This window comes from Neopelma chrysocephalum, unplaced genomic scaffold (assembly GCF_003984885.1).
Source record: "Neopelma chrysocephalum unplaced genomic scaffold, ASM398488v2 Primary Assembly neopelma1_67, whole genome shotgun sequence".
NCBI lineage: Eukaryota > Metazoa > Chordata > Aves > Passeriformes > Pipridae > Neopelma > Neopelma chrysocephalum.
The window spans coordinates 6,605,535-6,677,623 of NW_020897726.1; the positions used below are offsets into that span (position 1 = coordinate 6,605,535).

Sequence of the window (72,089 nt, forward strand, 5' to 3'; positions counted from 1 at the left end):
TTTGTGTGCCTGCAGACAAGCTTGAGAAAAGGAAGTGCTGTCACTGACTCTACAGAGAAAGAAAAAAGAGAAAGGGAAATATGATATATGACTCCAGAGGGTGTCCCTTGAAAGCATGTGATGCCAAATCTTGTTCTACAGCCAGACTTTTGTTGGGTTTCACTTTTTTTAATCTATTTTCCTGTGTTTTTTTCTCATTTTTCCTTCCAGATCCATAGAATCCAATCTTCATGGACTAATATCCAATATGACTGATGTACATTGCCATACACTACTATTTGTTGTAAACTTAAAAGAAAATTATGCTGTTGTCATTTAAAATGTTTTATCTAAACAAGCCAGTACTCCAGATTTTTCCTATTTCCAGTTATTTCTCTTCTCCATGTATATAAGATGAAAGGATATATCTGAAATGTTTTAACAGATTCATCCCTACATAGTGTTGACATACTTGGTCATCAAGATCAAGCTTTCAGCTTGTCAAGCGGGAGACAGAGAAAGAAATTCACTGTTTTATACAGAGAGCTGAAGGCAAATGAGTAGTTATAATGGAAGATCTTGGAGGATCTGTAGGGGATTCTGAAATGGCTGCTGAGCGCTCTCAAGAATGGCATTTTTCTCTTGGATGTTGTTGCCTATGGTGGTAGCTAAAGGATGTAGAAATTCCCAGTACTTTTATCAAACATGAACATGATTTTTGTACCGCTGTTACAGGTCCATGGGAGTGGGTGATCCGAGAGTGCAGCAGGAATTCAGTCCTTAAGAAACAACAAGCAAAAGCTGTTTGAAGGATTGGGAAGTGGTGTCAGAGAATTGCACTGTTCCAGAAATTGCTTATAGCAACTGCAAGGTCCCTTCTTAAAAAGATAAGTATGATAGTGAGACTAAAATGGATACTGGATTCTGCTCAGCTGAAGGATGCCTTCTGAGTGCAGAGCCCTACATGAGGGGAACCCAATGCACCGCTTGCTGAGCAGCCCGCTGGCCAAAATATACCTGGGTGTGCCTAGAGGTTTTAATTTTGGTGCAAGGTAGTGTTTTGGCAAGTAAGTAGAGCAAAGGAACAAAAAGGATTGACAGATTATATTATGATCCCAGTCCTGCAATTTCAGGGACATGTACAGGCGCTCAGGAGCTTTGTGGATCTTGAGTAGGATTCTTCCAAAAAAACCAATGTCCCCCAAAAAACATATCCTGTTTTTAGACAGCCCATTTCACCTCTGGTCAATGGAGAGTGACAGCCTTCTCTAGCATTGGAGAGAGAGTGTTGGGCTTCTTTCTACAGTGGTCTTAAATAAGGATGTTGAAATCATGTCTAGAAAATTGTATTGGCTTCCAATGACAATAGAGGGAGATGATGTAAATAGCATAGTCGAAATGACAAACTTTTATACAATAAATATTAGGCAAGAGGAACACAGCCTCTTGATTCATCAGTTATCTTCTTTCATTTCTCTAATGGTGCTGCTGACACTGTTGACCAGAATTAGTGCTTTTAAAAGAATTTACTTAAATGTGTTCAGAGAATATGGCATCCTGCTCTTCTATTAACTTCATGTTCTCCACAAGATAGCAGTGCTGTTACTCAGAAGTATTCCATGGAAAGAATTCAGTGTTTGGCGTATTTATTAGAACTGTCTCTATTTTTCTGCTGTATATTGGTCATAGGAAAGACTAAAATGAAAGTAGCAGACTTGAGCAGAATAAAATTAGAAGATTTTTGTAATTTTCTGAGAGAAATGCATTTTGGCATTGGAAAATGGGAAAAATAAGAAGCTTGGATTTACTTCACACAGCAGCAAGCTTCAAAGACTCACATGGAAAAGAAAAATCTGCATGACTGGCTGGAAGTAAGATATTAAAGGTTGATATAATAAAAGTGCTTCATATAGCACCTTAGTATGGCTGCAAGTCTATAAATGGCTGAGACGTTTTCCTAGACTTTTATAGTCATCTTCATATATTGTGCAATATTTATTCTATCAGGCACTATGTGTTAATTTTTCTCTTGCAATGCGGTGCACACATTTGGAAACACTTCAGTGTACCCCAAATTAAAGTTATTCATCAAGACAACAAAGCTAGTTTGCTTAAAGATTCATGGTTTTTTTTTCTGGAGAAGAAAGTTAAAAAGCAGCTCTCCTGCTATATTACTGATGTTTAATATTGACCCTTCTACTGACCAGTATTTAAAGACCACATACTCACTGCGTGGTCACATTTAACATTCTATCCAACTTTGTACACTGTATATTTGCAGCTCACAAATATACGGGGTAGGTTGACCCTAGCTGGCAGCTAAGCCCCCACCCTGCAATGGGATAGGGGAGAGAATTAGAAAAGCAAAAGCAAGAAAATTTCATGGGCCAAGATAAAGGCAGTTTAATAAGTGAAGGGGAAAAAAATAAAAAAAAAGAAAAATCACCAATTGATGCAAAGGCAATCACTTGCCACCTCCCACCAGCTAACTTGTGCCAGGCCAGTCCACAGGTAATGGCTACTTTGGAGAAACTCCCTCTCTTTTATTGCTGAGAGTGACATTATCTGGTGCATAGTGTCTCTTTGGTCAGCTGGGGTCAGCTCTTCTGGGTGTCTCCCCTCCCAGACTTTTGCACATCCCCAGCCTGCTGCTGGGGGGTGCAGTGAAAAAACAGAGTAGGTCTTGATCCTGTGTGGGCACCACCCAGCCACACTTAAAACATTGGTGTGTTGTTAGTGCTCTTTTGGTCAGCAATCTAAAACAAGGTACCATACAGGTGCAGTGAAGAAAATTAACTCCGTGTTGGGCAGTCCCAGTACAATATACCATCTGAGTTAATGCTGCAATATTTTATCAGCAGTTTATTAGCAGTTAACAGCAATTTTTAGAAGTTAGGGAGAGAATATATTTAGGAAGAGATATATTTACTTTTCCTAACTTCACAATATCCTATAGGGCTTTATCAGCAAAGTTAGGGAATATTAGAGTCTCCTCGATGTTCATCTTAGTCACTCTTCAATTGTCCAAAAGAAGCCTACTATAGTCAACTTCTTTCATAGCCCCCAAGTCCAGTACTTCATTTTAGATTATGTATCCCCAAACTCTAAAATGTATACGGGGAAATAAATGTGAAAAGATACAGTTTTTATATCAGTAAAAATCTTAATATGTAGGGTTTAATTGGCTTGTAAACAATAGCTGAACATTCCGCATTGATTAAATCTGCTGGTTCATAAAGACATTTTATATACATTTCCTTGCTATTTGGGATTCAGAAAAAGGATATTTACATGCAGTACCTGAAGAGACTTTTAAAAAGGTAAACAGACTATAAGTACATAAGCACCTTGCAAAAGGCTGTAGCTGCTCCATTTATTTATTTTTTGTTCTTTGACAGGAGCTACTAAAACAAATCACCAATGTCCAAGTGGTAATTACAGTTAGACTTCTTTGTTCTCGATTAAAAGTGATTTGTCATTAAGCAAAATCAAAGGCTGCCATTTAGTTCAAGTACAGACAAAACGTACTTGTATAATAAGCTGCACTCTCTCATATTTTAGGCTGTCTTTAATCATGTTGTGAAGTCTAGATTTTAAAAGGCACACACATAATAGAGAATTGGAGTATTAACATCCTTTGTTCTTAAATTTCAATTGTATAGTATTGTTTCCTTTCAATTCAGTAGAAGTAATTAAGTCTATCATGCTGGTGGTCAATCCCCAGACGCAGCTTGTGCTGCTACTTACTTCAGAAATACATTTTACAACAGACTTTAGAGTAGCTATAAAGAAACAAAAATTGTCAGTCAATCGTTACAGCAGAAAAACCTTGGCATAGGAGTAGGAAGGACTGAATTATGTTTACACAGGTGTGCACCTTGATAATGTTGTTTGCTTTGGTTGAATGAGCCTAGGGTTTCATTGGTGGAGCAAAAATAAAAGGTTAACTCAATGGGGCAAACTCACAATAATTAAATTTGTTCTAGATGTGTTCCAAGGAAACTGAGGAACACTATTGAGAAGTGCAATTTGCAGGCTTGAAGTCCTATTTCATTCTATTTTAGAAGCCTAACAATCCATAATCCTCTGCATAAACATGTTTATGCCCAACTAAAATACGTTGAGTCCCACAACATTTGTACTGCCTTGTTCTTAGAACTGAAAACTTTCACACTCTCTGCCTCACTGCTATTTGAAAATAACTGTGGAAACTTATGTTTCAGATTCTCAAATATCATAAACTGTAGTAATTTTTTGACCTCACAGGAAACAAGACTTTACATAGGCACTTATTTAGCTTTTGTACATATTCATGTAAAAGTTCAATAGGATAACTGCTTCCTACAGTTTTGGACCCCTAAGAAAACTATGGACAGAATATATTGTTTCCCCAGAAATCTCATAAAAGTTGAATCTACCGTGAATCCTCAAAGGAATGAGTAAGAAAAATCAATATTTGGGAAAAACGCAAAACAACATACATTTTTAAGAGTCATTACATGAGCAGTAGTACTGATATGCACAAAATGTACAGCTCACAGTTGGGAAGGTGTTATTTCAAGGCAATTTATCCAAAAAAAGCATGTATCATCTTGTTTGAAACGTAAAGTCCATAAGGAAATAGCCTCAGCCTCAGTACTGTGTTACTGGCAGAAACCCCCCCTTGACTGTGCTGCCTTTTTCCCTCACCAACTCATGCACATGACTACCTCAGGAACGTGTTTTTGAAAAAATGCCTGACTGTTCCTGAATTGCACAAAACTTTCAAAGGGGTGGTTAGGCAACAAATAAACATAAAGCAAACAAAACAAACAAAAATTCCTCAAAAGTGTGGCAGCCTGTAAATGTTCCCAAGGAAACCAAGTCAGCATGCTCCTGCTTGCTGGTAATGTGGTAGGTGTTTGCAAAATGTATGAACTTCTCTGATCAGAAACACTATTAAAATATCTCAGTCCAAATCTAATTTGAACTCTTGCAAAACGTTAATATAATGATGTGAAAATTTAGGAAAGAATTATTCTGGTTATGCAGAATATCTTTGTTATTTTGACATTTTTTGGAACTAACCTACAGTAATATAATCTTTTTCTGAAGCTTTAAACTGATGCTGTTGTACTGTGCTTTCATTGTGTATGTGATCAGAGATGAGTCACTGAATTTTTCTTCATATTTAGAATTGGACCTCATAATGTTTTTCATATGCCCTTCATTAATCTCGTGGCGTAAACCCGATTTAAATGTACCATACAATGCTATCATGTCACAGTATTATATTATGCCATTATTTTTCGACTAAAATTCTGGGGAAATGAGCAAATGACTTACAAAATTCAGACGTACATTTGACATAAAAATCAATGGAACACTAACCTTTATAGTTTTTTTAACCACCATATTAAAATTAATTCTCTATGGTTTTCCAAGTCTGTAAGCAGAGGAGGAAGAGATAATGTTCTAATGTTCTTTGGTTTCTTGTAGCCTATTTCAGAAGAATCTAACTAAGAATGGATTATTAAACATATTTTTGGACATAAAGGTCTGATGTAGATTGAGATCCTTACTTTAATTTCAGCTGTCTTAATGGATTATTTTATGTGGGTTCTGTGGGGTTTTTAAAAAAATTACTACCTTCACCCACTTCCTGAACTGTTCCTGTCCCTCTTTCTTTCCTCTGTTCCTTATATGTCTGGACAATAAGCGAGGATTTGGGGGCAGGAGCTCCTGTAAAATTTCATTTAATGATACCATTTAACTGGGAAGTGTCTGCTGCATCATGCCACAATTTAAACAAGATAGTCATATGAAGAAGACTAATTTCTTGTGAGAATACAATCTACAAATATTGTAGAAAATATGAAGACTTTTACTTAATGGTTTTGTAGACTGGCATCTCATGTAGTCTGTGAATCATCACACGTTTAAAACACCAGCAGACCTTCCTAGAACTTGGACTGTTCTAGGGATATCAGCAGCAGGAGCTTTTTGGGCACGATAATCCATTAGAAGCACATCTTACCTAACAATCTCCTGTTTTTCCTCAGGTTTCTGAGGGAATACCTGAGGACTGATTTTATTCCTTTCAATAAAAGAGAAAGGTGTTAGAGCATCACAGTTAGTTTAAGCTGCAATTAAGCTGCTAAAAGAGATGGTTCTGCCCTTCCGTCTTGCTGGTTGCTTATTTCCTCTTTCCTCATGGCAGTACAACAATCTCCAGTGAACCCTGCAGTGGCTCTGCAGTGAACCAGACTGGGGAACTGAACCTGAAATGGTTACTATGCAGACATGTTTTCCGAGGAGTTCTGCCTCATTTCCCTGGTACAGCTCAGCGCGTGTTAGGGCAGGTGGCAGCACGTGTCAGGGCAGAGGTAGGGGAGCAGCACCCATCCTCACAGTAGGGGCAGAACTCACCCCAGACTGAGCTGCTCTGCAGACTGGGATGCCAGAAAAACCCTTGGGATTTATTTGGGTCTATTCAAAAGGAGTTTGAAGTGAGGAGTTGAAGAGTGATTGAAAAGCTGTACTGCACTCTAGAACCTTGCAATACCAGAATGTCTTGCAAAACTTGGCTTGCTGTCTTGTTCTTAGTCATAAAGTAAACAGGTCCAGTAAAGTAAATGGGAACTGTGTTATGTGCTCGCAGGATTTTACTCCACATGAGGGAAGAATCTCTCAATATATTTAGTTTTTTTCTTTTACTCAAAGACCTTTCCTCTCCAGGAGGTGAAGCCTTGTGTTTCTGCTTGGACTTCCCTTTCTTACTACTGGACTCATCTCTCCTTCCTTCTATCTTTGAAAAATATTAATCACAGATTGACCATCTGACTGAAGTTCTTCCATGCTCAGTAGGAAGACCAACCATCATTTTCCCTGACAGCCATTTTTCACACCTGAGATAAATGCTTGTCAGGTTCCCAGCTCCAGCTCCACAAGCTTGGGAACTGTATCAATGTGTACAAGCAGAAGTGCTGTCTGTCAGGATTGGTGTGAAGATATTTGAGTATTGAAAAAAATGCGTCTTTCACAATGGTTTTATGTTTAAAATTTTTCTAGGAAATTAGTCAGCTTTTTACTAGTTTTTCTTTGAAAAGAAGGTTTTGTGAGGAGAATTTAATCTTATAGTGTCTTGACATTTGTTGATTGTCATTAACAGTTAGATTTTTAGATCCACATAAATTTCATTAAAAAAGATGAAAATGATCAAAACAACCAATTCGAACACTATCCATAATTTAAATATTCTGTGGAGTTGTAGAGCCACTTAACTTCAACTAGTCTAGGTTCTTTTCTTAGGACATTTCAAGCAGACTTTTCCGTGAAGTTAAGCATACTTTTCAGGAGAAATAAACATTTGCTACTTCTACTAATACATCATTATTCACATTGCTTGCATATTTACGATTCTGGTTTTGATGACTACAGGGTAATGACTGTATTTGCAAATCAAAGCCATGTATAAATTTTTAACATCCACACCCATGCATGGGGACCAGAACATACAGTTCAAAAAAAGAAGTAATAAAACATTCTTAAGAACTTTCAGCATCATTATATACTTCACCAGGATTTTTTCATTCAGTAGTTTTTAAAATATAGTACATGACAAACGTTGATCCCAATTCAACTTTTTGTTTCTTTTTAATGAATAGCAATTAGCTCAGGACTTTCAGTAGTGCTTGAAACACCCATTTCTCCCTCTCAGAGTTTAAGCATGGATTTTTTTACTACTAGAGGGTTTTGCTCCTGTGGTAGACGATGGTGATAGTGTTTCTCCAGGGATTCACCAGAATGCTGTTGTACTGTGCACAGATTTGTGTTTTCTTGCATAGGAAATTATAGTGTTGCTAATTTAAGTCAAATAGTTGTAATCAGGGTTAGAAATAATGTCAAAGTTACTCTACATAGATCATTTTATACCCTTTGTGTAATGGACTGACTTAAACTCAGTATATCTTTAATGAAAGAATTTAATTATGGATACAAAACAATTTATTCAACTTCCAATGCAATTCAGTTCTTTGAGGTAGGGGAAAAGGCAAACCTCAACAATCTCTATAAACATCTATGTGGTTTCCAATTGTAACAGGATATAGGATGCTGTGCACTCATTGTGCTTAGACTCTGAGTAATTTAAATAGTAAATGGGATGTTAAGACTACTGTTTCTTATTAATTCTATGTACTTTTATAAACAGGGTAAATATCTGTCCCTGATCTGGTAACGAATCCATTCTAAAATATAAAAATTCCAACTATGGTCCTGTTGAAGCAATTACACCATTTCCTAATGACTTCAAAGGAGTGAAATAAAGTCTGTACTATGCTGCTGATTTTCTCGGAGTGTTCCATATGCTCTCACAAGATAGGAGACTGGTCCAAAGCAAAAACCTATGCCTGACAGTGAGAGCTGTACCTTGGAAAGGCTGTCATGTGCAGCAATGTGAGAAAAGCCCAACTGCCCTGTAAGAGTAGCACAGGATTTGGAAGAACAGCTGTGAAATAAGCATGACTGGAATTCAGAAAACTTCTTACTAAAGGCTACTGCAGCTGCTACTTAGTTTCTAGAGCTAAAACACAAAAAGAAGCACATGCCTATGATCTAAATATATGGACAGCATAATTTGTTTTGTTATCTGCCTTGTAGAAAAAGCAGAGAGCCTATAAACATCTTACCCCATCAGTGCAGAGTTAAATAGTGACACCTGTACAGCAGCACTTCTAGTTTTCACATAGGTTAATATGTTCTGAGCACAGAATACTTGTCTGATTTCTCATGGAAGTTGCTGTCTCATCTTGCCTGTTGGTGCAAGCATGGAAGAATACAATGTGAGTAATGAGCTGTTTGTGCAGGACAGGTTCTGCATTAAGCTCTGACTACTGCAGTTCTACATGGCCTTTGCAAAAGCACTTGGGAACTTGCTGTGCCTGTATAGAGCTGAATCCTCCTTGCACTGCGAGTACTGTGAGCACCTGTGTGTTTAAAGGAACTTCAGCTGTGTTTATCTGTTAGGCAGAGCTTCCAGCTAATAAAAAGCAGTCCGAAAGAGGCCATGCTTTCAACAAAATACTAGGTGCGAAGAATAACCATACACATAACTATATATACAAAATTTTTCAAAATTACAGTAAATACAGTACATACCAAATTGGCCCTAACACAGTGTTTGGTGTTCTTGCTTATACAGTAGCAGTCCTAGGAACATTATTTTTTTTCTTTTCTTTTTAAAGGCAATCTTATCTCCTTTCAAATTGAGCAGCGGTGAACTTTTTAAGTTGCATCTGCACTGCTAGTGCAATTTGCTTGCTAAATTCATTAACTGGACGGTATAGGAAAAGTCATGCTGCTTGCTACTACAGAAAAGTAGTAACCTTCACAGAAATGTTTCCACGAAGGATTTTCTGCACGTTAGATTTCAATCCACATAAAACCCAGGGTTGTGATTCTTGCTTTATGCTGTCACAAAGTGTGCAATTGCTCAGAAGAGACTTCTAGAACCATCTGGGTGCAATCTTGTGCAATGTGCTGTAGGATGACCCTGCTTGAGCAGGGAGGTTGAACCAGATGACCCACTGTTGTCCCTTGCAACCATGCCCAATTCTGGGATTATGTGATTCCTTGTGCTGATCAGAAGTACCTACTGGTTCAGGCACTTGTGTCCCAAGGGACACACTGCAATACCGTTCTTAATATCTCTTTGTATGAGATCTGAAAACAGTCTTTTGTCATGGTATGTGTATGTGTGCATTTGTAAGTACCTAGTTCTATGGATGTTTAAAGAGAGGAGGGATCAAATCAACATGTTTATGATACAACCTTCTTTGAATTTGTCATTCAAGAAGGTCATCGTAGAATTGTGTAAATTTTGTTAGGCATTAGGTGGTCATCTGTGCTTACTAAAACCTTCTATTTAGCTTCAAAATAAACTTGCTCTTGGTTAGGACTGCCCTTGCAGAACATGCTTTCTGTTCTGCAGGTTCTGCCTCTGTCCCAACTGATCAGTATCTGACTTAGGTGTGATAGGGTCAGAGACCTACTTATTAGGGCATCCTAGCCAGTGCTGATGTGTTACTATGCAAGAGTTCATAATAGATAGCCTAAGAACTCCCACAACACCTGATTCAAGTAACTGATCATAGGCAGCGAGCAGAAACCTGATGTCCTGTTTTTAGGCTGTCCTTATGAAAAGTAGCATCTGTCCTCAGGCACCTTTCTGCTGATGTTAGGTCACTCATTTTTTTAAGTCACAGTATCACTTACACATCTTCAAAATACGGCTTCTGCATATTGGAAACCATGTATTTAGAAACAAATTGATTATGAATTACAGACTGCTTTGGAAAACTCGTCTTAAAGTAATGCTACTGATGACCACTGTTAACTGCAAGTACAAAAAAATAAAGGCTCTTTGGAGGCTGCTTATAAAATCTGCTGCTTGCTGCCTTTATCTTCCTTCTAACCATCACAACAGCTATTGGGTTATTGCAGGCATTCAATCATCTGTGCTCTTAACTTGCTTATGCCAAAGAGACCTGCCTTTTAGCTAACAGGATTAATAGTTGAAGCATGGGTGCTAACTAGAACTTGCTTGATTTGACAGTTGTTTAGGTTTTTTTTTCTTTCTTTCTAAAGAACAGAGAAGCAAGAATGACTCACAAAACTCAATGTCTTTGTCCAGCCCACAGCAGGAACAAGCAACATTATGAAACAGGTGAAATGCCAAGAGTAGAAATGTTCTCTCCTACTGGCTAGAGCAGAGGAAGAGTTTAGGTTTGTTTCACTCATATTGCTACTGTCAGAGAGACCAGTAATTACTGTACTCTTGCTTTGAGCAATTCCTGTGGGTTTTTTCCATATAAGGGCTGCAGTTTTTCTCAGCAGTTGAGAGGAGAATAAAGAGACAAAAGGCATGAGAACATTATTGTCAAATCCCCTCTTTACTGGGGTTTTGCCCAGGAACCACACATCACTGGCTGTAATACCTTCTTTCTGGTATGTCTTTAGTGCTTTGTCTTTGAAGTCTCTAATCAACACATTTTTCCAGATGTGAAATCACCTGAGATCAGTATTATGCCAGACCCTGCATCACCCATTGATATGATGGCAAATGAAAACCATGCCCAGCAAGGCTGTTTCTGTCTCTAGAGATGAAGCAGCTGCTACTTCCTGACCAAATGGAATTTATGCAGCAAATAATTTTTTTATATGCATTAGAATATTTTAAAGAAAAACATATCTCAAAACAGAGAATGCTACTTAAAATAAAATCAGAAAACTAATTATCTTCCAGACTCTAAGTCTGACTTCTACAGATTCTGTAAAAGGACTTCTCCTGGTTCAGCTTATATCTCTCTGAGATTGGATAACAGGTTATTGTTCTTCTATAAGAAATCTCAAATTATCTACTACACAGTAAGTCCCAAAATTTTTAGCTTTGGCAAATTAGGTAATCCATTATAGCATTCTTGTAGTTCATTTATTGGGCTTTGGGGTGTGTGTGTAGAAGCAAAAACCTAGACAGCTGAATTTTTTTTTTCTCCCCCCACAAAACCCTTTTTAGTTCAGAAAATACTGACTTTACACATTCAACAGCTTCAGTGAAAATATACTCAATATAGTTCTTTGCAGAAGGCAGGTAATCTGTTCAGCTTGTCTTTGATTTCCTTACGAGATTGACAAAGCTCTAAGTATTTTCTTCCCACTGTATTCCTTACATCTAGCAATTCTTTACACTCTCAAAATTCAGGTTTAGTCTTGGCTTAAGTGCAAGCAATTTCTGATCAGTGTAGATCCTAGACCCTTAGGAATAATCTATTTGGTTATCTTTTATGGTTTGGATCTTTTAAAGGAAAAAAAGGAAGTGGAAATTTACGCAAGCTAAAACGTTTCTGTTTGAAAAGTTTTTTTTCCTTTTAATTCTTTCAGTCACTGAAGATAAGAAACATATATTAAAACAAAAAACAGGCTTGGGGATTTTTGACGCCTGCTAATCAAGACTGTGGGACTTCTGGAAGTAAGCACATCCAGAAACATGGCCAAACTAGTGGGAAGAGATTTGGGGAATTTTGCCTGTAAGAGCCTTAGAGCAGCAGCTGTTGGCAGAACCATGTGTCGTGGTTTGGAGTCTGCTGGTCAGGGGAGCATTCTTTCCACAACAAAAAGGGGATGTTACATTACTCCCTGCAGTTTGAGAAAGCATGGATGCTTCCTAAATTAGCTAGCCATTGCTTTGTTTGTTTATGTTTTGGGTTGCTTGTATGGCTGCAGAATAGCTTAGATGGTAAAGATGACAAGTCTTGCATATTTAACATATTACTTTATTGTTAATAACTGTACCAAAGCCATCTGCTGCCACAGTGAGCTACAAAGTCAGAAACAAATGAAGTGAATGGTTGGATATCATGCATGTTTTACAGCAAATGACTGTGTACAGATCAATAAGGGAAGAACTACTGCTAGTCAGTATATTTAGGTTAATTGATACTTGCCTGTGCTCAGAGTAGACAAGATCTGAAATTGCAAGTAGCTATTACAATAATTTTATATTGTGGTAGCAGTGGAAAACTCATTCACGTACTTAGTCCTAGTGAGCTAAACACTGTACAGTCACAGAGAGGAAAAGAAAGTACCTGCCTGAAGTAGATACACTGCAGAGGGTGGAAAATTGAAGATGAGAGGACAGTAGGAAGAGAGTGATATGATTGCAATACTATTCATGGCCAGTGTGTGAAAAATTGGTCTCCAGAAATGGTGAAAAATGTTCTTTTTTAATCCTCTTGTAAAATTTCACCTTATCCTACACATTTTTCAGTATTTTTCTGCAGCCAGAAAAACTCCATGCTTACTAAGTTTATGAGGTCAAAGAAAGATATGTTAAAAATTCACACTATGTGTGGGTGAGCTCAAGTCAGTTTTGAGTGTTGTTGATTTCATCAGGTTTTAAAGAGGTTGTCGAGTTCTCAGATATAATTTAGGTCCTTCAAAATTTTGGAAAAGCACATCTCTAGGAAGAATAGATAAATCCTACAACTCAGCCACAAGAGAAGCTTAATTGAGGCTTACCTCTTTCTCCAATAGCTAAATCAGCTATCTGTTCCCTGCAAATCCACAGGGAATCAGTCTTTCTTGTAACTACGCTTTGGTATAGTCTCATGGAACTTCTCATTTGACCAGGTGATGTCATTTTCATCTTCTGTTGGTTGGTATGAGGATAAATCAATACTGGTAGTGGCAGGTATTTCTTTTACACAGTCCCTCTTACCTTCCAAAAGATAGACAATGTCATATTTGACTGAACACATCAAGAATGAGCATAAAAGACCATTTTTTTCCTCACCATTCTCACCCAGTCCAGCACTACTTTCTTCATTGCTTCTTTGACCACCAGCTTGCCTTGAATGCCATTGCTTCAAGCAATTACTGTAATTACCATGTTTTTCCTCAAGGACATGAAGTGCTATTAGCCAGTGTTTTGTGCCATGCTTTAAGTGCCTGCTCAGTCTGCCTGTGCTTGGAGCTATTCTGTTTGTTGGGTTAGTTTGGTTTTTTCCCTTTGGGTTTCAGCAATCTTGTTTCATATTTTTGCTTCCACAAATGATTGCAAGGTCTAACCTAAGTAATTTTAAACTGATTAGTTTGTTAGGATAATAGCAGTACTTGTTCAAAGTGCATGGAAAATTCCTATTGATGGTGAAACTATTTCTGTAATTATGAAAAATGAAAAAATATTTCTTTTTGGATTGCTATATTAGTGCTTAGATTTTAGTTATTACTGTGCAACTATTAAAATTACAGTGTGAGTTCCATTATATTTAATTAATAGTTATCATCTCACTTGGCAGTTCTGTATTCTGAAAAATATTCTTAGACCTGCAAGCTCTCTACAGCTCTACTTTTCCCAAATCAATTGTAATAAATGAAACTTGTACTGATATATAATTTTTTTTCTCAAAGTGGCCTTTGTTGTGGCATCAAGATTAAAACAAAGTAAGACTTGAAGAGAACTAAGAGAATAATTCATGCATATTATTGCCTCATATTTATACCATATGTTCCCAATCAGCTCTGTACAGCTTACTATGAAAATTTCACAGCAATTAATGCAACAACAATACAGTTTTTAACTAAATATTAGTGAACAATAAATCATCTGGTGTTTATTAATTTGAAAAGTTTCTTGACTCTGCAGTTGATTATGATACTCTGTAGAGCTTGTGAAACCATGTACTCATAAATAAGGGGGGATATATTTGTCTTTATACGCGCACCAAGAGACTTCTAAATTTGATATTCTGTATATGTATTTTCTTTCTATTCTTTTAAAGTGGAAAATTACTAGATTGTAAAGTGAAGTTTATGGGTATTCTGCCAGACCCTGTAAGAAATGAATGCCCTTTCCCAGAACAGTGGCACTCCTTTCAAACTGGTCAGATTTTCCATTTGCTCAAAAGGCATCAGAAGATGTTCTGCAGTTTCAGCAGAAAATATACCATCCTTGGGCCTAGCTTTAAGTATATATTCTATGCACAGGTTTTTCAGTTTATATATAGTATAGGAATGTACATGATATTCATGTCCTGAGTGAAAAATGACAGAACTGTTTAGAAAAGATATCAGAAAGTAACCAGAGACCCAAGGACAATCCTAATCAAATATTCACTGACATGAATAACGCAGTCTTTTGCTCATTTTAAATCACACATAGAAAGTGATGAACTATGTCCATGTGTTTCACTACTATTTCACATATCTGTATGGTAAAAAACCCAGACATTTTATGGACTGGGAGTCTATACTGGAAATCCTACCCTTATCAGCGCCTGATTAGGATCTTAGTAGTTTACATTATACTTAATGCATTATATCTGATTATTACATTCTACCTTTTAAACAGATGACAGTGTTTGAATTATATGAAATGTATCCATATATAGATGTTCCAATCAAACTATAGTTTATCCTGCTAACATTTATTTGGTTACTTAGAGTGGTTAGTGAAGGGTCAGAATCACATTTATAAAATAGGCATTTTCAATGTCATTACCATGAAGAAATCTTCTGAAAGAAAACAACAACCAACCAAACAACCCCACAGAAAACCCTCTCTGGATTGATAGTTCCTACTAGATCAGGGAAAGAGAAGCTCTATTTCAAAGGAATGTGAAAATATGAAAGACCTGTACTGTCAGGATCTGGATAGTTTAAGGTCAGTCTTGGATATAGATGCAGTAGGAGAGTTTAACTTTGGAAGAGAGTGAAGATTTTTTACCTTTCAAGTACAACTTTTAAAACGTAGTCAAAATGCCAATCTGGAAAACAAACCTCAGATATTTCTGTACATAGGTTTAAATATTGACAACTTTTTCTATGTCCCTTTGTCTCAGAGAATATTCAGTGAGTTCCAGCCTTGCCTTCATCTCCTTTGTTGCCTTTTTCTTCTGTATGTTTAAGTTCAGAAACGGTGTCAAAGGTTCAGTTATTGGACTGGAGTGAAGTTCCGTGCTTGTCATGACTACGTGATCTGATCTTAAATGATATCTATGTAGGCACAGACCCAGGAGAATAACCCAGACATCAAAGGCTAGAAGAGTGGACTTGAATGTCAGCAGGCAATTGTCCATGTGACCAAGAGCCTCTGAATCATGTGATGCCATGGGCCCTGGAGCTTAGACGGTGTTACCTTCTAGGTATGCGGGAAAAGCTATTTTAGGTTGTCAAGGCTTTGTTTTTACTCTATGAAAAAGCCCAACAGAGCAGTGTTCTCAGTCAGGCTGCCTGTGAAATGGATTTTGGATGGCAGCACTGTAACATTTCCACATTTGGAAATGTTAGTTGGAAAAAACGGATAAGGTGTTGGAAAACACTCATGGTTAACCTGGTTGTGATAGTGTTCTTGTGATTTTCTGAAGCACTTGCAAGCAACTTTAAGTCAAATAACCCAGTCTTTCTCTTGTGCTCTTTGGTAAAGACTACTTTCCCTGGTGCACACAGTGGCTTACTCGCTTTCTTGATGTTCATAGAAGAAAACTCTTTGAATCTTTGGGGTATTTTGTGATGAACAAGTGAGTATCCACTGGCTGTGTAATTGCATTGTGTGGGACTGGTGCTAGAAATAGTATTTTTTTAGTACTGTATTGGTTAGTTTTATGAAACTAGATGAATTGTCACACAGCTGTGTGTTATTTTGATCTGACATACAATGGGACTTGGGAACAATAAAGCTCAAGTCCTACCTCCAATCTGATGAGGTATCCTGAGAACAGAACTCCCTGAAACTGTTAGTTGTAACTAGTGAGACAATGTTGGGGAGTGTGTGCAGATGACGGAAAACAATCAAATATTTACCTACAAGACAAGCTCCAGGCTTAGTCTTTCAGGCAAGGGTGACTGGTTGGCGTGTGAAGGTGTAGCAGTAAGTCCTGGTGTCTGTCTGGGGCTGCTGGGTGTTGTTGCAATACATATAACAAACATTTAAAACACGAGAGCAATGCAGACAGATGAGTGCACTGGGTTTACAAATGTTAAATCACGCCCACAAACTACTTTCCTTTGTGTACTGCCTGAACCTCTGGCACATTCCAAAGGAGAAGTAAATGGATATGTCTGAGCTGACCTAGCTCACATACTGCCTGTTCACAAGAACATATATTGAATATCTTTATTCAAGCCTATATGATGCTGGATAGTGTATTTCTTTTTGTATAGTGGAAACAAAATTAGTAAGTGCTTGAATGTAAAGATAATTAGTTAAGTTATTAGCACCAGAAATTATTTTTAATTTATGTTTAGCATCAAAGCAAAAGCCTGTCCTATAACCCTTTCTAGTAATATCTCAATGTATGCTTTAGAAAAAATACCATCATTTCCTACCAGCTGTTGCACAATTCTGTGTTGTTAGATTGTGCAAAATTCCCAGTGCACAAAATAAATACACAGTTTTCTGTACTTGGCAGACCTATAAACATTTTTTTTTTTAGTTTATGAGTGAAGGAAGACATAGGAAACAGAATTGTAGTGCTTTGTTTCAGTCTAATAATTAATGAGAGTGAAAAAGAAAGATAAAAAAATCTCAAAAGCATTGCCTTGAAATGTCTTTCCTTCTTAACCGGCAATGAAACTATTTGTTCCCTGCAGCTTTATCGAAAGCAAAAATTTAATTTCACATACGGTCACTACTTTGACATAGCACGGGCATTTGGATATTCACATAGTCCTACATTCAGCCTGGACAGCCTCATGCTCTCTGGCACGCACACAGCAGGCAAGAGCTCTCCAGCTGTGCACCTGATAGAGCCATTTACATCTATTTACACTGTAAGTCCTTCTGCCTGAGAGGCAGAGCTCTGTACCTGGCAGTTGCTTGCTCAGGAAGGAATAAACTGCTTTTAGGACAAGGGCAGTGCAGCGTGTTGCTTTGCAACTATAGGAAGGAGATTTGTGTTCTGAGTGTGCTTTCAGGGGGTGGGCAGAGATATTTTTTTTTATTTATCTTGAAAGCTACTTAATCACAAAACTACATTATAGAGGTTCTTCTGCAGGTCTTCCATAAGGAATTTTCAGGGCGCTCTCAGTCAATAACTAAATAAAAGAAATCAACTTTTTGTTATTTAATTTGGCACAGTGCACTATGTCAGCAAGCCTCTATATATTATTCTGAACCAAAGTTTCATTTAAAGACATTAAAATGTGGATATTCCTTCAGAAATAACTTTCCAAGAATTCTATCAAAACTGAAATGAGACAGTTGTCATTCACAGGTAAAAACGATTAAAATAAGCTAAAAATCACCATTAAGGTTACAGTTACAGGAAAATAGACATCAGAAAGCATAAGCATGAGCAGTTTAAATATCAAGCTATTTTTCAAGGTCCTCCTGAACCTTGCTGACATATGAGAAAGCATCAAAGCATCAAGATAATCATCAGTACTCACACTCTGCCTTATGAGCCATAAAACTAGATTCATTTAGGACTACCAAAGCATAAAGTTTCTAGTAAAGATAATCTGCCAGGTTGTCTTGGCTGGAGTAGGTGTGGTCTTTGTAAACCTCCAGTTTCCAAACCGTGTGCAGTGAAGAAAAGTGCTGCTAATTCGAGCTGTTACCTCCCTTGTGCTAGATGTTACTACTTGTTTAACTACTTCTTTCCGTGGCCAGGCAATGTTTCCTTTTGAGGGGTGGGATGAGTAGCAGAGTGTTAACTGAACACTCCTTAAACCTTCCCAGAAGGTTTTTTAGAACCTGTCTCTCCAGAAACCTAAGGCTTGAAGGAGAAAGAACTTTGCTCTGTAAGCAAGCTTAAATTTACCTGCATTTCACAAAAACAAACCAAAACCCAAAAAAAGAAATCAAAAAACCCCTGAAGTTTTGACACTGTGGTTTCAATCCCTGCAATACAGTTTAGGTGTATCTAATTTCCCAGCCCTGCTTATAGAGCTGATTTATCATAACGTACCATACATACTTTGATGCCAGGTTAATCATCCCTAAAAACCTGTTATTTTTTCAAAGCAGCCTGATATGGCTATGTGCTAAACTCTTGTCACTATTTTATGGTCTCTGGGCTCTAATTCTCTAGAGTCCTTTAGAATTGCTGGGCTATGTTCCTAGTGCTGTGATCCAGCTGCTAGGTGGTTAACATAACATTAGACAAACACAGATGTTTCCCTTTCTTTTGCGAAGAACAACACTCTTAATTGCAGCTGGAGAACCAGAAATATTGTCCATTATCAGCACCTCTCAGAGAGGTAGAGAGATTAAAAGAACTAGAGCTTGTTGCTAAATAATTCTGGCTGAATAATAAATAAGTAAGTAAAAAGTGTTTAATCCAGCAATACAATTAATTTTACACAGATTTAAAAACTACTTTTTATTTGAAGTATTTTTTTCAAGCACGGCCCTAATGAGAGTAAGAGTTTTTATTTCTGAGATGGAAACACTGGTTTAAAATAAGATCTCACAAGCAGTGCCAAATTTACTTTGATACACTGAGTCTGGAAATCTCCCTGTACACTAATTTTTTGTCATCAGTCAATCATGGAAGCATGACTTCTTAAGCTTTACTTTTCTCCCACAACAGGTGTGCCTGTTGTCTGCATTACTCTGAAAAGTATTTTTCTTCTAAAGCCCTCAGTCAAGCTTACAGTAAGATTTTCTTAATAGGCTTTTTTTCTTTTGACTTTTTGGCCTAGTAATTGAGAGCATAAACTACATAGAATGAATTTCTATTTGCATAGAGAGAGAAAACAGTGCAGATGCAGCCTGAAATGCTTAAACAAAGTTGCTGAGGCAGGTCTCTTCTTGCTTCTCTGTGTGGCGTAGGACTGCATTTTTTTATTTAAAACATTTTTCTGTTACTTTTTTTTTATTTAAGACCTTTAATTAAATGCTAAAGAAGCTGTATTTTTACCTGTTTGCCTAATGTTGTGAGTCATTCCATGACAAGGTACTTTAGCTCTGCTGTGAGAGACACTTGCTGAGGTCTGTCCCAGGCAGAGCTGCATGCTGCAGTTACCTCATCATGAGATGTCTTGTACTCACTATGCTTTAAAGTTAGGAGGGTGTGTGCATTGCTCTCTCAATCTAACTCTTGCAGGATTCTTCTGTTTTGATGTCAAACTCATGAGTCTGGTCTCTTTGTTCTGCTGTGAAATAAAATGAGATGCACAGTGAATACTTAGTTAAAGGATAAGAAAGTTATCCCTTAGCAAACAGCTGTTAAAAAAATTCTTTTCAAGTTGGTTAACCATTGATAATAGCTGAGCAATCTGGTCTAAGTTGCAGGTTGGATCCAACTTTAAATTTGGCCCTGCTCTGAGCATGGGCCTGCTGCCAAGGTTCCTTCCAGACTAAACTATTCCAGGAGTATATGAATAATCAAGCTTATTCAATCATTTGATTAAGTTTAAAAAAAATAAATTTGAAAAATCACTTCTTCCTTTACTGAACTGTTTTTCTCTATTTCTAATATTTTGTTTGTCATAGGGCTTTTCTTTACCATATTTCCTAGTTAATAAAATGTTTGCTAGCTAACCAGAATTACTGCAAATTTACAGTGCTTCACATCAGCAAAAGGTGCTAGTAGCCACATTTCTTTCATTCTATCAGAATTTGTTCCCTGCGAGGTTTAGTGCTATGCAAATAGACACCGACTGGCAGAACTTCCCCTCTTCTCAGGACTCCTATTTTCTATTTCTCAGATCTTTTTGTGGAGGCTCCTGTACAAGATCTCCTTAAGCCACTCGAGTTACAACTTATCTGTAAGCTTAAACTGTTTAAATATTAGGTAGTAGCTAACCTTTGTTCTCTGAGGCCGAAGCCAGTTCCCGGGCCTCACACCGGCAATTCCTGCAGCACGTCTGCAGAGTAATGACAGTGAACAGCTGGGGGTTGGCAGCTCTTTTCCCAGTGGTCTCCTACTTTCATCCTTTGCCTTGCTGCAGATCTTTCAGCTACAGGTGTTGCAGCTGATTTCCTTGCACATCTGCCCTTGAGAAGCAGGAGGAGGATCATGCTCATATCTTTGCTGCTCTGTTCACACATGAGCTTAAACTACTCACAGAGGCCAATCTGTGTGAAAACTAGGAAACAGAGTGGCTGAACTGCGGCCAGATATTTTTGCCTTTAGCAGACTCAAGAAAAGAGAGAGAGAAGACAGCAGTGGTTGCAGTGATAATATCTCCATCCACTGCAGTTATGTGCTTCAATGGACATGTCCCAGATTCTTGGGATGAAACCAGAGAAAAAAACCCCCTGCACTATTGTAAATTTTTAAGAATCTTTATTTCTGATCTGAATGCAGAAAATTAATTTGTAGCTTTTTATCTATAAGACAATATGACACTTTTGTCGTGCCCTAGAGGTTCTCCACTCTATCATGTAAGATCAGGGAATGAGAGTTACAGACCATGTCTCTGAGATAAACAAGCCCTAGGTATCCATCTTCTTCCTCTCTTCACAAGACTTTGCAGTGCAAAACCTGGCATATGTTTTAGATGTACTGTCCGAATAGTGCAGTGCTTCCAGGTAGGAACATGCTGGCATCTGCATGCCATTATCTCTTGATAGTGGAAAAGTACAAGCATTGCAAGCTCTGGTTTTTCAGCAAATCTTGTCTTAACAAGAAAGATTTGATTCTGCAGACTGAACACAGGAGTCCTACACAACATGGCCTGCCAGGGGTTTACTTTCAGCTTGAAGTACTCAGCAGACGAGACAGATTCAGGCTAGATATTCACTGAAGCACAATGCAAAACTCAGAGTCACCCATAGGCATAAGCCAAAGGAAATTGTGTTTTTTCATTAATAAGACAAATGAAAAAGCAGATCTCCTTGTTGCTGCTTCAGTGACTCCAAGTGTGAAAGAGCTCCAGGACAAAGGCTTGTACTCATTCTGGAAAACATTCCAGGGCAGGGCAGCAAAGAGTGAGAGGGTCAGGAGACACAGAACAGGGTGGCGAGACACGAGTCCCCTTTCCAACATTACCGAGCAATTGCTGTTATTGAACTAAGAAAACACAGCTTCTGTCTTGTCTCTTTAAATGGAGATAAGTTGTTTTTGAAATCCCAGCTTTGAGAGGAGCTCTCTAGCTGTTTGTGTTTACAAAAGATTGAACAAAATCCCCAGACTGTGTTGCACAGCATGTTTAATTGACCTAGAAGTTGATTTTAGCCAGACCCAGCTTTTCCATCTCCCATTCACTGCCAAATTGACTGCCAGATTCTTCTTCAGAAAACCGTAAGTCTTGCAGAATTAAGGTCAGACTTCAACACCTGAAAATCATAGATCCTCTGCACACACAATGTCGACCTCCTTTCTGCTGAGAACTCTGCACATCACTTACATGCACTTACACTCTCCCTAGCAGCTCATGGAGAAAACAACTGCTAACTTGTTAAAAATTATTTTTTATTACTAATTTTCAGTCCAACAAATTAATAATTAGAAGATAATAAAGTGTGTTAGAAAGTGCAAAAGCAGGAACTCTAGCAATCCATGTGTGACAGAAAAATTATAAAAGAGATTTTTATTGGAACTTGTTTTTGCTTTCCACCACACAACTCACCTTCCTCTCTTCTGACTTGCTAGATGTGACTTCAGACGGTGCGTGTATAGAGGAAGTAGTGTCTCACTATAAAACTGCCTCTATTATCAGAGCACTGCTCATGTACAAAAGAACTTTAGTAGAGGTAGCCAAAGTTTTCTGTTGGATTGATTCTGTTGGATTGTTGGGGATGTGCAGTTTTGAAAGTGAACTTGTGTCAATACCTAGATGGTTTTGAACCAGGTTTAAGATGTTCAATGGACAATTCTTATGTGAACACATTTCCCTCTTCAAAATGGGGAACTCGGAGGCACCTTCAGTATCATCTTAGACTGCACACTGTGTATTATCGAAAGACAAAATAAAAGACATCTTACCACCAGTTTAGAACCCACCTTCCCCTTTCTTATACACTTTGGTTTTTATAGTAACATTACTGATACTATATAATTTCAGAGGACAGATAAATGATGAAGTTGAATCAAATATAGATGATGTAAAACTTTGTCAAGGTTACGGACCAGGCCTTCACAGTGCTTCCTTTGTATTTCACTTGAATCAGTGATTATCTTCCTGTTCCAAGTCCATTCTCTTTCCTCCTATTCAGGAGTTTTCTATTACCCTCTGGACTATTGTATGACTACGCAAGTAACACAAAGTCCTTTGTATGGTAGAAATCAGACACGAAATAAACACACCTTTATCCTGGACTCTCAAAACCTTCCTTCTTTCTGCACGTAAATACAGTTCCTATTAAAAAAACAGCAGAACTTTATGAACCCGATGTTGCAGTGTTAGCCAGCTGGCAAACTCTTAAAAGTGCTGGGAGATTTCTTCCATGAAGTCCTCTGCCTCTGTGATGCAGCTCTGCTGTTGTGAACAATTGCCCAGTAATGTGACTGTTCCAGCTTCCTATACTGACAGTCACGGTACTGACTTTAGCCTCTGTAGGAAAGGAAATGATATACAGACACATGAAGTGGGGAGTTGGGGCCTCTTAATGACACCAAGCTTTGGAATTTTATTCTTCGCATGTGTTTACTCAGCCCTTTCCTATTCTTGTACCCTGCATAATAAAATCATTTATTCAAGTGCTGTTTTCTGCCTTTTGGTTCTGCACAGCAATGCAAGAGAGGAAAACGGAGGAAGGAGCTTCTTCCTTTGTGCAGGTTGCAATCCTTCCAGCTTCTCCTGCCTGGTGTCAGCAGGGGCCCCTCACAAGGAAGGGCATGGGTTCCAGCAGCCACCAGCAGCTGTTAAGCACACGAAGAAGGAGCTGTGATTTTCATTGTTCATTCTGATTTGTACAATTTGGGTTAGTGAGGACTATGATCCTACCACATGGAACTACTTAAAACAATAGTCTGGCCTCAGACATATGCAGTTTTTTGGTATTTTCTCTTGTACTTTCTCTTGGAACAGGTATAATTTTTCTCTCTCCCTATTCCCCCCACTCCTCGCATCAATTTCCCACAGATACATGAACAACTTGTCCATGCCTGACATAATTTAACATACTACTGAGTCAGCAAGGAATTAGACTCTGCTTTTGTACAACATGTCTCATGTTCTGTACTCACTAAAATTATTGGAGTACCCAGCGTGACTGCCTTAAGGATTCCTGGGGGTGATTTTCTCACCGATTACGTGATCTGGGTTCAGCGCTTTTTTCCACTACAGCTGTCAGAATTGTCCTGTGATCCTGAAACCACTTGGTCAATTGAGCATCTGTTAGGCAACCTCTGCCTTGCCAAGGGTCTTATGCTCTTTGTTATGTACTATTTGGAGCTAAGGAGAAAGATGGGAAGTGTCTATCATATGTGTGGCACCAGCAAAAACTTGTCAATCGGTTACTTGACCCCTGATCTACCAGGGATCTCTGAAGGAGAACATGGATTTCTATTTTATAGCAGATTAAATGTTGGCTTTGCAGAACTCTTTTTTCTCTCTTGGGTTTATTGATAATTTCACTCTTGTAAACAGGATATGGTACTCAGATGCTTTGTTAGGATTTCTAAAATGCTGCGACCCCACTAAGCAGAAACCAGTGGCACTTACTGTATTTGCTTTGCATATGTTCTTAAAGATTTGCATATATTCTAAAAATATCAGTGTTGTTTTGTTAAAGAGAAGCTTCCATTGGGTGAAATGCCAGGGATTTAATTTACAAGAGTTTAGCAGAGGCATTGCTGTAGATTAGAGAGGTGGAAAATTGTAAAATGATGACATGGGTGGCAGAGAATTCAAGAAAAATGTATTACTCTGAGCAAAGTTAAATAGAAATGTCTTATTTTAAAAATCAACTGAAAAGACTCACCAGTGCAGAATATATATATATATATATATATATATATATATATACACACACACACATAACCTTCAGGGTGACAGTGAGTCCTATGCAAAAAAGCTCTGGTAGCTGAGTGCATTAGGGGCCTTGTTTTGCTTTTGCTTTGATCCCCAATGCAGGAGAAAATCTGTGCCATATATTCCTACTTAGTATCTATCCGATACAGTCCAGAATAAATAGCATTTGTCTGGAATGTAAAATCACCTCTTAATTAACTTTTGCACCAGCATACACATTCCTTTTACTTCCTCAAGTGTGAATTAACATAACTCAGGCTGGGATTTTCAAAGGAGCTTTGGTGAATTAGTTGTCTAAATCCCATAAAAACTAATTCTGAACAGTATTTCTTTATCGTGCAGATATTTGAACTCACTGTTAAGTAAAATGCAGTTTTGCAATTTTATTTTAGTTACAGCCCATGCTGGCTATTTCAAATGATTTGGACAATGAATTTGGTAAATTAATTGTAAAAGCCTCTAATTGTTTTCTATAGTTCCCCTTATGTATTTATCATTAAGATATCTGTCAACTCTGGTTAACTGTATTTTCTTGCTGTATTTCTAAAAATAAAAATAGTATCTTATCCAGAACTCTCCACATGAACAAAAAACTGAATCAGCAAAAGAAAAATGTATGTTATAATTTTTCATTGATAAAATAATCTGACTAAGAAATAAGATTAAGGATGATAACTAACACATAAGGGAAAGGCTAGCTCTTCTATTAATTGCTTTCAACAAATAAGCTTCCAAAACATCTGTTTGTCACTGACAGACAATGTAGAATTTAAGATACTTTGAGGGTGCATGTGTTAGCTTGGAGTTCCATTGGAATATAATGAAGATGGAGATGACGGCAGTAATTCAGTGGAGACATTAGAAGAAATGCGTGGTTAGAGGCTAGGTTAGTGTCTGTTAGAAGGGAGCAGGGAATTTTATGAAACAATGTTATGTCAACCATAAGAGGTCTAATCAGAAAAAAGAAATTTTCCAGTGCCTTGAGGCTGTGGCAAGTGAGTCTTTGTGGGCTTAGAAAAGTGATATGAGGTGGTCATGATAACTAAAATCTGGATTGAAAAAATCTGGAAACAATCTGGATTGAAAGTTCAGCATTATACTTGAGTTTTCTCTTTTCAGTCTTTTTTTGCCCCTATTTTTCTATTGTGTTTAGTTTCCAGAGAGCAGCTTCAGCTATTGTCTCTGAACTAGACAATAAAGGGAAAAAGACCCCCAAAGTCTTGTTGTTGGGTTTGTTTTGGTTGTGGGTTTTTTGTTGTTGCTTTTTTTAGAATTCTCTTTCTATGGCCTCTCACAATAGAAGCAACTAAGAACAAAATACGTATTCCCAAGATTCAACACTTTTTCATATTAAAAATATGGTAGGAACTGTTCTTGTAACACTGACATCAGCCCCAGCATTCTCTTAGTAAGTGGGTGAACTCAGACTCTGAAAACTTGGAAATAAATCACATACTTCCATCTACTAAATCCTTGAAGTCTGGATTTCACAGTTGGGTTTAAAACATTCTGGGGAGATGGGTTTGCTTAAAAATAAGACTTGAGGGCTTTGTTTTGACTCAGCACATGTATTCAGACAAAAATTCCAGATCTTTCAAATTCTGCCAGGCACACTTTAAAGCCAGGAAAATGGCGCTTTGTTGTGTTTACAATTTAGTGTTATTGTTATTTACAATTTGCTTAAATCTGATGGTGTGTTCAGTGCTGTGCAAGACATAGATTTCATGCCACCTAGCCTGAAGAGTTTATAAAATAGAGAACAAAAATAAACATCTCCAGGGCTTTAAATTAAAGGAAAAAAATTAAACTAATATTCTCTATGGTACAAGAATTCATTTGAATTCACTCAAGCAAAAAGATAACGTCAACATTTAACTGTGTTTAGTTACAAATATCTGACTGGAGAATTAAAGGGATGAATAGTATTTGGCTTTTAATAAAATCCTCCATTCTGCATAACCTCATTCCTTTCTTGATTCTACACCCCTGCCCCCCCAAAAAAAAGGCAGAAAAACTGGAAAATGTTACTACATCACATCCCTTTTTATAATCATATCTTTCTGCTGAGGGGAAAAAAAGGCACAGCAGGAACTTTGAAAGATATTCTTAATTTATTACAAAAGTTTTAAACAGTGAACAATGAAGTTAGAAAATGTATTTAATACATATGTGCAACGAAACCTTGCATACTATAAAGACTTCTTATTTAAAACAACTCACACCCCTATAATCATATCATTAATTATACTTGGACAAATTTAGTGTTTTTCTGCACCTCTAACACAGTGGCAAGGAATAGAACAAGGATTTGCAGAAATTACATATCCCAGTATTTCTGTGATGGATATTTTCTTTCTCAGTGTATTGCTGCCAGATAAAAAAGGAATGGAATTTTTATTCAAAAGCTGGAACCATCTGATCATATGAAAATCACAAAAAAATCAAGTCTAAAAAGTATGCTCGAAGAACAAATGCCTTTCCTTTTTTTCTCCCTGGGATTACTTGACAACCTAACACATGCACCCTCAATGTGCTCTGCTTGAAAGTCAGAATGAAAAATCTGGGAAAAATCACCACATAGAGTGTAAAAGAGTGATGCGAAAGGATGCTCTGAGCCCCAATATCTACGGTTGCACATAGAAAGGATTTATCCACTGTGTGAAGAACAAAATACCCCAGGGTTTATTCCAAGCATATACCTCTTACCACAAAAAAGGCTAAGGCAGATCAAATCCAAATGTTTGGGCAATGAGGGAGGACTTTACTCTGAGTTTTACCTGTTTCATAAAGCAGTAAAGACCAAAGTAGAATTGTGTAACCTTAAAAGAGGTTATGTTGGTGGCAAAATACCCTGCCACCAACATAGGATATTGCCAGAGAGATTAGAAAAACTTTTTTTTTTTTAACTAAACAAGATTTAATTTTTCTATGTTCTTGAATCAGGGATATTAGCCTCTTGATATTTCTTTTTGATAACAGAAAATCATCGCAGTCTATGATGATAAACATTAACTTAGTGCGCATTAAAATACCTATTACAGTTGTTGATTTCATCACAATCAGTAACTGAAGATCTCTGACCCTGTTCATGATGTTTGTCTCCATCCATTTAATTTTCATTGAGTTATGGGAAAGACAATGAGTGTAGGGCTGGGAATTAGGACTCCTGAGCTGTTTCCAGATCTGCAGTGCTTTTTATGAGCAGCCTTGCTGGAAGGTATTTGCAAGTGCTCAATGCTTTAAATTCTGATTTGTTGGGACCAGTGGGTGCCCAGCCTCTGCAAATGCTAGGCCTTGATGCTTGGTGAACTTCAGTTTCCTCAGCTATATAATTTAGACCATAATGTGTGCATGCCTCACAGAATGAGTAATTAATTAATGTTTCCAAAACATGTGGAGAGCCTCTGGTAAAATATACTGTGAATATGCAACAAACCCATTGTTCACTTTGGTGTGCACTTCCTGGATTCCAGCTTTCTAACCAAGCAAGATCAAGTATAAGAGAAAGTTACAACAGTTTTCAAAGTGCACAAAGTCTGAGGAAAAGTGACACATAAAAAGTGACACTGGTGATATTACACCCACATGGCAGCTGACTGGAGAAAGCTTCACTAATCGAGCACTTTGTGACTCTCATATTTTTCTGCACTGCAAGCTATTCATTGAAAGCTGCAGCCTTACTGCACGTAAACAAATCAGTATCTTTCCATAGCTGAGGGATGCCAGAAGCTGAAGAGAAAAACAACAACAACAAGACAAAGGCACATACCATCAGAAAAGAGAGAAAAAAACAAAACACCAAAGCACCCCGAGCTCCATAGCTAATGGAAGAAGTGCTTGAGATGGCTAAGTGCTTAGCTGCAAGCCCAGGGGCACAGTAGCATAGCAGGATAGAGACTCGCCATGCTTGAGTTATAACATGTGGATCTTGGCTAATATATTGTTAACACAGTGCTGAAGGCCAAATTCTCTCTCAGTAGTACAATTTGAGCTGAACAGTGCCCTGAGGACACAGAGGTGGAAGGGGCAATAGCCCAGCACATTTTTGAAATGTTATGAAAATAAGCGAGTGTTGCTCATGTTGGGAACTGCTCTCAGGAGAAGATTACACAAATATAAAAAAATGAGTTGTTGAGCTCTCCTAGAGCAAGTAATTAGAAACTGCAAATCATATCTGGCTCTTTGGGGTGTCTTTGTACTACAGATAGAAGTGCCTTTATAATGCAAGTGTTAAAAGAAATTCAGAAGCCTTTTTCTGCCTTCTGCTCATATAAGGCCTGATCATCAATGAAATGAATATATAGACTAAGACTGGATTTAGCAGCTTTTGAATTAAAATCCTACTGCCAGGAAGAACTGCACAGAAGAAACACTGTAAGAACAGTGTACTTCAGCAGAGAAGTAGGCTGAAGAAAAATGTGTAAATAACATTGAGTCTGTTTCTGGTAAATATCTAAGTGCTTCTCCTGCTGTCATTCATTCTCACACTGAATTTCTTTCTCTCTTGTACATTGTGCAGATTTGTTAGTTAGGTACTACTTGTTCTAACTCTCTTTACAGTTATATTTTAAAACAGAAAAAAAATTAATTTGGACTATTCAGTAAAACTCAGGGAATCTTTACAATGACTGCTATTTAGATTCTGCAGAAAATACAGATAATTATTTCTTACAGATGGCTTATCAACTCTTAAGATTTAGATAAATATTTTATTTGCTATTTGATGATCTGTTAAAGTGCCTGAGAAATTATCTACTTTTTTCCACCTACCTCCTACTCGTGATGTATGAATGAAAAAATAGCTTTTTTCCTCATCTGTTGTAAAAGACATTCTTCTCATTTACAAGAACCAAAAGAACAAGAAGAAGGAATGAAAATCTGAAGAGAGTGTATGAAAATGAGTCAACCGTGTCACATTTGCGATCACTTCACAGCACACTGAATAATAACTCATACCACCTCTTTTTTTTTTTCCTTTTTTTTTAGCAGTGAAACATAACTCTGGACTAGTCTTTGCACAGGATGGAGTTTGGCCTCATACATAGAATGTTGCCAGTTTTGCCTCACATTCCTGCTTGGGAACACCCCTTTCCCCAAACCAAAGGGTTTTTTGAAGGAACAGGAAGGGTGGTCCAGGGTCACTACCTAATGAGTCACACCTGCCTTGACAGGCCCAGGATAATGAATGTTATTAATTTTTTCAAAGACATCTTTAAATGATGACTTGAAGACAGTTAACACAGGATCTACTTTCTGGAAGTAGATAATTATTGACTTTTAATCTAGCAATATATAAATACAGCAGTGCAGCACGATCTGGCTTAGACCTAGTCAGTCAAATATAGGAAAGGGCTCATATTTTTAAAAGTTTAGGTAGGAAATCCTTAGGTTGTTGAGGCAGATTTTTCACTGTTGGACACTTTGCAACACTGGGTGTTTTTCTAAAGAGTACAATGAACTTCAAGCTGAACTTGATGCTGCAATGATGCTCTGTGTGCTTGTCTTAGAGAAGAGCTCAGACATGAGAGTTTCTGTTCCTAAAATACATGAAACAAGAACACAAACAGAACCCTACCACTCTGTATGTTTGTTTCAGTGGAGTTACACTAAAAGATATCATGGCCATCATCAGTTCAATCCAATTTAGAAAATGGTCTTTTGTGGTACATTTGTTTAAAAAACATTTATGTCTGATTTGCTGCTTTAACTTGGTAAAATGTGTTTGTGTCAAGTTTCTTAAAAACTTCTTCAACTGCTGTTAGTGAAAAGAAGTTAAAAACAGAAACAGTATATCCTAGAAATGGAATTTACCCTTTCACCTGCAGTATTTCTCTGGGGGTTTTTATATATAGTCTTATTTGTTCTAAATAAAAAACAGACTCTCTGGCAAAATCTTATGACAAAATTCCAAAAAATTCACCTCTTAAAATTTGGTAGAGAACAAATCTTGTTATATACATTTCTGTATAAAAGGCATTATTTCCTTTTGTATTTGCTTATTAATCTGGAACAGAATGGCAGGAAATTATTACAGTACATAGTAACGTGAAGAGGACATTTATCCAGATTTCTGGCAAGGAGTTCAGTGATAAGAGAGAATTCTCATAGGAGATATCATCAGAACCAAAATGGGAAGGAAAAAGTCTTATAACCATTTAGTTTTTATTTAAATATTTTATTTTAAATTTGATTCTGAAAATCGTAGATAATTTCAGTTTCCTAGGAAACCTATCTATTGAGATGATTTATCACTGCTTGTTATTTTGTCATCATTCATGCCAGTGCAAAGTGAGTTAAAATACTACTTGCTTTGTGGTAGCATGAACATGATCTAAATATGAGTTTTGCACAAGTGCACAGCAATGAATAATCATGCTTTTGGGAAAAAGTTGTTATGCTGATGATTATACAGACTTACTGGAGACACAAACAATAAGCCTTGAGGGTTCTGTTTTGGAGATGCTGTGTTGAATGCTTGCAAGGCCTTAGCCTCAGAATGGCTAGAATTAACTTTTAGTCTTCCTGTCTCTTAGTTTGAATTGTCAGTTGTCAATTAGTTTTCAAGCTTATATTCATGAAGTGCATGGGAAATAATAACAGCAATTTTAAAGCTAGGACATCTGCCTATATCTTTACATGATAGTATGTTCCTAGAAAATTTTTAAGGAATAATAAATATTTTAACACCAAAAGCCAATTTTAATTCAAAGAAAACTAGCAACAGAGATGTTTAAAATTGAAAACTTAGAGTCACTCAGGAAGAACAGTGATAAAGGTCTTATAAGGAGTTTCTTACCCACCCTAGGACTTTGTGGAAGATCCTCATTTCTAGTCAGCATTATAGCTTTCTAAGTGGCACCAAACTATACTCTGTAGACTTCAGTTTCTTTGTCTTCTGTGAGGCTGTCTGCACCCAGTTCCCAAGTCCTTGCTCTGACTGTCCTATTTGGCCCACCTTGTAGCCTTGAGCAGATAGGAATTGTGTAAGTGCCTGACTCCTGTTCCACGGCACTCCACCTCACCCTGTTGCTCGTTTTGGGAAGAGAGACATAATTACTGAACAAAGGTAGAGCAAACAAATAAAACCCTCAAAATAAGCACATTCTATTATAGTAATTGCTAAAGTTTCTGGCCCTAGTTAGTCATTGAATCTTTCTTGCAAAACAAATTGAAAGAGTCAGTTGAGTTGTGATGTCTTTCTCTCCCAAAATATAACAGTTATGGTTAATTCCCTCAAATTTGGAAGCCCTGTGTCCTTCCTCTTCTACCAAACCAGGAAAAGTGGTATTCAACATGGTTTCTCATCATTTAGATAACTTTTTTATCTTTTTATTGTAAGGTACCGGCTGTTTCATGATACTCTGGATTTAGCATTCCTGTCAGAGCTGGTCCAAACATTCATATTCAATGATGAACACAAATGTTTAATGATCAGGGTGTAATAAATTTTTCTCTTTTATTGTCTTTTTTCTAAGGTGAAAACAGGGATATTTACTGTGATAGTCTCTGTTTTGTGGTAGATGGTAAGAAATTCTTGGAATCAAACTCTGAAGGTGGAGGAATCCAGTTCTAGGTACAGGAATGCCTTAGTTGAAAAGTTGCTGCCAGCTTCTACATTATAGGAGTTGCATGGTTTTGACTACATCAAGAAGCAGAAAAGAAATTAAGAATGTCACAAAAACTAGGTAGCTTCTTTTTGAACTATTACAAAACTTTCAGTTTTAGATTTAGACGTGAATATACGGTGCATTGTCTTAGTAGCCAGGGTAGAGGAGGCATTTAAAATAAGGCTGAAGGAAAACTACCAAATTCAGGAAAAAATTCAGGTTAAGATCGGGTTCTCACTTGAAATTTAATAGAAGGATCTTGAAATTTAATAGAAGGATGAACACACTGGTGTAAACTAGAGTTGCTCAATTGGTTTAAACAGAGGAAAGCAAGGGCGTGTGTTGCACTGTGTTGTAAATCCACGTTCTTTTCTTCTTAAAGGGCAAGGCAGCTCTTACTCCTAATCTGAACAGGAGAGTTTATTCAACTACGCTGATACAGTCATAAGAAGTGACATGAGAGTTCAGAATTTATTTTCTGTTGAGGCAGGATGCTTTCTATTAGGTGATGTGTTACTCGTGCAGTGTAGAAAACTACCAAAATTAACTGTTGAGGCTTTCTCCCTATTCTGTATTCTGCTGCCATTCATCTAATCTTGCCAAGTCAAACTTTGCCTTGCTTTTAGCTTTTCTCAATGCTGATTGAAAGATGTTTTCAATGAGAATTGCTGGTACCAACAAGTTTGGCTGTAGTCCTAATGTAATGCTTTTGCTGAAGTGACTCAGCAGGCGAATCCCTTTAACAGATATTAAATGTCAGCCTAGGAGACAAATAGCCCCTGCTGAAATCAATATCTGCTAGTATAGCAGTCATTTAATGGTATTAATTAAAACAGCAGGCTGCTTCTCCCACAGAATTAGACAAAATCCATATAAGAAGGTGATCTCTCTATATCCTCTGCCTTTGAAATTTTTAAATGTTAAGGCAGGTTTATTCAGAATTGAGCTTTTTTGACAAAAAACTGCATTTACAAGCTGGATGTTTATAAATGTCCGTAATAGGTGTATCCCTGTGTAACATGATGAAAATGTCAAAATCTGACAAAAGGCTTAGCATTCCCACATACTAATAAGCTGTGTTTGGATTGAAAACAAGTGGAGAACAACCATGAAATTCTAACCCACTGACAAAAATAACAACAAAAATAACATCTCAATGATTTGAAGAATATTTAAATTATGTATTCTTAAGGTTCTGATTACATATCCCAGCCAAAACCAAGACATGTGTGTATTATTTTAATGGAAGAAGTGTTATTTCAGTGTACATTCTGGTTGGCAGTTTTATATGCAAGAATAAGATATTATTATTAACAATAATAAATATAAGGTGAAAAGGTAACGGTTCCTGTTTTTATTAGCTCATATCACCCCAGGAAGCTGAAATTGTAAGAGATGAAAAGAAAGTCAGTGATATTTATAGGTGAATTAGGAGGGACACACCCCCACCCCATGTTTGCTTATACCTGCCACCAAGATTCCAGTTTTCCTAATTCAAATTGGAAATAACTTTAAGGGTGTTGATAAGTGTTTGAGTGGAAGTGACAGCTCCTTTAAAGGAACACATGATTCAGTCTTTATCCAAACCCCAACCAATTAAAGGCGGCAGAGACACTACTGGGCGGGGATGGGGGTGGAGATAAGGAAGAGTGTTGCAATTACAGATTTCTTAATTACGACCATGAAATCAGAAGGATCCTTTAAGTTCATGAACTGTACTGGACAGGAAGGGTTTTGTTTTCCATTCTAGAAGAAACTTGATTTAAGTACTTCAAATGATTAAGGCCTTATATGAGGCCTGCAGGGCACTGTAGGACTTTCTTTCTTATGTTTTGTTTCTTTGGAAATGGAATTAGTATTTCTTGAACACAAGAAAGGTAATCCAAGCTGAAGTTGAGAAAAAAACCCTTGTCTTAAGTGTACAGCAAAACTATTATTTGGAAAGAGACAGGTAGAAAAAGGAAATATCAGCAGAGACACAGATAGCCCTTATTTTCTAAGGCCTGATTTTGAGAAACTAAATAATGGAGTGCTAGAGACTAAAGTACCCTCCCTTGCACTTGGCTTGTGGGTGAAGTTCTGCAGGAATGGTTTTCTGCAGCTTTGGTTTTCTTTGATCTTCTGTCAATGGAGTCCTTTCATTAGTATAACAGTCCCTAAAAATTGTGGCATTATTTTAATATTTGGTGGTTGAAGTGTAACAAATTCTATAACACTATTGTGTGCATGCCTTGAATAAACATGACATATGGTGTCTTAATAAGAGTCGCATGATATTTCTGAAAATCTTTCTAATGTAAGTAGGAGTCATGGATGTTAAAGAGTATCAAAATTTAAGTCAATTTTATGTAAAGACCTGAATATGGATAAGTATCATGGAATTGTAGAATAGTTTGGGTTGAAAAGGACATTAAAGATCTAGTTCCAACTCCCTGCCATGGTCAGAGACACCCTTCACTAGACCAGGTTGCTCAAAGCCCCATCCGACCTGACCTTGAATACTACCAGGGTTGGGGCATCCACAACTTCTCTGGGCAAGCTGTTCCAGTGTTTCACCACCCATTTCTTCCTCATATCTACTATAAATCTGTAATCTTTCAATTTAAAGCCATCAGCCATTGTCCTAGTTATATATGATTTTACATTGGTCTGAAAAATTTGCTTTAATGTCCAATTTATACCTCTTACCCTTCAGATAAAAAAAAAATCCTTACTACTAATTATACATGCAAAAGGCTTATGAGAAGCACCCATGTATAGGAAGACTGAAATGAAGCTAACAGGAAAATTCTATATCAGATTACAAATTTGAGACAAAGTCAATTAAGTCATTGTGTTAATGAGAGGAAGCCCTTATTGAAGTGATAACTTTGATTCCTTGAGTTCAATAAAGCTGTAATTAATTTGGGTTCAGCCTTCTTTGCTGGCTGAAATTTGAAACAAAACTTTTAAACAGAAAAGTTATGGGAAAGCAATTTGACCTGTCTGTTTACCTTCCACATATCAGGTTAATTCTAAAGCAAGAGTGACTGTTGTATAACTAATAAGAATTTAGTGAAATTATTATGACTCAATGCTTTAAATTATACTTAGAAAAGCAATTAGAAGTCATTGAATTAATGCATGCTGTTTAATAGCTGACCTGGCCAGGCAATTTGTAGTCTGAGATTAGAAAAGATCACTAAACAGTAAGACTTATCTGCCCGTCAGACTGATCTCATTAATAGTGATCAATATGTCTTTTCCCTGATTGTAAGTATGAGAGAGTAAAAGAACATCCACACCACTGTCAGGGAGAGAAATTATACATAATTGTTGGAAGAATTTACTAAAAATTCAATGAGAGTGATTCTGACAATTGAAATATACGTAAGGATAGACTTATAACTGGTTAACAGGGAATAATTACCAAAAAAAAGAACTCACAACTCCTTAAAAACTCCGACCAAAATATGAGGAATCTGGGCCCAGATTTCACCTCTCTCTTGAAGAACTAGTTTCATTAAAAACAGGCTGTGTTCTGCTGACAGACAACATGTTTTGTGTCAAAAGCCACTACAGAGATATTAACTTATCAAAATTTTTTGACCAGTGAAAATGTTCCCAATCCATTACAGTAATCTGAGAACATTATGATAGTGTGGGAACTGTCACCGTAAAGTAAGGTAAAGTAAAACTAACACATTTATACATAGAGATTTCTAGAGGAGACACTCATATTTGTCATTCCTACAGGAAGAAATCCTGATGGTTTGCCCTATTATTCATCATCTAACTTGCCATTGTTAAATCTAGCTGAATTTGCAAAAGGGTAGATCATCTAATGATGGACTATTTTCCTCCAAAGTCAAAAGTAATCCAAGGACAGGGCATTGTGTCCTGGCAGAAGGTTTAAATGTCATCCAGTTTTGAGAGGATTGTGGTTAATGAGCACCAAACCCACCTACTAGCCACATGAAATGGCAAAGATTCATAAAATAGCAGAAATCAAAAAGTATAAAAGGAGTCTTTCTTCTTCTTTCAGCAGGTACCTAGAATGAGCTCTGTATTTTTTTTTCCAGGATAGACTCATTCAGGAAGAAAAAGTGAAACTTTTTATTCACTAGTGGGGCCAAACTTGCTTAATGCTTGCCAAACCTTCACCAAGCAAAAAATTGCCAACAGTGATTAGAATTGCAATGGTAAGAGATATAATGTTCTGATTGCTTGAATGTTTTGTTTTTATTAAGGAGGTAGGAAAGAGCATTATAAAATAAATAATCAAAATAATAATAAGGCCCACCTATACCAAACATTGTCCAGCATGTGACAAGAATGAGATTACAAGAGGAAGGCAAAACAGTAATGGCATGAAAGCAGAACTGCATTGGGAAGAATCTGACCCCAGATGCTGGCATGTGCACTCAAAAACTGGCAGTCACGCACACCACTTACTCTCTGTGGTATTGCTCCATCCATATGCTGAAGTAAATTTATTACTAACAATTATGGAAACAGAAGACATAAAACTCCTCATCTTGTTGGTTAGGGAAAATACTGGGAATATTACCTTGTTTTAGACAGTCCTATGAACAAAGCTTCAGTACCCTAAATCTGGTTGTATTACAACAACTGACCCCACTATGGGCAAATGATTGAAGCGCAGATAAGGCAAAGTGCGGGGAGCTGCTTTTCTCAGTAAAACATGTAGATTGAAAAAACAACACCACTACTGCTTCACTAATAGTTCAACATCACATATTTTCTCCTTGACAAATTGTGTGTGTAAGGTATTCCAGTGATTGGGGACAGTAAAATAATAATCTAGCTTTTAAAACAAATGCATTGTAATGTCTCTCTGTGTGTGCATGTGTATAGATAAGTCAGTATGAACATATGTGTATATATATGTATGTGCATATAGAGGTTTTTTTTAACAGTGTTTTGGAATTTGCATGTAGAAGAATCATCTATGTAAAAATAAAAATTTCACTCTTTCTATTACTGGGAGGTGAATATTCAGATAGATAGATCCCCCCCTCAGCCCCTCTCTGGTTCACTGAGAGAGATTTTGACAGCAAGAATTAGGACCAATTTCAATCTTAACTGATTCACATCACTTCTGGATTTTGTCCCAAGTGTATAAAAATAGAAAATTATAATAGGATTAGATTGCTGCACTTCCCTGTTTATTAGCCATTATTACTCATTGTATTGTTTGTTTCATTTGTTTGTTTTTCTTTTGCTTCCTGACAAGACCATTGAAGACTGCCTGCAGAGAAACCACTTACTCAAATTGCTCCTTGTGGAGGGAAGGCAGAGTTTTAGAAATGAAGCTTGGAAAGCTAAGCGGCAGATTTTACCTTCTTTTCTATGTGGAGAAGGTTAATTGACTTTGTTGCCAGTTCTGTCAACAGCTGGGAATGAATTCACTACCTCTGTGCAAATTTCAGGTTATGAATAAATAGAAGATGATGGCTTTAACTCAGGATTATGTGATTATTAATGTTATTTGGCTACAAAACTGGCTTATCCTAATACCCCATACAAATTATATGCCTTATTCTGTTATAAATAGAAGATTTAATTGATCAGTGAAAAATGGAGGCAGGCAGTAGAGGAAGCAGCTGTGGTGGCTGAAAGAGGATCAACATGAGCTGCAGGAGAATGCTGGTAATGCCATCCCAACCTTGCTGCCAAAGTGTTTTACCAACCATTGAGGCTAAAGGTAGACTCTTACAAGTGACAGGCAAGCAAGCTTACTCTTACCCTGTTGAAAGACCATTATTTTCTCCTACCGATGCACTGCAAAAGCCTGAAACTTTAGATTCCTAAGGTGTCTTGAGTGTCTAAGTAAGTTCAGAAAGGTTTCCTGAGATGCTTTCCTGAGTACACAAATAGCATTTTAGGCTACCAAGTGCTTGGTTAAGTGCCTGCCTTTGAGCTGTGATGAAATTAGACCAAGAGGTTACAGAAGGCTTTGCTTTAGATTTGCTTGCTTGAGAGCAAAGTGGAGTTAGCAACTTTAAGGCAAAAATGTTCACCAATAATTGAAAGAGCATTATGGCAAACTGACATATTTTTCTAAAGCTCTGTGTGTAGTCTTTTAATTATTCATGTTATTAAATTGAGTAGCAATTAGTGGAAGTATGCTTTCTGTTTCTCAGTACTATCAAATCCATCTTGAAAAACTTTACATCCCTGTTCCCTTTTTTTCTGAAATAACATTGGATTATCTCTGGATCCAAATTCCTGGCCTTCAAGCATCATGAGTGAAATGATAGATGACTCCTAAAAGATAGTTGACTCTTGAAAGCTGAGGCATATTTGGCATAGAGAAATGTTAAGAAAAAGAAATTCTTGTCTCCCTGTGTTAAAGGGTACCTTCTGCTAGGTTAATATCCAATATATTACCAGAAAACACTCTTATATAACTAAGAACAGATATCATACTTTAATTTGACCACAGTTTGGATATAGTACATCTAGTTTAATTATAGGATATGGATAATTTTTTTCAGTGTTTCTGCCAACCTGAACTCTACACATCAGCAGATTTATATAAAAATCTTATTTCTGTCATCTATGCCTGGCATATATGCTTACTTACATGTCTTTTACTGTGGGTAAATTGTTTACAGTCAAGGGATCTTCACTGCATCCCGTCTTCACTGCTCAAGAACTGTTGTTATACCGGGCCTGTTTTTCTCCAGACTACATTATCATGTTAGAGTTGTAAATACTCCATTTTCCATAGGATAACTGCTTGTTATTGCTTTCTATATAAAAAGTTGCACTACACAAAGATAAACAAAAGCAAAACAATTTAGCCATACACTCATGGTCAATACAAGAAATTGCTGTCACAGCTGAACTAAGTAAGACAAAGCTGTAGGCAGGTCAAGAAAAGTTCAGACAGAGCAAGCCTGACAATCCTCAGTCCTGAAGCCTCGTAATTCTGCATGAAGCATATGGCCTGTCAGCAACGGCAATACAGCATTACACGGTTACCTGGTTACATAATCTTTTATTTATTTCTCTTTTTGTAGCATCTTGCCTGAGACAGCAAAGAGAAAGCTGAACACTCATATAATGATATTATACAGAATCGGGTCATTATTCTGGGCGGAGAATTCTCAGTAATTTAGTTGCTGAGTAACCGCAAAGTCTATAATTGCAGCTCATCACCAGCGTAGTCTGTCTCTGATCGGTCTGCATGTTAGTATTACTTCTTTCAGGTATACTACTATGGCAGGACACCACTCATTTTTCTAATAGGGGGAATAGTCCCAAATGTACTCACTGGAACTACTAAGAGTAGATAAAGTTAAAAAAATGCCAGAAATGTGTTCACAATAGTGAGAAAACTCATGTTTTTTTCCCAAGCATTTCTCAGTGCAGCACAGGTTGACACCAGCCTCTGGACTGCATGCAGACAGAAAACTGCATGAGAGCACTGTGACATCCATATGACATGCTTTTTCCTCTGATGAATGCGATGACCTTTGGGGGCAAATGGACCAATCTTTCTGTTTGCAAATATTTCAGAGATCAACTTGGTTATACAAGACATCAACATAATCTGATGTCAAATGCATGAAGGGAGGTGAGGAATGGAAAACTTTGGTGACTAAAATTGAGTCACTTTTATCAGAATCCCAATGCGGTTAATTCTAGCCAGAGAACACTATGAGAATGGTGCTCCCTAGGCAGCTGTATTCATGCCTGAAGGGTGAACTATTTTTTTGCTGTTGTTTTACCTCATTGAACAGTGAGTGCATCTATTTCAAACTTACTGAAAGAAATTATTTCCAACTTACTGTAGGCAAGCCCTGACTCCTTTAACCTAGTTGTGTTAGATACTGGTAAGAATATAGTTACACTTGCCCAGAGATGAGCTCTAGCTGCAAAGTGTGTCTGAGCTCTTCTCTTGCTACATTCATGCCGTTGCTGGTGTCTAAATCAGTTAGGGTAATGTTACCTTGTATGGGTTATGATTGTCTGTAAGAATTGTGCAGTACTGTAGAGGACAGCAGGAAGGGATTTCAATCCCATTTGTTGCATTACAAAGATTATCGGCTTTAATTTGGACTACATAAGAAAGAACTGTTTCTAAATGAGTAAGGATTGGAAAGAGTAAATTTAGGACTTAGCCTGAATGAAGAAAAAAACATTTTTGGAACCACAAAACAGATGCGATCGGAAGGGACCCTTAAAGATACATAGCCCAACACCCCTGCTATTTGCAGGAACATCTTTCACTAGATCAGCTTTGTCTAGCAGAGTCTTCCAAGCTTTCAAGTACAGATGTTTCACAAGATGTCCAGGAATCATTTCCCAGAGTTTCATCCTCCCAGTGAAAATCTTCCCTTGTGTCCAATCTGAACTTCCCAACTTACGGTTTGCAACCGTCTCTTATATTTTCTTTATGCTTTGCATTGTTTTCTGGATGACATTTTTGGCTTGGTATTTATGGCCTGTAGGAGATCTGAAAGCAGTATATATTTTCTGTAGTTCTAGAGGGGAGAAAAGATATCTTTAAATGTCTCCAGAGCTGTTGCATAAACTTTTGAGTACCCATATGGAGTTCCAAATTACCTGTAATAACTCTGGAAATGCACCAGTCTGTTTTGGAGTATAGCTGGATGAAGAGTCTGTTTAACGAGCAGCAGTTGTACAGAACCAAAGCAAGATTTTCTGGTGATAAAGAATAAGATGGGGAGTAGTAAGGAATGTATTATAGTGCTGCTATACCAATAAATCAACAATCTGATCTCAACAATGATACTGTAATTCTTACTCAGCCTCAGAAAAGATACTGAATGACTATGGAGACTTCATGTAGAGGTGCAAGAAGTAGTAGAGGGAGAAACACTTTAACTCAAAGACAGTTTAAAACATAGCTATGCTTACCTTAGAAAAGCTTCAAATAATAATGAACTCAATAGTCAACCAGTGTAGCAATTTGGAGTGTCTCTTTTATCTTTTAGGACAAAAAGCAAAAGGAACTATTGCATTGGCAGTGTTGGCTCCTTGAACAAGACTTTTGGAATAAGTAGTACTAAGAAAAATATGTTACAAGGAATAAAAAACTTGGTAAATCAAGATTTGATCCCTCTCCAGCAACTGAAAACTAGAACAAGGCAAAATTATCCCTATCCCCATTCCTCAGCATTAGATCTGATCTCAGGCCAGATCCAGGACTCTTTGATCCTCTGGTATGGCAATTGAAGAAATTTTTATGCTGACCATGTGCACACACTTGAAAAGTCTCAAGATCTTCTATTTAGTTAATACCAGAAACTTGCAATATATATTGTGATAATTTATTCTCTCATCCCATCACTCCTTTTGCATCTGCTATATCTTTTATGATATAGAACAACACAATTGAAGACATTATGCTTGTTTTCTCAGTTTTTCATACTACAGATTTTCAATATGACTCCCAAGTCTGCATTTTTAAACAAGAATTTTTAAGCTTTATTTTTAAGACTTTGGTTGTATTATATTAATTTTTTTTGTGATTTGCCTAGAATATGTTCATGTCTTTTTCCTAAGTGGTTACATTTTTAGGATCCAACAATATGTATGAGTAATTTAAATTATTATGCCTCTTGTCTCCTTAAATCTGGTAGCTCTGTACTACAGCTTGTTACTTAGATGCTGCTTCTACTACTAATTAGAAACTGCAAATCAAAGCCTAATTAAGCACTTCAGCTATGAAAACTGTGCAATACCAAAGAGTAGGTGGATTAAACTGTTTAATACTTGACACAGCCTGTGGAATGAAAAATAGAACAGTGAAAGCATGTTCAAGGAATTGTGAAAATAAGGTTCAGACGGTACAAGCTAGAAATCTTTATTATGCTATATAGGTAATGCTGTTCTGTTTTTTTATGCTACCTTCTCCACAGCCTCCTTTTTAGGCATACAGATTTTCACAGTTGGCTATGTAATTTAAGAGCCAGATAACGCCTTTTTATTTTGTTCCAGCTACCAGCCCTGTTAGTGTGTATCACACTGAAGTTTTACCAGTGTTGTTTCATATTGGTTAAAAGGGATTTGAGTTAGTCTGTCCATGAGGCTGCACTCAGTGCAATCTGGACATGTTGATTTAACCTGAGATGAAAATTACTTAAAAAATGTCAATGAACTGTGAATTGAATTATAAAAGACATACTTTTCACATCTCTTGTCTTGTGGAGTTGAAATCACACCTTTAATTAAACTAGAACAGGTTTGACTAGAGAGGAAGCCTTTAACTTCAGATGTAGTATGCACCATCATGCAATCTGTCACAGAGAGCTAATGTGTTGAACTCAATGTCTCCCAGCACAATTAGTAGAAATTTCACTATCAGCTTATGAAAATACGACATATAGGCATTAAGATTTTCTTTAAGGCTGCACTACTAAACTGTGTTCCAGTCCAACGTTTATATACAGATAATTTCACAGGTAGTAGGGAATAACCAGGGAAAAAAACGGTTCCTGATACAGGGTACTCTTTCTGAATTTGAAGAAATTGTTGAAGGTGTTTCCATCTTTCGATTGTCTAGCCTACTTTAAAGCACAACATCTGCAGGATTTAGACCTGCTAACACTAGTTGAATGCTACACAGCCTTTCCACAAATATGCAAAATTTTGAATGGTTTTACTTGTTTCATGAAATTTTTCACTAGTGGAGTCCACGGAGCAGTAATTTCAGATACTCTAAGATGTGAAAATCAAATTTAAAATTTTTATTACTTGTTCTGCATGCCAGCAACATGATTCCAAGTTTGCCAGCTTTGGCACATCAATTTAACATGTTGTCAGTGAATCCAACACAGACTGCTCCAATTACAAATATGACATTCTCCAAACAGCTCCTTATAAAATGCCTTTCAATTGATAAATAATCCTTCAAAAAAACCCCCTAAAACCAAACCAAACCAAAAAAAAAACCCAACAAAAAAACCCACAACAAAACAAAACAAAACCAACAAACCATGAAGGAAATTATTACATCTTTGTGAATCAAAGGGAAAAGTAAAAACTTAAAATGGGACTCAGACTCAAGCTCTTCAAAGTGAGAAGGAAATTTGTTGAAGTTTTGGTTTGAGGTTGGATTCCCTAGCTACATGGGAATCATACAAAATAATACAATATTGCATTGTATAAACTATAACTTTTTCTTTGGCAAATTTTAAGTATTTCCATGCTGAATGTAAGGATGATCTGTGACTCTCCAGTTTTGTAGTCATCTGAAAGGTAAACTGGTGTTAGATAGAGAGCCAAAGAGACCAGGCCAAAAAACAGACAGCAACTATATTGCTCTAATTTAATACTGTTAGAATGAATACAGAAAAATTTGGTTTCATTCGAGGACATCACAAATAGTTCCTAGTTGGTCTGTGTAAATGTCCTATGCTTTTATTTGCTTAAAGCTTTTGAAGGATGCAATGCATAGTTTTCAAAAGTCAGTCACTTGAGTTGAATGAAATTCAGCTAAAAGGTGCATATAACTAGTGTAGCAAATTACAAGCAGTCACCAAACCTAAAAAATAATTTTGTTGCCCAAAGAAACAATAGCTGTCATTATCACTCTGTCTCTGTGACAGTGAACACTACCAACACTTACACCGTGAGAGAATTTTATTATAAGTCATTACCAAATTTCAGCATCTCTGGTGAGAGATGGGTACTCTGCAATTACGGCTGGGAACACCACGTAAACCAAAACAATCCAATCATGCCATAAGAAATGTAGCTGTTTCGCATGTGATTTCTATGCATGTTAAGGGGATCTGTTTTTTTTTCCAGTGCACTGTTAAACACAAATTATGTTTTCACTTTGTACCTTGTTTTGTTTCTAATAAAAAATGTGCATGTTGAAAGGATGCAAAGACTCAGCAGTCAGATAGAAAGCAAACAAAAAAGATATATGTAGGCACAATACAATAGAAAGGAAGCCAGTAATGTCTGATCTTTGTTTTCTGCTACAGTAACTAGCAAAATATATGACTATTCTTCAGATTCCCTATTAGTTAATTACGCCGTGAAATTAAGGGGAAAAATTCCATTAAGAAGTACTAATTCTCTTTTGTTCTTACTGTTCCGAAAAAATCTTTACATGATTTCACAGCTGACTTGCTCAATTTGGGCAATGTTTTTTTGCTTCTAGTTTGAATGTGATCCAAAGAAGTGTTTGTGCCTGGTACTAAGTTTTAATTGATAGGGACTTTGTACTTGAACTAAATAATATTTGAAGAAGGCCTCTTGCCTTCTGCTTTGATAATATCTAGCGAATATTTTCATTGGTATTTATTTTTATTCTCAGACCACTACTGAAAATAACAAGAAGAAATCTAATTTTGCTTTAGCACTGAATCTTTTACTGTCTGCTCCCCTTTCTTCTTACACTAAAACTGTGCTTGTACTTAATGTGTGGAAAGATAAAAAAATGTTGCTTATACCTCTGAACGTTAAGTAAAACAGCATATCTTGACTATAGAGAGACTATTTTTATACCTGTGTCAGCTTTTCCTAAATTGCTTTTCAAATATGTAATCCTGAATTATGCTTTGAATGCCCTTTCTATTTCTGCTTCTCAGTTAACGGAGTAAAGTCTCATCTTTCTTTAATAGTAACTTTGATTGGTAGAGTTCCAAATTCATCTTTGATGAGTTCTTTTAGTCAAATTTTCAGTCTTTTACTTCTGAGCTTATTTGTTCCAGTGAGACTGTGTCAGGCTTTTCTACAACTTTGTCTTTTTTCTGAATCCATTACTCTATCTGTGCCAGTCACAAAAAATGTCACTTGACTCTTCTGTCCAACTATTATCAAAAAGGCATACTGATACTACTTGAAAACATAGTGGTACTATAAGGCCTTTCAGGCAGCAAGAGAGTTTGGGGACAACCACATTTGTGGCTTACCTTTCCCTTTCTGATCCATGGTCACTCCCATCTCTGTAGGCCAAGTCCTTTGCTCCTGTTTGGGCTTGGAGCACTGAACAAATGCTGCTGTCACTCACGGCTCCACCAAAGGGCATGCAATCTCCCAACACAAACCTCTCTGCATAGGCACCTGCCTATCACCACAGTTCACCTGTCAGTTCTGAGAAGAGGTTGAACAGGCTGTTGTGAACAGAGATGCAGTATGAGAGATATACAACAGCATTGATGCTTAGTAAGGCTGGTATCTTTCAGTACTGTGCACAAATGGAAATGCCTTTTCTCTCTTTGAACTCATGTATCTCCTGTTCAGGGTAAAATCCTAACATATATTTCTGTCTCCAATTTGTGAATGTCCAGACATCAGCTTAGAGAAAGCTCATAAGTATTCCAAAGTCTTTTCTTCCCTTCTCTAGTTATTGTGGACAATGTCAGCCATCTGTCACCTAGACCTAAAACCTGGAGATCACATTTGGCTCAGACCACTACTAGTTCTTAACTTAAGTCTTACTTATCTAATTTATATAATCTCTCTAGGATATGGTTTATTTCTTCTTGAAGTGAAATATTCCTTCCTATTATTTTTATTATACTTTTTTTGAGGTACACCTACTATATGTTCTACTACCTGAGACCTCTGAGACACTCAGTTCATCTACTTCAAAGCACACATGGCAACAAATTCATCACCCTCCTTAGGAAGCACACCAACCATTTGCTTCTGAACTAAAATAAAATATGTCTTTCTATACTCAAAGTGGTCAGAAAAGCTCACATATTCTGAGTTCAGATATACACCCAAGGCCCCCAGAGTCCTGAAGAGGTTCACAGCTGGATCTCTCATCTTATTCATCAGGATGTTGGCTAAGCTACGGAGTCATGATCCTTTATGTGGGAGTCAAAGTGAGAACTAAATACAGGAGATATATGTAAGCATCACTGAGGCATTCTGGCATGTCATTAAGAGGCCAAAGATCAGCTGGCACTGGTAACAAGAAAGTCTTCTACAGGTACATTGACAGCAACAGCGAGATGGAAGAAAATGTGAGTTTGAACTCTGTCATTAGGCTGAAGAGTTTATGATGAAAAATGTGGAAAAATCTGAGGTAGTCAGCACATTCTTTGCTTCAGTCTTTAGTGGCAAGGTCTCATGTTCAGGGAGACAGGTGCCTCCCATGATAGAGGAGGGTCAAATTATTGACTGCTTAGGTAAGCTGGACTTACACAGGTCTGACACCAGGTCAGCATATGCGCTGAGAGAACTAGCCAAGGCCACACTTCCTACTACCTTTGGAAGCTTGTGACAATTGTGGGAAATCCCCACTGAATGAGGAAAGAAAATGTTCTGTCTGTCTAAAAGGCAAGAAGAGGGATTTGGAGATCTGCAGCCTGTTCAACATCAATTCTGTACCTAGGAAACTTATGAAACAAATCCTTCTACAAGTCTTTTCCATGGTGAGGGAAGGACAAGGAGGAGGAACAGTTAACAAAGACTTACCAAAGGTAGATTTTACCTGACCAGCTTCTCAGTTCCTTCTGTGATCAAATGACTAACTCAGCAGGTATGGAGAGTGCAGTAGATGTAATTTAACTTATTTTTACAAAGACTTTTGTCATAGTTTCCCATGGTATCCTCTTAGACAAATTGAGAGATATGGACTTGTCTGTGTTAGGTGGGTGGAGATCTGGCTAGACCAACCAGCACAGTAATCAAAGTCCATGCCAAACAATTTCAAGAGATATATCTCAGTGGTTGATAACTGGGCCAATTGTGCTGAAGATAGACTGAGGGAAATGCATTTGTTTAGCTTGGTAAAGGGAAGATCTACTTGCAGTCTTCCAGTACCTAATGAAGAGTTTAGACAAGATAAAATTAGACTCTCCTCAGAGATCCATAAGGAAACTACAAGAAACAATACAACAAAACTGGACTTAAAGAAAGAGAGAGAACCTCCAGAGGTTATCTACAATTTAAAATTTTGTATGATTTTGGTTTTTTTCTGCATGTAGAATCCTGCATTCTTTTCTGCACAGTACCAAAGCATCAGTGGATGGAATGTAAGGTGCCTTCATTTACCCTCCTGTGAAGTGGAGGAGGTGGGTTTTCTAACCTTTCATATGTGGGGCTTTCAAGAAGGAGGCTTTTGTCTATCATCTCCCATATAAAAGCTGTGTACAAAGAAAAGCATAAGTATTTCTTTAAAGGGATTTTTGAATAGATCTTTTTATTTCAGAAGAGAATTCTAAGCTTTGGATCCCAGGCAGATAAGGGTGCTCATGTTCCCATTTCACATTTCCTACATAGTATTTTTTTGGCAGCTTGCTTTCTGCTTAGCCAGAATATTTCTCTGGGTTTTTATTGTGAGCTGATGGCTCTCTTTGGCAGTGGATCCAGTCTAAAGCTCAGACATCAGGCTCTGCATTATGAAAGAAATAATTATTAGCTCTAGATTTGAGCCATTATACAGTGTAACACTGCTAAGAAGAAGGTCAAAAGTGCACAGCAGAACATTCCTCTGAAGTTTATTTTGCAGATAGTCTGTTTCTTTGTTTTTAATCTCTTTTGCTGGCATGGTTTATGGCTAGTTTCATATTTTAGAAATCATGATCCAGAGTCCTACTCATACACAAACCTTCTGCAAATGACTTTTCATACAATTAAAGTATACTGTTTGCTAGTTTTAGTTGCTTTAGATCCAAATGAAGACTGATTGTATTCTTCCTGCATCACTGAGTAGATTAACTGTTTGATCTGCTAATTAAAGGATAGTGGTTTCTGAAAACACTTCGTTAAGACTGTGTTTGATAAATTATTTGTTTGAATTGATTCTATTCCAAGCTGTCTTAGCTTGTGGCTTAGGCATTAGTATTACAAGCAAAATATGTCTGTTACCTACCTCAATCATGAATACATTATATAAATGTGAAATGAACTTTTTCCCTTTGGTTTGCTGATGTGAGAGGGTAGGATAGGAAATTCTCACAGCTGGCAGACAAAGAATTACTGTAGTTGCAAAGTGGTTGGAAACACGAATGTTGATTATTTCAATGAAAGAATTTAATTAGGCCTCCTAAGGAACAGGATATTACTGACATCACTGATTGCCAAAATGAGCAAAGTAATACAGCACTTACCATTGCAATATCTCTCTCTTAATGATGCCATTATTAGAATTTGGCTGGCATCCTGAAATGTGTACAATAGCTTGGCAATAGAATAATGATTTGGAAAATCACAGATGTAAGGCAACGATGTGAAAGCCAAAGGTTTACTGAAAAGAAGTCCAGATGAAGCATTTTTAGCTCCTCTCAGTGCCATGTATCTGTAATGGCCTGACTCTTTCTCATTACAGCAACATATAGGATAATTAAAAAAGGAAATAAAAATCACTGGGTTTTCTTAGTCTCCCTTTCCCACAGGCAAGCTTTCATTCCCTTTTAGCTTTACTCCCTCCTTTATTAGAAAAGTTCTTCTACCCTATACTATCCCTATAGACAAGATTTAACAGTCCTTCTGAGAAGTTTCTGGTTTAGTTCCTGCACTGATACTACATTAAGTCAAAGAAACAAGGGACTTCCCCAAGATCCCCTTATAGATCACTTTAGAGATATTCAGTTTTCCAATATGGTGGATTCACTGACCTAGATCAATTTCTGTGCTGCTCTACATTGCAACACTCATGTGATATCCCTAGAAAAGCCAGGTGAGGGAAGACTCCTTTCTTGCTCTAATACACACCATTGTTCTCCAACACACCTGACAGATAGACTACCAGTGGAGAGACAGAGGTGCTATAGCCATAAAACCTGACACTATTTGTACTTCTGACAAATAATTTTCAGTTGCTCCCTATAGTCCTATTGCACCCCTTCCATAGCATTTAAGCAGTCTAAACCTGCAGTAAAATCTGGCTCATACAATGTGAGCTAAGTAGTTTAAACTGTCTGAATTTGGATAGACAAATGTAATCCTAAAATCTTTTATTTTCAGTTCATACAAAAATACTTAAGGGGAGGATACAGAGGATTGAATTAAAAAGAAGAGACATATTTAGATGAATGGCATAGAATGGAAGAATGAAGAGAGGATATCTAATCTATATTTGGAACTTATAAATTCTCTTCTCATACTCCTTTTCTGTCTTCTCTGCAGTACAGACGTGGTTTGGTATGCTGGTATTTGAAACAACTGTCTTTAACAGAACCATTTATAGGAGAGATTGAAATTGGGATTCTGTTTTAAGAAAAAAAAATACTTGAAATGGAATTTACATTTGATATTCATATGCAACTAATATTACTCTTGGTAACTAGGAAAGGAGAAATATTTTTAAAAACTTCTTATAGTATAAATATCCCAAAATACTTTGGATTGCACTTTACATTGAATAGATCTCTATGATTCTTAAAATTTAATTTCCATCTGATATTAAATTGCAGTGAGTTCTGCCCCAGTCCTCCATCGTGAACATACAATAATAGCAGATAACAAAGCTCTTTTGGCTCTATGTGCAGCTACTTTCAACTCCAAATTCCTTCACACATTTTCAGTTGCTGAGATTACCCAGACTTTGATTACATTCCAACTTTATTCTGTTTGAGCCTGCAGCCTCTATTTCAGAAACAGAGCAGAGCTACCCCTTCATTCCTTTGCCTTGTATGTAGCATTTCCCTGTTTGTGACAGGTCAGCAAGGCCATGCTTTTGCTCCCCTCTACCGCATCCTGAATCTGAAATGAGTCACCTTCCAGGTAATTCAGACTAGTCTCTTCCCAGTATTATGGTGGACCTGTAGGAAATTGCTTGTAAAGCAGTGAAATATCCAAAGCTCACCTTCTGACTATTTATAAACCATTCATATAACAATTATGGATTTGTTATTTAGCACTGTACTATCATAGCAAAATTTGTTTAATAACAAATAATTTCCTAAGCTTTATGTAAATAAACTCATTTTTGCTATTGAAAACAGGTACACAGTTCTTGCTGAGATGCATATATATATATATATATACACATGTATATAAGAGAGATTTGAACCACAGTCTGTTAACCTTTAAAATAATGACTAGAAATCTTCATGACTCTATTTCTTTTTCCGATGGAAGAAGTGGATAAGAATTGTACATTTTCTTAGATCTGAGAGCAGCTGAGTATGTGATGTCCTAGGGGAAAGCAGAAGTCTGTAAGACTGTCAGCAGACAGATTTCTTGCTGCACTGCATTGACCTGGTGTTTGTATCCCCTCAGGTGGGGCTTTCTTAGATTTCTCTTTGTCTGGAAGCTGATTGAGAGGTCTTCTCAATAGTACTGCTCTCACCTGTCGTGAGTGTAATCCTGGAAACTATTATGATAAGAAACAGTCTCTGAAAACTTCAAAGGCTTGTTTAGCTGCTGGGTGACAGTACAGTGTTTTGCCATGAACAAGGCCAGTCAACTTTACAGGAGGACAAACATTAAGGGTTTTACTGACATAGCTGAGTTACTACTTGTATTACAGTAGCAACAGCTGAAAATGTAAAAAGGAAGTGAAAACACATCTTGAGCCTAATAATGTAAATAAAGTCTGTAGTAATGCTTTGGATTTTTTCAATTACTGCTGCTTGTACCCTGAATTGTGACTATATTTTCAGTATTGTTACCTAGGAAAGCCATGGTAATATCCACATACTTCAGAGACGTGTAAAAGCTGTGTAGCTGTGCTAATAAGGAGAATAATTGTCAGTCCTCTAAGCTTTAATGATCACATCAAATACCTTTGTTGCCTCCTCAGGATAAATTTTTTTAACTATTTATAGCACTACAGTATCCAACTGGCCAAAACTTGGTGCTGCCATTTTGATCACCTCTTCCTGCCATCTATAAATCCTGATCAGGTGTTCAGGTGATTCATTTTGAAATCTTGTTGTCTGAGTTCTGAGGTCCAAATTTACTTTTAAATGGTTCTCTACTAAAGAAAAATGTACAACAACTCTTATGTTATTGCTGTGAATGATTGCTGTAAGGTAAAGTGAGATTTTTTTCCCAAAAGAATAAAGCTATTTATGTTTTATCTGTAGCAAGATGGTTTATGTGGAGGATGAGAAATTAGTCTTAAGATGACAAAGCTTAAAACAAATAAGTCTTTATGACACTTCCTTTTCTCAGAGTTGTATCTCAATGACTGAATGGGGAAAAGAAAATATGACGTGACTATCATTTGGTGCATTGAAGAGCTACTGGTTTGAAGCAGAGCCTCTGGAGAAATCTTGTTATATGCCAAGTTTATGACTTAGATTTTTATTCAATGAGATTTTCAAACTTGAATGAATGAGCAGTATTACAATCACTTGAAGGAAGGTATTTTAAGTACATATCACTGGTAGCTCTGTCTACTGAGGAGATATGGTGGTGTCACAGAGGCCTGGCTCTTGAGGTAGGGAATCTACTAACTGACACTTGATCAGAAACTATCAAGTATAAATAACAGATCAGAACCTTTTTGTTTGTAAGGAAGATGATATATATATAACTTTTGCTATTACAGAATAAATTCTTCTAACCACTACTACATAAAGTTTGTGCATTATCTGATATAGTGCAGACACAATTAAATAATTGATCAGGTATACCTCTTATTACTTGTTGCTAATGGTAAATTATATTTAATAATATTACAGCTTGATTTTTCTTTTGTCTTAATTTATATAATAAATCTAGAATTACCTTTTAAGAATGTCTTTAAAATTCTATTTTCTTAGTAAAAGTAGCTGAGAAAGTTTCCGGATGTGTAGGTTGAACAAAGGTTACAATTTAATTTTTTTAAAAATATTTCTACCTTGCTCGTCTCAATCCAATATATATTTTATAAAGTATCTTAATAACTCTGAGATTAATCTGCATACTCCTTGCCAAGCAAATTAATTTGTAGAACTAGGAGAAGATTGAACCTGTTCTGTCAGGACCTAATTAATCTTTATTTATATCAGCAGTGTGCAGCTTTTTCTTCCTGAGGGCCAATTATGTCATTTCAAAAAGGTCAAGGGGTCACAAATCGATATTCAAACTGTTTTTCCAGGCTCAATTAGACTGAGTAAGTTTTTGATAATTTCCTCCCCCAGGCTGCCTTAGTGCCTGTCACTCTGAAGAGCAGTGTGCTTGCAGGACCACTATCCCTGGGGGAAGTTGTTGAGGTCCTGCAGACAGAAAACAAACTTCCAGCTGTTCAAGGAATTAGTCAATAGGACACCCTGGGAAACTGCCTTCAGGGACAATGGAGCAGAACAGAGCTGCCAGATCTTTAAGGATGCTTTCCACAGAGTAGAAGAGCTCTCCATCCTCAGGAGTGAGAAATCAGGAAAGGAGGGCAAGAGACTGGCATGGCTCATTCAAGACCTGCATTCAAGACCTACTGGTCAAACTATAAGGCAAGAAAGAAATGCCCAGGCAGTGAAATCAGGGACAAGTATCCTGGGAAGAGTATGGAGACACTGCCTGGTTATGTAGGGATGGGGCCAGGAAGGCCAAGGCACAGATGGCGCTGTACTTCATAAGGGAGATTCAAAGAATAATAACAAGGGCTTCTACAAGCATGTCAGCCCAGAAGCTCCCAGAATACCTGTACCCTAGGCTGCATCAAAAGAGTGTGGCCAAGAGGTCAAGGGAGGTGATTCTCTCCCTCTATTCTGCTTTTGTGAGACTCCACCTGGAGTAATGTTCCATCTCTGGGGTCCCCAACAGATTCATAGGTTCCCAAAATTCATGGACTTGTTGGAGTGGGCGTAGGGGAGGACCACAATAACTATCAGAGGGTTGGAATACCTCTTCCATGGAGAAAGGCTGAGAGCTGGGGTTGTTAGTGTGGAAAACAGAAAGCTCTGGGATGACCTTATTGCAGCTTTTCAGTATTTACCCAGAGCCTATAAGAAAGATAGGAACAAAATTTTTAGCAAAGCCTGCTGAAATAGGACAAGAGCTAATGGTTTTAAACTACAGAGGGTAGATTTAGGCTAGATAGAAGGGAGAAATTTTTGGGATGAAGGTGGTGAAACACTGGAATGGGTTACCCAGAAAGATGGTAGATGTTCCATTCCTGTAAACATTCAAAGTCTGATAGGGCAGGGCTCTGAGCAACCTGATGTAATTGAAGATGACCCTGCTTACTGCTGGGTTGGGCCAGGTGACCTTAGTAGGTCTTCCAACTGACAATATTCTATAGTTCTGTGATTATTTTCCAGTGCCTGAATAAGTAATCAGAAGTTGGTGTAGCTGGCAATGAATTAAATTAAGCAAAAAATCTCTAGTTAAGACTCTTTTGCCCATGACAGGTGTTCAGACTAAGTGCATGAGCCAGCTGTCCTACAGTCTGAAAGATTTACCTAAATCCGATTCAATAATCAAATGGCATTTGTGACCTCTGCTGATGATAATTCTGTACCAGAAGCAAAAATCAGCAGATGGAATATTTTTCAGATGTGCAAATAATGGAATTATTTACAGTAATGTTGTGCTGATTTTATGCTTTCCATAAAGGAAATATGAAGAAATTAATATAAGCAATATAAAGCAACTTAAAAATTAGAAATTGACACAGGTTTAATTTGTAACCTATGTAAATTGTCTTACCCTGAAACCATCTGGTCAGAATTAAACAACTACCAAAATTGGATAGGTCAATAACAAGCAAAAATGCCATGCCGATTCAGAAATGTAAGTGGAATGGAGTAAAATCACCTCTACACGGTGTGTAAGCCTATTTTTATTGGTGAGTATGTTTTATCTATCTCAGGAAGTCTTCCATCATCCCCATATCACCATTGGCGAATCAGAGCTCAAATCAGTCCAGCAGTTTAATTACTTAGGTAGCCTCATCTCCTTGGATGGTAAGATTGACAGAGAGATAGACAACAGGTTAGCAAAGGCATATAGTGCTTTCGGAAAACTCCATAAAAGAGTATGGCATAATAAACACTTGAAGAAAGTACAAAGATCAGTGTTTACAGAGCATAGAGCTGTCTACTCTTTTATATGGTTCCGAATCATGGGTCATCTACCGCCACCACCTGCGACTCTTAGAACACTTCCATCAATGCTGTCTCCGTACAATCCTAAACATCCACTGGTCAGATTATGTGACTAATACGTCTGTTCTGGAACAAGCAGCAATCACAAGTATTGAGGCCATGTTACTGAGAACACAGCTGCATTGGGCAGGACACGTGTCAAGGATGAAGAACCACCGCTTCCCTAAGATGTTGCTTTATGGTGAACTTGCCACCGGCTGCCGCAAGAGAGGAGCCCCGAAGAAAAGATACAAGGACTCCCTGAAACAACATCTCAGCCTTGGCCATATTGACCAACATAACTGGTCTACTCTGGTCTCTAATTGGGAGACCTGGAGACACACCATCTATAACGCTGCTGTTTCCTTTGAGAACACACACAGGATCACTCTCGAGGAGAAAAGACAACGCAGTAAGAATCGTGCCTTGCAGAATATACCACCTAAGGAGTCTTTCTGCTGTGCCTTTTGCAATCGGACATGTCTATCTCGCATTGGCCTCATTAGCCACCAGCGTGCTTGTAACAAACGTGGATAGAGCCCTTCCCAAATCTTCATTCGCGAAGCCTAACCATGATGATGATGATGACAAGTACTTTTTCCTCTTTTACAAGCTCTTTCACAAGTTCTTCTTCCACTTTTTTTCAAACAAACGTACATGACATAAAGACTATACTGTTTTTGCACTGACCACTTCTAATGTTTTATTATTAGCATGTTTGTATACATTAACTAGAATTTAGTAAATCAGAATTAAAGAGGAGAATTCCTCAGAAATAAAATCCATCGGTGTCTCATCTCAAAGTGCCCGACTTATAGTAGGACGAAAAGTCACTAACACAGCTTTATTGTGAGAAGTCAGATTATCAAGAGGACATATTAATTTCAAGTTTATTTACCCAATATTAATGATATCCTATGAAAAATATCTGCACACAAAAAAACTGAGTTATTTCCTTGTTAGTTTGTTATTTTGTTCTTCCTTATTCTCATCAAGAAGTCCATAAGAAGCCTATAGCTGAAGATACAGTGAAACCTTTAGGCTTTTTGTCTCCTGTACTTGTTCACTGACTTCATGTAAATGTAATTGCTTATCTTCAATTTTAATACTAATGTATTGAATGCAGGCTTGATATTGTCAGACATGAAATGAAATAAGTTCCAGGAAATCTTCCTTCCAGTGATAAGGTGACAAACAAAAAAGAAAATAAAAATGGATTGTGCAATTTAAAATGCAGTTTGCTCACAGAAGAGTCTATAGCCAGCTGTAATGTGATATGACTAAATTCTATATATGCAGGGAAGGATTTTACACAAAAGCATTATGGGAGATGTACTGGATAGTTAAAGTAACATGAAGACTGTTCCATGTAATGATGCTTATTTAATCTAACAAGAGCTAGAAGAAAGGTTTAAATACTTCTGTTTGCCCTTTTGCTTTTCAGTATGGTGCCACATTATGGAGAAAGGTTGGCAAAGAAAGTAAAACAGAATTCACACGTGCTTCAATGCTACCTCTCTAAAGGTCTTGTTGCTACTTTAGAAAGAAATTATGTTGTAGATATATACGATGGTGCTGTAGAACAATCAGTGCCATAAGTTGGAAATTTTACATGACATTTCTGTAATTCCTCTTCCTTTAGGTATTTTGTGATTATTGGAATATGGATTGTAATGGTTTGAATTCCTGTTGTTGATGCTTTGGGAAGGTTTGGGGCCATGTTTTGTTCAAAGTTCAGGTTTCATCTGAGCACAAACATAAATATCGAACTTTTCAGACCTTTGAAGTATATGGTCCTAAATGTCATCATGGGCATTAGAAGATACAGAACACATTTTTAAAAAACACCACATGGAGAGGACAAGGGGAAACTAGTACAAATTGCATTGGGAGATATGTCATCCTGACATAAGATATTTTCATAAGAAATTTTTCACAGTAAAAACAGTTGTATGCTCTCCAGGGACATAGTAGAGTACCCTCACTGGAGATTTTCAAGGTGCGTTTGGACAGAACGCTAGATAATTAGATTGAAACTCCAATTCCCATGAAAGGTTGGACCACATTATCTTTTGTGGTTCCTTCCAGCCTGAAAAGCCTGGGAGATATTCTGTGACTGTATGAAAAACCTAATCTTCAATCTAGATGGAAGCTGTGTGAAAAACTGCTGATTACTGGGGACAGGGCTTGGGAGAATTCTGTGGCTGTTGGTGCCCTGGGGTGGTAAATAAAGACAGCATTTGTCTCTCTCTTGTCTTATGACTGAGGAAGTTGTTAATGCTAAAGGACCAGTGCAGTGTTACTCTTTTCTTTTCTTTGTCAGTCCTTCTCCCTTCATTCAGTAATCTGGTTTTAGTTAGCAGCATTCAAGATAATGTTTTCTGAATATCAGTAATTTTTACTTCCTTCAGTTTCTCTATACAGCAAAAATATCTTTTTTTTTCCCCCCAAAATATCATGATATTTTTCCCCAAAGCATCAGGAAACTGAGGCATGGATAAAGTGAGCTGATAGGATACTTAATAACTTTTGCGCTTAGCATCCTGCTTAGATGAGTTGATTTGACCTTCAAAAGACTCCTGTAAAATCAGTAGGAATCTGAAAACCCTACATTTTTCCCATAAAATTGCAAAGATAAATGCAATGTAATCAATGTGTGAACCTCTCAGAATGATTGTCTAAGGCTGGACAAAACCAGAACCCAGATCTTAAGGTTTCTAAATCTGGGCCTTAATTCTGAGACCAGAATAAATAGTTGCAATCCTCTCAATCTCTACTGACTGGCTCTCAAAATAAGAGTATAAGTTTTGGTAGTGAGAACTGAGTTTAGCTTAAGTGGTTGGGTCCTGTGCTTTTCGGATAATTTCTGTTCAAAATATATTGCATTGATTTTTCTTGGTGTGTTTGTATTTGTGGTAGATGGTTGTATCTGGTTATATGATTTATTATTTTGTATTAAATTTTTGAACTGATTTTTCATCATATATATGTAAATAAATTGCACTGCCAAAGCTGGGAATTACTAGAAGTTATGACTTCCCAAGATTTACCTAGAAGTTATGACCAGATGTAACCTCAGGTGGGTTGGTTGAATTGTTAAGATTAATGACTCCACACTTCCAGGCAGAATAGGAAATTTACACTATAGGAAATATAAAGCCTTGTATCCTTCATAAAGGTGTACATCAGCCAAGGAGAGCATCAGTGAGTAAAAAGAGCTGTCTCTTTTCTGTATACAATGATGCATTTTGCTATGCAAGTGATCAAAAAAGGGTTTGAATCTTGAAATATTTCCTCAGTTTTTCTTACTATTTCATACTGTGGCATGGGGAGGTGATCCAGTTTATACCTTGTAAGCCCGCATGGCCTGACAGAGGTGGCTTTGTGTCAATGGTGAGTGATTGCATGCTTACTGTGTCATTCATGTTAGCATTTTTGTTACAGTGGTGAGTTACAGAGGACGAGCTGCAGACTGTGATGTTTCACTGCAATGTACTAACTTAGGTGACGAAAAGAGCATTTACCTAACTACAAAGCTTTGAGAAAAAGTGAATTGCATAAACAGATACTCTTTAAAGCGAACTTTCTGCTCTGTATTACAGCAGTGATTTCAGATGATGGTCTAATTTTGGTGTTCTTCAGAATTTGCTGTGTTTTATAGCAGTTATGAGCAAGGGACATCTGAATGAAATACTACGATGGACTCAATGATGATAAGGGATGAACCCTTACAAGGGGCTTGGTTTCTCTGATATCTGTGGCATATATTTGGAAAGTATATTTGTGTGCTAGAGAGCACACAAATAACAACTTTTGGAAGAGAGAAAGGGTAAGCCTGCATGGATGAAAGCATTATAACCAGTTTGATTTTGCCACTTCACCACCACCAGTAGACAATAGACAAGAGTAAATACTCTGGTATTAAGCCTAAGTGTTACATCTTCTTTTTCTCCTGCCAAGAGCACCTGAGACTAAGTGCTCACCTATACATTAGGCTCAAGACTCTCACTATGTTTGCAACTTTTCCACCTTGGTGCATCTATAACTGACTCTATTTGTACTGGATGACAACAGCTGCTGCACTTTTTAGGACAGTGTACAGAGCTTGCATGACTTAACTCTAAATACAGTTAATTCGTGTTCCTTTGAAAAGCAATGACAACAAGTAAACCTCTAGACCTGTCTTTGGCTTTCAGTGAGTTGTATACACTTGAAATAAATCTTCTATCTGGTTGCATAGGGCAAATTTATCTTCCTTGACCTTGATTTTTAAAACCCCAAGGTCTTACTCTGAGGGTCTTTGTTGCTCATTCCCTGCCCCCTCTAGAACTGCTGGACACAGTGAGGGTAGACAGCAGAGACCTGTGGTGCAGACAAAAGATGCACAGGATCAATTGGTGAAAATATATGCATCAAAATATTTCCCACCATGAACGTGTAACCAGCTTTTAATGTGGAGTGTGGTACCAAGTGGAGTTTATGTACAGTCTAATTTTGTCTCACTCCATTTTTAAGCTTCATTCTTCTATGCCCCTCTGAATGTTCCAGGTTCCCCTCTGCTTCCTTCAGGTGCAAGTTCTCTGTTTAACATTTGCTGAGATGAGTATCTATGGCGGTGAAGCATATGGAATTTGACGTGGAGTAGGAAAGGAGCATTCTGTATATGCTTCAATATTTATGAAAAATATTTATTTTCTGGAGGGACTGTATTCTGAAGGTATCAGGTGCCCTATTGACTTGGTGTTACTGCATATTTCATTATCCCAGTACTGCTGTGTAGATTCTTGTACAATCAGCTCTGCAACACTCTTATGAGCACAAAGGAATAAGAATAAAGCTCTTTAGTTTGTAAACTGGAGCAGAACAGTTGATATTCTCATAATATTTCAGCTGAATAATTCCTTTTATATGCTGCCATGACTTTCTTGCTTTGATCTGATTATTTTACCTTGGGGAGTCAACTTCAGAGAATGAGCGATTCTCTTTCCATTGTCCTTTTCTGTGCACACAAAACTTTAGCAAGGTCAGAGGAGCTGTTGGGGAACTGGTTTTTGGTTTGGTATTAGTCTCACATTCTTCTTTCATATAGGCTTCAGCCCTCTTTAGGCTCTTTTTTTCCCCCAATTTAAATTGTTTTTATCTCATTTTGCTAACAAATCTATTAATCAGGACCCATTCCTATGAATAAAGAACATCAATTCAAGAAAATATTGATCTCTGCTTAGGTGTTTCTTATTATACCATTCTCTAACAGGTCTTGAACAGAAGCTAGTAGGGTGAAAAATACATTTCTCCTATTTTGTTTTTCAGTGCTGAAGAACAGAAACTTGCACAGGTATTGGGAGTCATTATTCACTCTGGTCAATAAAGAGTGTGCTTGCCTTGCAATGATTACTTGCATGGTAGAAATATTTGTATTTCCTGCTGAGTTAATTGTTGTTACTAGTACGTTTTGGAAGACAGATAACAGCTACCACAAAGTCACTTGCCGACCAGTCAGAGTAATACAGACAGTGAAAGCCAGTCAAATTATTTTAATAGGATTTGTAGCTTTTTCAGAAAATAAAATATTTCAGAAACAAAAATAGATCACTCAGAATACTGCTCGTTTTCCCAGTTAACACACTGCTGTCTGTTGTGTGCAAATGTCTGAACTGCCATGAGATCGATGGTCAGGGTTGTCAAAGATAGTTGTGTGATGAGGAGGAAGCATAGGACAAAATAAAAAGTCTTGAGTTTTCCTTGTTAACAGGGAAAGTGGACTAGTCCTCTTATGGAAAAAGAAATCCCAAATAAAACCTCAAAAAAGCTAGGCCCATTCCCTTATACTGCTTACTACATTTCCTGAGGACCACTCCTTGGTTGGGTGTTCTGCATATGTTGGTTGTTACCTGTGGCTGTTATGGTTAAGCATTTCTTTCCATTATAATAGTTACATTTTCCCCTCTCTTCTTCCGATAGCTAGATACCAAAGAATTCTATCATGGCAGAGTTCCATTGGGCACTGCTGTCTCTGCTAGTTCAAACTTTGTGGGAATATGAAAAGATATCTGTCCTCTATGGGGGAGAGCTGTCGGCTCACACTGTCTTAGCCCATCTCAGCTAAACTTCTTACTTCAACTTTCTTTCCAGCAACTGCTTTAATTCAAAGAAGGGTCAGAGTAGTGTTGTGAATGCACCAAGAGTGTATGAAGACTGCTTTTAAACAAGCTTTTTCATCTTTTTTCATCTCTCAACTATTGTGCTGAATGTAATAGATTACATTGGTTAGACACCAAGATCAGGCCTCCTGGGACTACAAATCTGCTGAGAAGTTTTGAACGTTTATTTTACCCACCTTTACACTACCAAGTGGTTACTTCTCTAAATGGGCTCTTGGCTTCTCCTTTTAATCCCCATGTATGTTGACTTGCCATGGTTAAATTAATTTAAGAATTCTTCAAACACACCTGAAGCTTTGGAATTTAAACATAAATTTTTTCTAGGCAAAAAAAAATCAAATGTGCACTGTAGACCTACCAAAAGTCATTAATACATATTATTCTGAAAATTCTTGGTGGAATAAATGTAGACCTTCAACAATGCTTCTTTCAGCAGTGCCAGCTCCAGAGACATTTAAATTAATTTTGTTTTTGAATTGAGTTTCTTTTCAAATTCCAGGCCAGATCAGCAGACATCTTTATTTCTCAGCATTTTCAGTGAAGTGTCTGTTATACTGGACTAATATGAAAACATAAGAATAAATGATTAAGAAAATTAAGAAACAGGCTGTTCTGAAGAAGATAAGAACTGGGTACAGGATGTCAATCAAATATGAATGTCTTCTGTAGGTTAAGGAGGTTGGGTAGAAGTGATTTCCAGTGTTAGTTTAATTTTTCCTCTGTCCTTACTGTGAGGACTATTTCTATAACACAAAACCAACCAGTCAAAAAGAAAGAAATACTGGACTCTTAATCAAAGACACTTTTTAATTAGCTTCCATTCTCTGTTTTACACAGTAAAAAAGGCTAAAAAGAATCCTTCACCCTGAACTGTCATTCACATTCATCCATCACCATGTTAGAAAAAAGAGCTTTTAAGCTAAAGGATAAATTAATCTAATGGTAGTATAGCATAGACAAAGAGTAGAATGTCCTTGTATGCAAGCAGTTTCATGTGATATGAAAGAGAACTGATACACACGCATACACACCCTCTCAGCTAACACACAGATGCATCCGTGTGTGCCCATACTCACACATATATTTAATGCATAAAATGAAGGTTCATTTTTATTCTGGTTTTAGAGAATGAATTCTGTTTACAGTATAACCACCTGGGCAACATAAAGTGCCCTTAGCATTTTTAGAAATTAATGACATGAACTCCTTCCATGTCATCAGCAAGTGACCAACAAGTTCAGTTTCTCATAATTCGATTCACTAAATAAATGTGTAAAAGTACTGTTTCCTATTTTCAGACCTGCTTTTATAATCTTTCTGTCCTTTTTTTAAATTTTTCTAACCTATTTTAATATAGTCAGTATATTATAGTGAGTGTTTGTTGTCATTACAGAGCTGACAGCAAGAAAGATTAGAAAAGACCAAATATCACTCCATTTAAGTGGATCAAGTTTATCAGCAGCATTATTTTTGCCAAGTTTCTTAAAAATTATTTTGTAAGGTACTAACCTGTCAATGAGAGATAAAAGTAACTAGTTCAATATCCCAGCTAAAAATTGAGTGCAGTGAAATTTAAGGAACTGCCTGACTCAGGGGTGGCACAGCTCAATCTTCATTGTGGACTTAGCTATAATGAAGATCTCTTGTATTTCATTTTGGCAGAGTGATGAGACTCCCCTTTTTCCTCCCTGAGAAAACCAGCGATCAGATAAGCATGCTGAACATAGTCTAATATCACAAGTTATAAGGAAATATGTGATAACGCAGCATGTTCAACTTGAGGTTGGTAGTTTTTCAGCAATAAACATTATTTATTTTGTGCAACAAACCCAAAATTTTTGGACTGAATTGTATGTGGTAATAGAATTTGATTCACCAGATGTCATACAGGTAGTGCCTGTTGCCATTATAAAATCAGTAAATGCTGGGTTAGAACACTTACAGAAAGTACAAAACCAGTAAGGAATATCCAGGGGGTTATTATCCTGATTATTCATGCAAGTGTTTTCTATTTAAAGTAGAAACACACAAAAAAATTTAGTGGTATGGCTTAAAATGCAAAACAGAAAAGCGCAGGTCATTATCAGTCTTGTAGATAAGGAAACTTGATTTGTGTGATTTGTGCAGTAAAATGTGAGATTTATGGCCTCCAGAGAAATATGGATTTAGCCCAACATTATTGTTCTCTCACAGTTCCTAAATGTATGTAAAAGTAGAAATAAACACCTACATAGAATTTTTTGATATTAATATCTTTGCAAATTTAGTAATCTTGCTGCAGTATGGCAAGATGTGTCAACTTAGAGCAGTTAACAGAAAGAGAACACAAAATCTTGATATGAAATATCTGTTATTTTCAATTCATTTCTTTGTAAATGTACTATTCAAAGGCTATATGCATTTTTCATATTGTCTACCTAGTTTAGATTGTGTACTCTCTGTGAGATAGATGTTATCTTGGTACTTTCCAAGGCAACATGTGCACACCACTATCACCACTTCTAGTAATAATTCCATGATCACCTACTGAGGCTCTTCTTATTTCTGTGATTCATACTGTAGAGCTGTGACGTGATTAGTAGTTGGCTTTGAATGATTCTGAACATTGGTTCTAATAGCATATATTTATATGGGGTTTAAGGTCTCGAATATCTGTCCAGTTATTTGCTTTGTTGTTTTCACAGAAACAAGGGGAACAAAAAACATTTCTTTGCTCAAGTTGAATATTAGAATAAGTTCCAAAGTTCCAACAAGTAGAAATACCATTTTGTGAAATATAGCTTAACAATTTTGTTTTATAAGAGAGGAAAACCCACAAAATTTCAGTGTTTTCTTATCCAAGAAACAAAAAATCATGATATCTGTCAGATCTCTAAAAATATTTTTAAGGATAAAAGAAAAAAACATTCTAAGGATAACACCAAAAATAAAAAAAAGAAACATTTTAGGTGAAAATGGTGAGAAAAAAGACTCACAAAGAATATGGCAACAACAGCAATACTGAACTTCATTTTCTTTGATCTAATTTTCATTTTGTCACTCAAAGCAGAATTTGGAGACAAAGTTAGGTATCTCTAGAAAGGACATATATCATAGAATTCAGAAAGAGTTGACAACCTCCAAAAGAAGAGATGATTTTTTTCCTTTAAAACTGAGAAGAAAAATTTTAAGTAGAAAACTTATTTCAAAAATCATGTGTTTTGTAAATTAGACTAATATTGGCGAATATCCTAGTCTGTGTTCTTGATTCCTTGCTCATTCTTAGTCTTTCATTTACATTCTCACTAAGCAATGATAAAAAAACTGAATCATAGAATTATATGATAGAGTATGCTGAGTTGGAAGGGACCCATCAGGATCACAGAGTCCAACTCCTGGCCCTACATAGGACACCCCAAGAATCACATCATGTGCCTGAGACTTGTCCAAATGCTTCTTGAATTGTCAGGCTTGGTGCTGTGACCACTTCTCTGGGAAGCTTGTTCCAGTGCCCAACCACCCTCTGGGGAAAGAACGATTTCTTGATATCTAACCTAAATCTCCCTTGACTCAGCTTCATGCTGTTTCCTTGAGTCCTGTCACTGGTCAAGAGAGCTGAGACTGGTACTTCCCCTTCTACTTCCCCTCAGGAGGATGCTGAAGATGACAGTGAGGTCTCTCCTCAGTCTCCTTCAGGCTGAACAAGCAGCTGATTTCAGCTGCTCCTCATATATCTTCCCCTCCAAACCCCTCACCATCCTCGTGGCCCTCCTCTGGATGGTCTCTAATAGCTTAATGTCTTTTTTATACTCTGTTGCCCAAAACTGCACCAGACCAGAGCAGAGCTGGACAATCACCTCTCAGCTGGCTGGTGATGCTTTGCCTCATGCCCCCCAGGACATGGTTGGCCCTCTTGGCTGCCAGGGCACTGCTGACTCATATTCAACTTGTCATTGACAGGACCCCCAGGTCCCTTTCTGCAGTGGTGTTCACCAGCCTCTCATTCTCCAGTCCGTACACACAACCAGAATTGTGGCAGTGCAGGTGCAGGATCCGGAACTTGCCCTTGTTGAACTTCATATGGTTGGTGATTGCCCATCTCTTTGACTTGTTGAGGTCTCTCTGCAGAGCCTGTCTTCCCTCAAGGGAGTTGACAGCTCCTACCAATTTAGTGTTGGTGGCAACCTACATGAAATCAGGAACAGTGAAACTGCTTTACTAGTTATCTTTGCACATTTGATTTTAAAAATACAAATTATAATAGAAACAACAGATGTCAACATGTAAATTCATTCTTCTAAAAGTGATTTCAACCAAAAAAAGAAAATATAGTCAGAACTATGCTTGGTGAATTTGCATAATTTCACATTTGAAAGACATAAGTGGTGATAACCATTGTTAAATTACTTTGTAATATGATTTTTCAAAATCTCAAACTGAATTTTCTACAATTACTAATTGAAGAAAATTAACTAGGCATGACTATTAGAAACAAACAAAACCCATTGTTAAACTGATCTTAAAAGTGAAATAATGATTTTTCTTTTTAAACTTTGCTGTCTTTTCTCTTGTCAGCCTTTCCTTATTGTTCTGGAGTGGATTTTCACATTTCATTTTGATCTTCAGAAAAAAAATGTGATGAGACCCAGAATTCAGAATCTAGAGTAGGATTCAAAATGAAGATTGCTTTGTGGTGATTTTACAGCATACTTCCTACTAACAAGTCGAATAAAACTGTGGGATGATCTTGTATAAACTGAACAGGAATGATTTGCAAGATGTGATAGTCCTATTTATCTGAAAGTATATTTTATTCAGTATGCTTCCTTAATTTTGAAGTAAGCAGGAAACTCAGGGAAACTAAAGACAAGACTAGAGGAAGAAGCCACACACGGTGTCACCACGCCCAAATCATCTTTCAGAGATCTGACATAGTAAATTGGAATACCCTTCCTTAGAGTGGATCCTATGTAATTTTCCTGAGTTTCTGTATTACAAAGTGAAGGCAAATACTGAGACTACTGATGGGTTAAGATCCTAGTCATGAGAGTCCATTCTTATAAATCTGTTAGTGTTCAGATAGGTCAGAAACCATAGCAATTGCGTTATGTGCACAGAGGCAGTCTAGGCTGACACCTGAAAGGAAGCTGTTGCTGAAAGCAGGGAAAGGGCTCCAAAGAATCAAGAAGAAACCTGTAATTAAAAAGGTCAGAAAGAAGCCTTGAGGGAAAGCTACTAAGCAAGACAGTGTGAGAAGTGATCTAATTTGTATCTCAGTCTTGCATGGAAGAGCTTTCACAATTGTGTTAACCTTCTGCATTATATTTAGGCAGACAGAAGATCCATGACTCTATATGGGATCATCTGGGGAGTTGGAGACACTTGTACAAACCACAAAGATAGCATTTTTCTTACTATTATGTATGGAGGGAAGCTCAGTGCCTAGTTTGCACTGCATACGTACAGTTTGGACAGGTGAAGTTAGATGAGTTGATTGCCTTCTTAAGTGAAATACTATGTTCACAATTCTTAAAAATGAAAATTGGACAATAAAGAGTAGTTAATAAGCTACTTAAACACTTGTCTTAGTAGAGTGCAAGGGGAGAGAAAAGGTAGAAGATTTGGCTTTTGCTTTATTAGAACTTTTTGTTTTATTTATGGATTTTTTTGCCAAGGAATTAAATTAGGAATATACTAAATCATACTTTTATCCTGAGAAAAAGAAATTGAGGGAGTAGGTTTCTGCATATACAAACCCCACTCATAACCGTATCCAAGGGAAGGACCTTCCCCTTAGGGCAATCAAAAATGCAAAAATCATTTGCCAGAAATGTATTAGCTTTCTGAAAAGTATCCTGAGAAAAATTCAAGGACAAAATAGTGCTTAGGAGAGTATTGTATGGGAAACTGTATAGAATCTCTAACAGTATCTTTTTAGTAAAATACTTCAGAGATATGAGATGCTTATGCTGTTTCAGAAAGCAAAAGATTACTTCAGGAATGGTAAGATCATGTTCCCTACCTGCCCAGGGACGAGTCAATGAAGTCAGAGCTATTTCAGTAACAGCTAGAAGGTTGAATTATATAAAGAGGAGGAAAACTGGATTTCTCACTGCAGTTTACTGCCAGAATTTTAGCAATAAACTCCCTTTAGCAAATAAAAACCTGCAACATTGATTCTGTTCTGTGGGAATTTCCTTGGCCTTGTACGTGCATAGAAGATATGAAATGTGGTCTTATTTTTAAATATATTTCTAAACAATAGAACAAATGTGTACTATGCTTGGTGTTGACTTACCAAGCTGAAAAACATTAATCTCCAGTTCTGCCTGAAATACAAGCAGATTAATGGAGACTTTCAAGTATTTCTAAATCCACTATTCTTTATTCAAAGGCTGATAGAATATTTTAGTGTTTAAAAACATATCTTAGGTGAAATACATGTCTGCTAGAAATGCATTGTCAGAAAATATGTTTCTTCCCCCGCCCACCATGCTTTTTTTTTTACAGAAGCATTTTCTTTGTAGAATTGCAAAGCATGCAAGAGAGAAAGGAGAAAAAAAAATCAGTGCTGTCTTCCGAAATCACACTAATTTCTGCCTATTTAGAAAGAGAAAAAAAAAAATCAATCTTATATGTCAAAAAACAGCTGAACTTATCCAGAACAAATATTTTGGTGGCTCATGTATGTGTACAAGTGCAAAGTCCTGCTGGTTTGCAAAAAAATAGCACCTTGGAGTATTTTATTTCAGTCTATGCTCAAGAACTTCTCCCCATTCCTCACTCCCTAGCCATGTTTTGTGATGTGGCTTACCTGTTTTCCAAGATATTCACTTCAACTTAGAGTTGCCACTGGAAAATAATGGCTGTTATTTTCCTCTATACATACATTTTGCTCAACAGAATGATTCTGTATTCCTGGCAGTGAGATCAAAGAGTTTTTTCACAATTCATCTCTCTTGCTTAAAACATCTAGCAATCTCACAGCAAGTTCTGAAGGTTAACTATTAGGTCTACCTAATAAAAGTATAAACATGGAGAGAAGGGGACTGACAGTGAGATTTTTTTTTTAATTCTTCTATTTTCCTAATTTCCACTCTGAGAAGGAGCTGCTTACAAAGTTAACAAAATTTGTTATTTGACCAGAAAGAGTAGATGGCTCAAAAATAAATTTGCATTAAGATCTTTCTTTCTTCCCCTCTTTGCCCCCTTTTATTTTGCTGGAGCAACATAAAATCCAGCCTTGAAGTAATTTGAGTTCTCATACCTGTTTTTCATCTGATCTGATAATGTTTGCAGTATTGTTCACGCTGTTTAATTTTTGATTTTATTTTTTTTACCAGTCCTTTATTTTATTCTGGTTTCATTTAAGGGCTGAAGATGTAATTTCTATTGCCCTCTGTGAGGTTCTTTATTAAATATTGTTTCCAATCAAATATGAAATATCTCTGCTATCAGCTATATCAAATCTTATTACTGATCTCATTAAACTAATATAATTAGGAAATTCTGCATTCTATATGGAATCTGAGTGTTGATGCCATGGAAAAGGACTCTCCTAAAAAACTTTAAGCTTAAGAAGTTGACAGAAGTTCAAGTAGTATCCTAGTATGTCACTTAGCTATTAAATTCCATGAGTTCTGACTTTTTACTGACCTGTACCTTGGAAAGCCTTTGCACCTGTATGAAGTGAATGCCAACTGTTGTCATCATAAGCCTGTTTTAAACAGTGAATCTCTTTGTCTTATTTTGCACTATAGTATAGCCTCATACAGCATAAATTCATGTAACCTTCCAGAGTTTTGATCTTCTAAGCTACTATCATTCACAAAGGATAGAATACTAAACCACCTGTGTTCAGCAGCATTTGGTTCTGATAATAATAGTTATTTGCTGACAAGAAAATATCCATTATCACTTCCTACTTGAAAATAACAGAAGTCTTAACTGCAAATAAGAGCTCATAGCAGTTATAAATGTTCAAGGAAGCCTAGAATTCTCTTGATCCACAATTTTTGCCTAGCTCCCAAAGTGCTACCCACCAGATCTTTGGTTTGTATAAACTGACTCTGTACTGTTGAATTTTTAATGACCTTTGTAAGTTGAATTCTGATTCAGGGCATGCAAGCAGCTGAAAAAAACTCTATTTCAATTAGGTTGAAAGTTCTATCATATGGAATGGCACAATTTACATGCAAAATTATGATCAATCATTGGTTGAGCAATGAGTACTGCTTTTCTGCTGGATTAACTGGGGATTGCAAGGTTTGCTTGAGACTCCTAACAATAATTTGGGAGCATTTTGGAGGTGCTTAACTTACTCTGCTACTGTATTCCCTATTTATTTATTATGGTTAAGAAATTTTTCTTTATGTTCATCTCATTTTAACTGTTAGTCTTGGGGAAAGGACCTAACCTAATTACTGTTTGCACATGCTGACTCAAAGATTTGATAAAATAAATTACTATGATGGAATTGGCCTAAAGCTCTTCTTCTTACTAATATGCCAAATGATCTTCTGGAGAAACAGAAGGTACAGCTACCTAAGCTATTTTTGTGATAACCCACTTATCCTATTACAGATCTAACTCCCCCCACACTTTTGCAATTTCAAGCAGGGTTTCAGTGAAAATCAAAGCATGACCACTGAGTTCAATTAATCTACAGTACAGTATTGACAACTTTTAGATGTTTAATTCAAGCAATTCTATGGTTCTGTTATATCAAATTGATGTAGAGAACTTTGTAACTTGTTCATGAGCATTCATTATTTCCATCCATTCTTCCCTTTCTAAAAGTTCTAAAGAAATGAAAGGTAGCTGGTATTGTAGAAATCCTCATAGTACTGTCCAGTTATGACCTCTGGACCTCAAAGCTTTCACAGTAAAGCAAACAAAATGGATATGTTACCTTTAAATTCAACAGGGGCAGGAATGCTTTGTTTAAAAACATTTAATCTTGGCAAAAGAGATTAGAAGAGGGAAGCAGCTGCAACTGAAACATCTGTATTGATTCAGCAGGCGTACCCTAATGACAGAGAACAAAGTATGCAACTCAGCATGCCAATGTTTAGAATGTTGTATTCTTCTGATAGTGACATTTTGTGAGGCATGTATTTTAGTCTCCCTGAGAGGGTGCACTAGATATACCTCAAAATGCAGATAATACTGCAGTAGAATAGTAAGAAACTATATATTCCAATTGCGTTCTGATATCTCCACAACTTTTCTTCAGGCACATTTGATCTGTGTGATTGTTTTCAGCAACATCTATAGAGTCATGTTATATCATGACTGTATTCTTCATTTTTCCTATGTGTTGGGTGTAGTCTGAAGTGTATTGGCACTCCTAGCAAAGAACTTCATTCACAGAAAGGAGGGCAGGGGCAAAGGGAGGAAGGATAACTCCTTTTCAAGTTCTGTCTCCCCAGGCAATATGGACTGGCTTTGCAGACTTAGAATTGAGCATAAGCATGTCTGCTAAAGTCAGTACAAATAAGCTATTGTGAGTCTTACAGAGGGACAGTAAAAAACTAGTAATATTTGACTGGAATAATAACATTTTTTCTCTTTTCGTTTTTTTTTTTTTAACAGTATATACATGCCTACAACTTGTGAAAATGTTTACCTAATTTTTTGTATGATAGTAAATTACAAGGTTTAATATCATAGAATTCACAGCAGAAGATGCCTTTTAATAGGGAGGTTTTGTCACCAATATAAGAACTGAGGAAAAATAAATAACTATCATATAATAAGAAGAACTAGAATAAAAACACAAAACCCCAGAGCCAGAGAGGAAAGAACTAGCTGGATACTTTTTTTCTGAGACTGTTTCAAATATTTCTGTGATATTAATTTGAGCCAATGCATTGAAAGCAAAAATTTCCTATCTTGTCCTTAAATGTTAATTGTCATAGGCCAAGACACTATCACTCCTTTAGCACTGGATTAAATTTAAGGATACTAGTCACATTAAAGTATAACTATGCGGAATTTTTGTTTTAGAGGGAAAACTAGGAAAGCTATTTAATTTTGATATAGTTGCAATGCATAGAGCTTCTGATCTTTTTTAAGAAAATTTGATCTCTCCAAAAGTTTCTACTACACCTTAAAATTGTGATGTCATTAGTTTATTTCAATTTGAATTTACTTTAAAAGCCTTTCCTTCATGAACAGACTGGGCTGAGAGAGGGTGTGAATACAGAAAGGTTGGCAGAGTATGAAATGAGTTCAAATACTTTGCCAGAAGATGCGCTGCTTGTCTCCTATTTTATGGATAAACAGTCCCACTGGGTGACTAATTTAGCTGCACTGTGGATCTTTGAGTGATAAGGCTGTTTACCTTCCTCGTTAATTTTGATGTCTTTGATGCTGCATCATAGAACTCCACAGATCACAGATAAGTACCTTAAATCACTGCTGTGTAATATACTGCTATATTTCCTAATTTCATAAACATTCCTGGTTTCATAAACATACTTTGGGACAAACTAGGAGTGCTTTGATATATGATAGAGACAGAAATGTAGTAATGAAAGGTGGTGAAATAAAGTTCTTTGCAGTATTGCTCTTTGGAATAAGGCTGATTCCTGACAGTTCAAAATCATTTGGCAGATCCACTAGCTTTCCTAAAGATGCTTTGATGGGACCATAAATAGTGACAATTTATTTTATTGAAATATTTCTTTTTTTTCTAAAAGTTAATGGTAGACTAGGAACAGGCACATTTAGAAGTAGCATGTATGTACCATCATATTTACTTGTCCATAAAAAACTAATCTAGGACTACCAAAATCAGTAGCAGGACTTGAACTCAACACTGGAAATTCTTTCAGCATTCCATGACAGTTATTCCAATGCCTTTGTTTTACAGAGGAATTCTCAGTAATGACTTGAAGTGAATAACAAAATATTATAGAGCTATTCCTGCTGTCACACAAGGTTGAACATTGCAGTGAGAAGTCTTATGTAAAATACTGTACAGTTTCAGACTGTGTTCCTTTTGATCTCTGTGTTAGCAGAACAGAGGTGTGTTAGAGTGTTAGGTTTGTATTTTTCTATTTCCTTGAAGATGTTCAAACATTCTTTAATGTATGTTTTGTAAATGGGCCTGAGAAAATGATGCAGAGCATATTATAACAAACTGTTTTGTTCTCTTAAGTTACATTTCCTTTGAAGTTTTCCAGTCTTTTACATATTTGCATCTTGTTAATTGTAAAGCAAGTTAGACCAGCAGAGATACTCTGCTGAGAAAACGAAGCATTTTGTTTGCTTTAATTTCTGTGTAAAACAGAATACTGCAGCATAGCTGTTCTCTAGCACTTTAAATAACCTCATGGTTATGCTTTGGTATGCTTGGTGTTTTTGCAGGAAAGAAAAAGCAAAATGTTAACATTCAGTTGTTCCAGAATTCCTGAGTTTTTAAATAATGGATCACCCACCTAATCAGGACAATCCACAATAGTCTCTAACACAGGTATTCAGCATAGAATACAACTGATTATTTATTATACCTTACATTAACAGTTGTTAATGTTATAGCAAAGAAGAACATAAAGACTTCCAGTCGTAGGCTTTTAGTGAAAAGAACTCACCATTTACAAAAGGCTACTAAAAGCAAAACCATGATTTTTTTCCCAAATCCAGGATTGTTTATGTTATGATTCATTTCTAAGTGGTATTTGTCTAAACTTCAAGTCTAGCTTTTATTTTTCAATGTCTCTCTATCAGAAAATATAAACCATGATCTCCATTGGGTAAGTCTGTAAAACAAGGCATAGTGGTAAACAACAGGCATTGCCTGTGTTAAGAATGGCTTGTCATGTCTTATTGTGACAGAAACTTTGTGTCCACAGTAGGTGCTTCAAGTTGCTTGCATGATATTATACACGGAAGTTAGAAGGAGGTGGAGCACCAGTGCTGGTTCAAATACATATAGCTGAGTCAGGAACTTATTTCTATCTATAGGATTTTTTGGAATGTTTCCCATTCATGTAATA

The 72,089-nt window shown here is 36.9% G+C and overlaps 1 long non-coding RNA gene across 1 annotated transcript; it reads left to right on the forward strand.

Moving 5' to 3' along the window:
* The first annotated feature begins 6,169 nt into the window (after positions 1–6,169).
* On the forward strand, positions 6,170–37,383 carry LOC113968283. Its single transcript, XR_003534470.1, has 3 exons — positions 6,170–6,247; positions 36,050–36,169; positions 37,225–37,383. It is a non-coding gene; the product is annotated as an uncharacterized LOC113968283 (long non-coding RNA).
* Positions 37,384–72,089: the final 34,706 nt, after the last annotated feature.